The sequence below is a fragment of the Salmo salar genome, chromosome 09, assembly GCF_965601325.2.
Source record: "Salmo salar chromosome 09, fSalSal1, whole genome shotgun sequence".
In the NCBI taxonomy this organism is placed as follows: Eukaryota; Metazoa; Chordata; class Actinopteri; order Salmoniformes; family Salmonidae; genus Salmo; species Salmo salar.
The window spans coordinates 57,465,551-57,537,639 of NC_138299.1; the positions used below are offsets into that span (position 1 = coordinate 57,465,551).

At 45.5% G+C, this 72,089-nt stretch overlaps 2 protein-coding genes across 2 annotated transcripts in view; both read right to left on the reverse strand.

The window, feature by feature from the left end:
* Nucleotides 1-7,826: 7,826 nt before the first annotated feature.
* eif2ak3 (eukaryotic translation initiation factor 2-alpha kinase 3) lies at nt 7,827-57,981 on the reverse strand. Its single transcript, XM_045723806.2, has 17 exons — nt 57,297-57,981; nt 39,837-39,966; nt 30,721-30,915; nt 27,194-27,324; nt 25,222-25,510; nt 23,040-23,214; nt 22,206-22,334; nt 21,802-21,924; nt 20,430-20,659; nt 20,115-20,227; nt 18,757-18,879; nt 18,521-18,667; nt 15,774-16,584; nt 15,230-15,403; nt 9,827-9,928; nt 9,401-9,463; nt 7,827-8,035 (listed from the first exon to the last, which is right to left on the reverse strand). The coding sequence occupies exons 1-17, from the start codon at nt 57,614-57,616 to the stop codon at nt 7,850-7,852; spliced, it is 3,441 nt and encodes a 1,146-aa protein (XP_045579762.1). The 5' UTR covers nt 57,617-57,981; the 3' UTR covers nt 7,827-7,849.
* An 11,080-nt stretch (nt 57,982-69,061) lies between these two features.
* Nucleotides 69,062-72,089, reverse strand: part of rpia (ribose 5-phosphate isomerase A (ribose 5-phosphate epimerase)) — a 34,615-nt gene continuing 31,587 nt past the window's right edge. Inside the window, exons 7-9 of the mRNA XM_045723808.2 lie at nt 70,751-70,892; nt 70,108-70,207; nt 69,062-69,649 (exon numbers count right to left, since the gene is read on the reverse strand). Coding sequence (XP_045579764.1) covers nt 69,552-69,649; nt 70,108-70,207; nt 70,751-70,892 — 340 coding nt within the window. The 3' untranslated portion in view covers nt 69,062-69,551. The remainder of the gene's footprint in view (nt 69,650-70,107; nt 70,208-70,750; nt 70,893-72,089) is intronic.

Below are 72,089 nucleotides of genomic sequence, written 5' to 3' on the forward strand. Positions count from 1 at the left end.
TTCAGGAGAGGTGTATCTATAAAACTATATAATTTGGAGAAGAAAAAAAAATTGTTAAAAAATTATTACATTTTGTTATGCTAATGGCGATATGATTTTTCGCTGGAGGCCGCACACGGGACGGAGGCCGCACAGGGGTTAAACATGAGCTATCTGAGCAGCTAACCGATCGCTGCAGCTGTACATAGCCAATCTGTAAATAGCCCATCCAACTACCTCATCCCCATATTATTATTTTTTGCTCCTTTGCACCCCAGTATCTCTACTTACATTTACATTTACGGCATTTAGCAGACGCTCTTATCCAGAGCGACTTACAAATTGGTGCATTCACCTTATGATATCCAGTGGAACAACCACTTTACAATAGTACATCTAAATCTTTTAAGGGGGGGGGGGGGGGGGTTAGAAGGATTACTTTATCCTATCCTCTACTTGCACATCATCATCTGCACACCTATCACTCCGGTGTTAATGCCAATGTAATGATTTTACCTCCATGGCCTATTTATGGCCTTACCTCCCTAATCTTACTACATTTGCACACACTGTATACAGATTATTCTATTGTATTATTGACTGTACATTTGTTTATTCCATGTGTAACTCTGTGTTGTTGTCTGTGTCACACTGCTTTGCTTTATCTTGGCCAGGTCGCAGTTGTAAATGAGGACTTGTTCTCAACTGGCCTACCTGGTTCAATAAAGGTGAAATAATTGTTTTTATTTTTTATTATTTTTATTACACTTTGTAGTCCATTTTGACACTATAATAAGTGTTTCTGACTCATATTGACACCACATAGGTTGTTTTTAGGGGCAGTTGCTCTTTAAAGTACTGTATACTGACATGACTAGAGCAACAAATGTGAAGAAAAATGTAAGTGTCCGCATTAGAGAGCAACACAACTCCAAACATGACAGATAAGCTCCATGGCACCTAAGCTATATGAATATTTTAAAAAAAATGTACCTGTAGAATGGAAGAGGTTTTAAGACTTCTATAATTCATTTCGTCAGTTATTGCAGCTGATGATTTTTAGATGACATAACATTTGAGGAGACATAATTTAAGGGCCTATGTATTTTCAATATTTTTCACAAAGCTGGCCATCTTTTTCCTTGTGTTTCTGACTGCCCTCCCCCTTCCCATTTATTTGTCATATACACATGATATAGTCCATGGAGAATAAGAACACCTCCTCCCAGCTGCCCACTGCACTGAGGATAGGAAAGTCTGTCACCTCCGATAAATCCACTATAATTGAGAATTTCAATAAGCATTTTCTACGGCTAGCCATGCTTTCCACCTGGCTACCCCTACCCCGGTCAACTGCCCGGCCCCCGCCCACAGCTACTCGCCCAAGCCTTCCCCATTTCTCCTTCTCCCAAATCCATTCAGCTGATGTTCTGAAAGAGCTGCAAAATCTGGACCCCTACAAATCAGCCGGGCTAGACAATCTGGACCCTTTCTTTCTAAAATTATCTGCCGAAATTGTTGCAACCCCTATTACTAGCCTGTTCAACCACTCTTTCATGTCGTCTGAGATTCCAAAAGATTGGAAAGCTGCCGCGGTCATCCCCCTCTTCAAAGGAGGGGACACTCTTGACCCAAACTGCTACAGACCTATATCCATCCTACGCTGCCTTTCTAAAGTCTTCGAAAGCCAAGTCAACAAACAAATTACCGACCATTTCGAATCCCACCGCACCTTCTCCGCTATGCAATCTGGTTTCAGAGCTGGTCATGGGTGCACCTCAGCCACGCTCAAGGTACTAAACGATATCGTAACCGCCATCGATAAGAAACAATACTGTGCTGCCGTATTCATCGACCTGGCCAAGGCTTTCGACTCTGTCAATCACCACATCCTCATCGGCAGCTCTATAGCCTTGGTTTCTCAAATGATTGCCTCGCCTGGTTCACCAACTACTTCTCAGATAGAATTCAGTGTGTCAAATCGGAGGGCCTGTTGTCCGGACCTCTGGCAGTCTCTATGGGGGTGCCACAGGGTTCAATTCTCGGGCTGACTCTTTTCTCTGTATACATCAATGATGTCGCTCTTGCTGTTGGTGAGTCTCTGATCCACCTCTATGCAGACGACACCATTCTGTATACTTCTGGCCCTTCTTTGGACACTGTGTTTAACAACCCTCCAGACGAGCTTCAATGCCATACAACTCTCCTTCCGTAGCCTCCAACTGCTCTTAAATGCAAGTAAAACTAAATGCATGCTCTTCAACCGATCGCTGCCTGCACCTGCCCACCCGTCCAGCATCACTACTCTGGACGGTTCTGACTTAGAATATGTGGACAACTACAAATACCTAGGTGTCTGGTTAAACTGTAAACTCTCCTTCCAGACTCACATCAAACATCTCCAATCCAAAGTTAAATCTAGAATCGGCTTCCTATTTCGCAACAAGCATCCTTCACTCATGCTGCCAAACACACCCTCGTAAAACTGACCATCCTACCGATCCTCGACTTCGGCGATGTCATTTACAAAATAGCATCCAATACCCTACTCAATAAACTGGATGCAGTCTATCACAGTGCCATCCGTTTTGTCACCAAAGCCCCATATACTACCCACCACTGCGACCTGTACGCTCTCGTTGGCTGGCCCTCAGTTCATACTCGTCGCCAAACCCACTGGCTACAGGTCATCTACAAGACCCTGCTAGGTAAAGTCCCCCCTTATCTCAGCTCACCGGTCACCATAGCAGCACCCACCTGTAGCAAGCGCTCCAGCAGGTATATCTCACTGGTCACCCCCAAAGCCAATTCCTCCTTTGGCCGTCTCTCCTTCCAGTTCTCTACTGCCAATGACTGGAACGAACTACAAAAATATCTGAAACTGGAAACACTTATCTCCCTCACTAGCTTTAAGCACCAGCTGTCAGAGAAGCTCACAGATCACTTCACCTGTACATATCCCATCTATAATTTAGCCCAAACAACTACCTCTTCCCCTACTGTATTTATTTAGCTCCTTTGCACCCCATTATTTCTATTTCTACTTTGCACTTTCTACCACTACAAATCTACCATTCCAGTGTTTTACTTGCTATATTGTATTTACTTTGCCACCATGGCCTTTTTTGCCTTTACCTCCCTTATCTCACCTCATTTGCTCACATTGTATATAGACATATTTTTCTACTGTATTATTGACTGTATGTTTTGTTTTACTCCATGTGTAACTCTGTGTTGTTGTATGTGTCGAACTGCTTTATCTTGGCCCGGTCGCAATTGTAAATGAGAACTTGTTCTCAACTAGCCAACCTGGTTAAATAAGGGTGAAATAAAAAATATACATGGCGTGTACACAGTGCAATGAAATGCTTCCTTGCAGGTTAACCTGTAGACAACGCAACAATAGAACAAGTCAGTAGCTAAGTGAATAAAGAGAGTAATAACAAATAAAAGGTCAATGAAATTTCACCAATTTAATAAATGGCCCGTTTATTTATTTTTTACAAATAGTTACATAGCCTATATGGTTATAACACAAATGAGTCAAGAATGTTATTGGACCTCTATGATTAATTCTGATTTTGTCAGTTGTACCACCTCAACATTGCCCAGTTTAAACAGGGTTAATATGAATATTACAGTTCAGCTCGAGTCCACCGGGGGCCACTGTGTCACTGTCAGAAGACATGTTTCAGACCAGAAAAACTCTTGTCTCAGCTAGCTAGCCAGCCAGTAGCTATCGGAAGTAGCTAGCCAGCCAAGCCAGCTACAGAAACGAAACTAATCAAATGCACTCGCTCGAAATAAACACTTTACGACTTATATCAATATCCTTAGCTTGCACATTCACTAAATAATACTAATAAATAACTGACACCCAATAGCTTAAGGATGTTGAGTGCTAACATTAGCTTATTAGCATTAGCCAACCCTTATACTGAGGCAGAATAGCTGGTTAGCAAAGGAGCTAAATAGCTGAATGATGACGTCCACATCAAACTGTCCAATAGGGTTGGAGGGGAGGGGTCAAGGGACATGGTTGGTCCAGTGCAGTGCGTTGTGAAATCTTGACCAATCACAGCAGCTTCCGCATCCGTCCAGGGGTTTCCTGCAGTACCTTGTACTGGCTTTCCACTAGATAACACAGCCGTAAAGTCAAAATTTAAAAATGGAGAAAACATGCTTTTTGGTCTTAATTCAAGGTTAGGCATGAGGCTAGCAGTGGGGTTATGTTTAAAATCAGATTTTAAGAAGAGAAATTGTAGAAATGGGCAGAGTTTAACCATAATTATGACTGTGGTTGTGTTAACGAGTGACAACCCCACTAGCGCCTAGTGCAGTATACAGTATTGTATTTTAAATACTGCATAGCAAATTATGTTATGGAAACTCATATTAGACTGAAATAACACACATCAAAACGGTTCGGGGCCGGACCATCAAACGGTTCGGGGCCGGACCATCAAACGGTTCGGTGCTGGACCAAAAACAGCCTAATGACACCTGAACTGGACCACTTGCTTATGGCGCCACAATGTGCTGGACAACATCAGTCCATAGCTCTCTGTTGTTCATGACAGCTGGTAGGTCCTCTGTTCTGAGGCCAGGGTCTCAGCAGATGTCCACGAAGGTTACATCTGGTCTTCCAGGTCTTCGCCTATGAGAGGGTAGCAAGTACCCACAGCGTGAGACCGATGTCTGGCCGCCGGCTCAGGGTGTCTGAAACACTAACCAACACACACAGCAACAAAAACACACCAAAGCACACTAAACTTTACAAATGTAATAGAAGTGTTTATTAAATGTAAGACTTGGAAGAAGTCACCATATTTCAATGCACTTCATGGGACGAAGTGTATTCATCATATATTTATATATATGTACCACCAACCCAAAACTGATTGATTTCGGCATTAAACATAAATAAAACAAAATAAACATATTTACATCATCACCAGATCAGATGGACAGATAGATTTAACTACAGGTCAAAGGTTAGGGGTCAGAGGTGCAGAACTGGAACTGAACCAGACATCCAGGGAAAGAAGAGAGGAGAGAAGAAGAGAGGAGAGAAGAAGAGAGGAGAGAAGAAGAGAGGAGAGAAGAAGAGAGGAGAGAAGAAGAGAGGAGAGAAGAAGAGAGGAGAGAAGAAGAGAGGAGAGAAGAAGAGAGGAGAGAAGAGAAGAAGAGAGAAGAGAAGAAGAGGAGAGGAGAGGAGAGAAGAGGAGAGAAGAGAAGAAGAGAGGAGAGAAGAAGAGGAGAGAAGAGAAGAAGAGAGGAGAGAAGAGAAGAAGAGAGGAGAGAAGAAGAGGAGAGAAGAAGAGAGGAGAGAAGAAGAGAGGAGAGAAGAAGAGGAGAGAAGAAGAGGAGAGAAGAAGAGGAGAGACGAAGAGAGGAGAGAAGAGAGGAGAGAAGAAGAGAGGAGAGAAGAAGAGGAGAGAAGAAGAGAGGAGAGAAGAAGGGAGGAGAGAAGAGAGGAGAGAAGAAGAGAGGAGAGAAGAAGAGAGGAGAGAAGAAGAAAGGAGAGGAGGGTGGAAGAGACAGAAAAACTTAATATCCGTTAGATAACTATCTTATAAACTAATTCAACTATAGTTGTCATTTATAACACTACCTCTAGAACTAAAAGCAGAGATGACAGTATTATCTAAAGGTCTTGGATACTCTCGATTGCAGACAGACAGAAATACAATTTAGGTACTTGCGCAGATGTTCTCAGAGTTTGAAGGTAAAGTCAGAGAACGGTAATTCCTTCATATAGTCCATAAAACATGAATACAAATAAAACAACCCCCTTTGCTGGGACTCGGATACAGTAGGTCAAAGGAAAAAAGGTTATAAACTGTAAGAACTTGATCTAGTCTAGAACATTCTAGAACATCTAGAACATTTAAACCAGGGGTGTATTCCTTAGTGCACACCGTAACAAAACGTTTTGCAATGGAAAACCAGAGTTTTATTGGACAAGTTCAGCTAGGTCCCTCCCTGTTGTTTCAGCCTTATTGGTTCCATTTGGTTCAACCCAGTTTGGGTTATAAAAAAAATCAAAAATAAGTGATTTTATTTTGACCAAACCTCAGCAGACTCTCTGTCATCTCTACTCAACATCTCCACTCAACAGAACCAGATCTACCTCAGCAGACTCTCTGTCATCTCTACTCAACAGAACCAGATCTACCTCAGCAGACTCTCTGTCATCTCTACTCAACATCTCCACACAACAGAACCAGATCTCTGCTGTTGTAAATTTATCAGCTTCTTCAGTCAAAGACAAAATTTACAGTAATCAAAAAAGCTTGCAGGATTATATATATAAAAAAAGCCTGTCAAAAAATCATTAGAAAAAGCACAATTGATAAAACAATAATTATAGTACATTACAATTATCAGTGATAAGAGTAACAAGGACTTCATAAGACTTTTCTAAAGCACTGCTCTCCTGTCCAGAGGAGAAAACATGGTGTTTATCACATAATGAAAGCTGTCAGGTCCAACATGTTGTTGGGAGGTCCTCCTTAACTTAGAATCAGTTCATTCTTGTTCAGGGCCTAAATGAAATACAGACTGCGGAGAGATCCGCATTATAGAGCAATTGACATTTAAAGGCAAGTTCTAATCAAGCCAACATGAGATGACAACATGTAAATGAGAACTTGTTCTCAACTGGCCTACCTGGTTAAATAAAGGTGAAAAAAAATATAAAAAAAATAAAATAAATAAACATACGGAGCGTTTTCCGTGAATGTGGCCTACGCAAACATGGGAATATTGCCTTTAAAACGTGCAGAGCGGACAGAATGTGATCGGATTGAATCTGGCACTAGGTGACAGTTATCTTAGAAATACAAAATGACTCTCCATTCTATTTCTTAGATAGAAAGAACAATGTCTATGACACAGTATCCTCCGGGCTTAAGAGATCAGATCACATTGAAGCTAGCAATAAAGTGCAGCTGTCATCTCTCTACCATCATCGGACATCATAGTGCTTCATTCTGTCAGTGCCATTCACAAAGCAATGGAACCGTATTACAGTCTCAGTCAGTATATACACAGGTGTGACCACACCTTCTCTTTTTAACAACATACAATCATTTGCATTTTTTTTTTTTTTTACTTATTTACAAAACATTGGCAGGGAGAACATTTTGGAAAATTATTGTCCTGCTCTGGCTAGCAACTTAAACAGATTTGACTTTCTACATTTACAACAACAACAACAACAACAAAAAAGAAAAGCGTGAGGATTTGTTAGTCCCGGACAGCCCTGTGATCCCCATCGTAACCATGCTATAGAAACATGACCCAGCACCATTCATTCATTCATTCTAGTAGAGGAGTTCAGAGCAGGTCTCCTGGTCCAAGGCAGTTAACACCTCACAAACCTCCTAAGGCCTAAGCAATGCATTTAAATCACCTTTAACAGAACAAACAGGAAAAGGGTTTTTCTCCCAAATCAGGCATCTCAGTCTCCAGTTCTCAGTACTAGTTGTCAGTACTAGTTACCAGTACTAGTTACCAGTTGTTAAGGACAGTTCATGTTAGAACAAGGTGTCATCTAGATATGGTTGATATGGTTACAGGATTCAACAGGATTCAACAGGGTTCAACACGAGGGAGAGATTGAATGAACAAACAGTGTGAGAGAAGGGTTACTGTAGAAGGGTTACTGTAGAAGGGTTACCGATGGGAACGATGTGAGAGAGATGTCCTACAGGGTCTCTTTGGTGGTGTGTAAGAGGGAGAAGGTGGTTCTGTCTGGCATTAGACTGGGAATGGGGGAACAGGGGGTGACTGGCGGTGTGTGTGTGTGTGTGTGTGTGTGTGTGTGTGTGTGTGTGTGTGGTGTGTGTGTGTGTTGCGTGTGTGTTCAGGAAGAGGCAATAGAGGTGCGCGCAGGCCATCCGGCTGACGAGGCGCTGTATGTCCGGGATCGTTGTCGGACCGCCAGGCGACACGGGACTTCCAGTTCCTGAAACAGAGGCTCCTCCGTGATGTCAGCAGCCTCAGGACGCTCCGCCGGGTTCAGGGACAACATGCTGCGGACCATGCCCAGCTAGAGTACGCAGGAGAGACACATCAGGGTACATGACACCACACACTATGATCTGATCACTACAATCTGATCACTACGATCTGATCAATATCAAAACATACACAACTCATCAGATAAAATACTCATTCATTTCTTAAGAGTAGTACATTTTATGCCATGATTGTATTTTATTCCATCTATGATATTATTGTATCAAGCCAGTGAGCCAGCACAGACAGTAGGAGGTGCCAGAGAGCCAGCACAGACAGTAGGAGTTGCCAGAGAGCCAGCACAGACAGTAGGAGGCGCCAGAGAGCCAGCACAGACAGTAGGAGGCGCCAGAGAGCCAGCAGAGGCAGTAGGAGGCGCCAGAGCGCCAGCAGAGACAGTAGGAGGCGCCAGAGCGCCAGCAGAGACAGTAGGAGGCGTCAGAGAGTCAGCACAGACAGTAGGAGGCGCCAGAGAGACAGCAGAGACAGTAGGGGGCATCAGAGCGCCAGCAGAGACAGTAGGAGGCGCCAGAGAGACAGCAGAGACAGTAGGAGGCGTCAGAGAGTCAGCACAGACAGTAGGAGGCGCCAGAGAGACAGCACAGACAGTAGGTGGCGTCAGAGAGCCAGCAGAGACAGTAGGTGGCGTCAGAGAGCCAGCAGAGACAGTAGGAGGCGCCAGACAGACAGTAGGAGGCGCCAGAGAGAGAGCAGAGACAGTAGGAGGCGCCAGAGAGACAGCAGAGACAGTAGGAGGCGCCAGAGAGACAGTAAGAGGCGTCAGACAGACAGTAGGAGGCACCAGACAGACAGCAGAGACAGTAGGTGCCAGACAGACAGCAGAGACAGTAGGAGGCACCAGACAGACAGCAGAGACAGTAGGAGGCGTCAGACAGACAGTAGGAGGCGTCAGAGAGCCAGCAGAGACAGTAGGAGGCACCAGACAGACAGCAGAGACAGTAGGAGGCGCCAGAGAGACAGTAGGAGGCGCCAGAGAGACAGCAGAGACAGTAGGAGGCGCCAGACAGACAGCAGAGACAGTAGGAGGCGCCAGACAGACAGCAGAGACAGTAGGAGGGGTCAGACAGACAGCAGAGACAGTAGGAGGGGCCAGACAGACAGCAGAGACAGTAGGAGGCGTCAGACAGACAGCAGAGACAGTAGGAGGGGCCAGACAGACAGCAGAGACAGTAGGAGGCGTCAGACAGACAGTAGGAGGTGTCAGAGAGACAGCAGGAGGCGCCAGACAGACGAGACAGTAGGAGGCGCCAGAGAGCCAGCAGAGACAGTAGGAGGGGCCAGACAGACAGCAGAGACAGTAGGAGGCGTCAGACAGACAGTAGGAAGCATCAGACAGTAGGAGGCGTCAGACAGACAGCAGACATACACTACTTACCTCCTGGACGTTGTTCTTGGCGAAGACAGCAGGAAACTGTAGCCCTCGGACTTCAGTCAGAGTCTGGAGATAAACATGATACCATAGACAACATATAACTTCAGTCAGTCTGGATGAGATAGTACTGTAGTACTACTCACCCTGGTGAGTTTTTATATAGTACTACCCACCCGGGTGAGTTTTTATATAGTACTACCCACCCGGGTGAGTTTTTATATAGTACGATTCACCCTGGTGAGTTTTTATATAGTACTACTCACCCGGGTGTGTTTTTATATAGTACTACTCACCCTGGTGAGTTTTTATATAGTACTACTCACCCGGGTGTGTTTTTATATAGTACTACTCACCCGGGTGTGTTTTTATATAGTACTACTCACCCGGGTGAGTTTTATATAGTACTACTCAGCATTGTGTGGTACTCACTCTGACTCTCTCCATCTGTGTCCTGAAGGGACAGAGCAGTTCAAACAGGATCAGACCCAGAGAGTAGATATCCACTTTGTGAGAGTACAAGTCACCAGACAACTGGAGAGGAGAGAGAACAAGGTTATGGTTACAGTTAGATAGACATCTCTAATCTAGAAGACTACACAGTTCAGGGTAACAGAGTAGATTATCCACTCTGTGAGAGTAACGGTTAAGACACAGACATCTTGGTTACATCTCTATTAGACAGCTCTATGAGTCTAAACAGGAGGAGTTACCAGACAGACAATTTACCAGTCTAAACCAGGATGAACCAGGACAGAGTGAGCCAGACCATGATGAACCACACCAGGGTGAACCAGGACAGGGTGAACCAGGACAGGGTGAGCTAGGATGAACCAGACCAGGGTGAACCAGGACAGAGTGAGCTAGGATGAACCAGACCAGGGTGAACCAGGACAGAGTGAGCTAGGATGAACCAGACCAGGGTGAACCAGGACAGAGTGAGCTAGGATGAACCAGACCAGGGTGAACCAGGACAGAGTGAGCTAGGATGAACCACACCAGGGTGAACCAGGACAGGGTGAGCTAGGATGAACCACACCAGGGTGAACCAGGACAGGGTGAGCTAGGATGAACCACACCAGGGTGAACCAGGACAGGGTGAGCTAGGATGAACCAGACCAGGGTGAACCAGGACAGGGTGAGCTAGGATGAACCACACCAGGGTGAACCAGGACAGGGTGAGCTAGGATGAACCAGACCAGGGTGAACCAGGACAGAGTGAGCCAAGTTTAACCAGACCAGGGTGAACCAGGACAGGGTGAGCCAGACCATGATGAACCAGACCAGGGTGAACCAGGACAGGGTGAGCTAGGATGAACCAGACCAGGGCGAACCAGGACAGGGTGAGCTAGGATGAACCACACCAGGGTGAACCAGGACAGGATGAAACAAGAAGAACCAGGGAATCCTGGGAATGTGATTAAAGACGTACACGATACAGTGCATTTGGAAAGTATTCAGAACCCTTGACTTTTTCCACATTCTTATCTCTTACTTTTTTGGGGTATTTTCTTAAAACGGCATTGTTGGTTAAGGGCTTGTAAGTTAGCATTTCACTGTAAGGTCTATACCTTTGGATTCGGCACATGTGACAAATACATTTTGATTTCATTTGATTTGAAACATGTCCCAAACCCACTCCTGCGTTGTCTTTGCTGTGTGCTTAGGGTCATTGTCCTGCTGGAAGGTGAACCTTCGCTCCAGTCTGAGGTCCTGAGCGCTCTGGAGCAGGTTTTCATCAAGGATCTCTCTGTACTTTGCTCCATTCATCTTTCCCTCGATCCTGACTAGTCTTCCAGTCCCTGCCGCTGAAAAACATTCCCACTGCATGATGCTGCCACCACCAAGCTTCACCGTAGGGATGGTGCGTGGTTTCCTCCAGACGCGACGCTTGGTATTCAGGCCAAGAAGTTCAATCTTGGTTTCATCAGACCAGAGAATCTTGTTTCTCATGGTCTGAGAGTCTTTAGGTGCCTTTTGACAAACTCCAAGTGGGCTGTCATGTGCCTTCCACTGAGGAGTGGCTTCCGTCTGGCCACTCTACCATAATGACCTGATTGGTGGAGTTCTGCAGAGATGGGAGAACCTTCCAGAAGGACAACCATCTCCACAGAGGAACTCTAGAGCTCTGTCAGAGTGACCATTGGGTTCTTGGTCACCTCACTGACCAAAGCCCTTCTCCCCCGATTGCTCAGTTTGGCCGAGCGGCCAGCTCTAGGGAGAGTTTTGGTGGTTCCAAACTTCTTCCATTTAAGAATGATGGAGGCCACTGTGTTCTTGGGGACCGTCAATGCTGCAGACATTTTTTGGTACACTTCCCCAGATCTGTGCCTCGACACAATCCTACCTCGGAGCTCTACGGAGAATTCCTTTGACTTCATGGCTTGGTTTTTGTTCTGACAGTGGGACCATATATAAACTCAGCAAAAAAAAGAAACGTCCCGTTTTCAGGACCCTGTATTTCACAGATAAATTATAAAAATCCAAATAACTTCACAGATCTTCATTGTAAAGGGTTTAAACACTCTTTCCCATGCTTGTTCAATGAACCATAAACAATTAATGAACATGCACCTGTTGAACGGTCGTTAAGACACTAACAGCTTACAGACGGTAGGCAATTAAGGTCACAGTTATGAAAACTTAGGACACTAAAGATGCCTTTCTACTGACTCTGAAAAACACCAATAGAAAGATGCCCAGGGTCCCTGCTCATCTGCGTGAACGTGCCTTAGGCATGCTGCAAGGAGGCATGAGGACTGCAGATGTGGCCAGGGCAATAAATTGCAATGTCCGTACTGTGAGACGCCTAAGACAGCACTACAGGGAGACAGGACGGACAGCTGATCGTCCTCGCAGTGGAAGATCACGTGTAACAACACCTGCACAGGATTGGTACATCCAAACATCACACCTGTCGGACAGGTACAGGATGGCAACAACAACTGCCCGAGTTACACCAGGAACGCACAATCCCTCCATTAGTGCTCAGACTGTCCACAATAGGCTGAGAGAGGCTGGACTGAGGGCTTGTAGGCCTGTTGTAAGGCAGGTCCTCACCAGACATCACCGGCAACAACAACTCTATGGGCACAAACCCACCGTCGCCAGACCAGACAGGACTGGCAAAAAGTGCTCTTCACTGACGAGTCGCGGTTTTGTCTCACCAGGGGTGATGGTCGGATTCATGTTTATCGTCGAAGGAATGTGCGTTACACCGAGGCCTGTACTCTGGAGTGGGATCGATTTGGAGGTGGAGGGTCCGTCATGGTCTGGGGAGGTGTCACAGCATCATCGGACTGAGCTTGTTGTCATTGCAGGCAATCTCAACGCTGTGCGTTACAAGGAAGACATCCTCCTCCCTCATGTGGTACCCTTCCTGCAGGCTCATCCTGACATGACCCTCCAGCATGTCAATGCCACCAGCCATACTGCTCGTTCTGTGCGTGATTTCCTGCAAGACAGGAATGTCAGTGTTCTGCCATGGCCAGCGAAGAGCCCGGATCTCAATCCCATTGAGTACGTCTGGGACCTGTTGGATCGGAGGGCGAGGGCTAGGGCCATTCCCCCCATAAATGTCCGTGAACTTGCAGGTGCCTTGGTGGAAGAGTGGGGTAACATCTCACAGCAAGAACTGGCAAATCTGGTGCAGTCCATGAGGTGGAGATGCACTGCAGTCCTTAATGCAGCTGGTGGCCACACCAGATACTGACTGTTACTTTTGATTTTGACCCCCCCTTTTGTTCAGGGACACATTATTTAATTTCTGTTAGTCACATGTCTGTGGAACTTGTTCAGTTTATGTCTCAGTAGTTGAATCTTGTTGTGTTCATACAAATATTTACACATGTTAAGTTTGCTGAAAATAAACGCAGTTGACAGTGAGGATGTTTCTTCTTTCACTGAGTTTAGATAGGTGTGTGCCTTTCCAAATCATGTCCAATCAATTGAATTTACCACAGGTGGACTCCAGACAATTTGTTGAAACATCAAGGATGATCAATGGAAACAGGATGAGCTCAATTTCGAGTGTCATAGCAAAGGGTCTGAATACTTATGTAAATAAGGTATTTATGTAAAATAAATATATATACATTTTCAAAAAGTTCTAAAAACCTGTTTTCGCTTTGTCATTTGGGGTATTGTGTGTGGATTGATGATGATTTTTATTTTATTTCATCAATTTTAGAATAAGGCTACATCGTAACAAAATGTGGAAAAAGTCAAGGGGTCTGAATACTTTCCAAAGGCACTGGATATGCAAAAATATGTGGACACCCCTTAAAAATAGTGGATTCGGCTATTTCAGTCACATCTGTTCGTGACAGGTGTATAAAATCGAGCACACAGCCATGCAACCTCCATAGACAAATATTGGCAGTAGAATGTCCTTACTGAAGAGCTCAGTGACTTTCAACGTGGCACCGTCATAGGATGCCACCTTTCCAACAAGTCAGTTTGTCAAATTTCTGCCCTGCTAGAGCTGCCCCGGTCAACTGTAAGGGCTGTTATTGTGAAATGGAAACATCTAGGAGGAACAACGGCTCAGCCGCGAAGTGGTAGGCCACACAAGCTCACAGAACAGGACCACTCCAGAGAACGCGTTTCCACTGCTCCAGAGTCCAATGGCGGTGAGCTTTACACCACTCCAGCCGACTCTTGGCATTGCGCATGGTGATCTTAGGCTTGTGTGCGGCTGCTCGGCCACGGAAACCCATTTCATGAAGCTCCAGACGAACAGTAATTGTGCTGACATTGCTTCCAGAGTGCTGAAGCACGTAGCACGTCTGTCCTCGGCTGCAACACTCACTACCGAGTTCCTAACTGCCTCTGGAAGCAACGTCAACACAAGAACTGTTCGTCGGGAGTTTCATGAAATGGGTTTCCATGGCCGAGCAGCCGCACACAAGCCTAAGATCACCATGCGCAATGCCAAGCGTTGGCTGGAGTGGTGTAAAGCTCGCCGCCATTGGACTCTGGAGCAGTGGAAACGCGTTCTCTGGAGTGATGAATCACGCTCCACATCTGGTAGTCCGACAAATCTGGGTTTGGCGGATGCCAGGAGAACGTTACCTGCCCCAATGCATAGTGCCAATTGTAAAGTTTGGTGGAGGAGGAATAATGGTCTGGGGATGTTTTTCATGGTTCAGTCTTGGCCCCTTAGTTCCAATGAAGGGAAATCATAACGCTACAGCATACAATGACATTCTAGAATATTCTGTGCTCCTAACTTTGTGGCAACAATTTGGAGAAGGACCTTTCCTTCTTTCAGCATGACAATGCCCCTGTGCACAAAGCGAGGTCCATACAGAAATGGTTTGTCGAGATCGGTGTGGAAGAACAAGACTGGCCTTCACAGAGCTCTGACTTCAACCCCATCGAACGCCCAACCTCACTAATGCTCTTGTGGCTGAATGGAAACAAGTCCCCTCAGCAATGTACCTACATGTAGTGGAAAGCCTTCTCAGAAGAGTGGAGGCTGTTATTGCAGCAAAGAGGGGACCAACTCCATATTAATGACTTCCCAGAAGAGTGGAGGCTGTTATAGCAGCAAAGGGAGACCAACTCCATATTAATGACTTCCCAGAAGAGTGGAGGCTGTTATAGCAGCAAACGGGGGGGACCAACTCCATATGAATGCCTTCCCAGAAGAGTGGGGGCTATTATAGCAGCAAAGGGGGACCAACTCCATATTAATGACTTCCCAGAGGAGTGGAGGCTGTTATAGCATCAAAGGGGGACCAACTCCATATTAATGCCCATGATTTTGGAATGAGATGTTTGACGAGCAGGTGTCCACATACTGTTGGTCATGTAGTGTCTGTTCAGTCTTACCTGCTCTGGGCTCATGTATAGTTTGGTGCCGACTTGTCCAGTGTGACGCGCGTAGCTGGGCATGGGAGTTAGGGGTCCTGAATCATCCTCATCCTCTTCCTGGTCCATGGCTGTCACCAGACCAAAGTCTCCAACCTTCACCACATCATCCACTGTGAAGAAGATATTGGAGGGCTGGAGGAGAGAGGAGGGGGAGAAAGGAGAGAGGAGGAGAAGAGAGGAGAGGAGGGGGAGAGAGGAGGTGAGAGGTGAGAGGAGATAGGAGAGAAAGAAGGATGAAAGGGAGAGGAGAGAGGGAAGGAGGAGAAAGAGGAGCGAGGGAAGGAGGAGAGAGAAGAGTAGGAAGGAGGAGAGAGAAGAGAGGGAGAGAAGAGAGGAGAGAGAAGAGAGAAGGAGGAGAGAGGAGAGAGAAGGAGGAGAGAGAAGGAGGAGAGAGAAGGAGGAGGGGAGAGGGAATTTTTAGATACTGGTGAAGGTAGGGCTGGGGATTGTGTGTCCGTCTGTGTGTGTGCATCTTCATTCCTACGTGTGTGTACGTCCTCACCTTGAGGTCTCTGTGCATCAGGCCCTTGCTGTGGAGGAAGTGAACGGCCTCAGAGATCTGCAGAAATATGCCCAGACACTGAGAACGTTCCCTGTGTTCAGGCAGACATCTCTGAGACATCCAATCCTTTAAGGTGTCTTTACGACACAGCTGCATCTGAATGTACAGGTACACCTTAGGAGAAGGCTGGGGCCTCAGGGTTGGGGGGGTCCGGGAGGGGCTTGGGGCCAGGCAGAGGGAGGTGGGGCGTGGAGGAGAGGAGGAGGAGGGAGGGATGGAGGGGGAGGAGGGTGGGACGGGTACGGGGAAAGGGTCGGTTCTTCTGGTGTGGGAGGAGGAGGAGCTAGCCTTCTCAGTGAGTGGGGTATTGGCCAATACGGAGGCTTCTGAGGGGGTCATGACCTCAGGGTCAGGGTCGGCGTCACGGTCGCAGCCCGAGTCCTCGAACACGATGTCAAAGGAGGATGAGGTGCAGTCGCTTGGGCCGCGGGGGGGGCATAGCTCAAAGGAGTGGGGCGTGTCAGAAGTCGAGGCCTCCGGGTCTGGTTGGCTATCCAGCTCTGACATCATACTGTCCTGACCAATTGGCAGGGGGAAGGGGAGATCAGTCCCGACTCTGAAGTCCATAGCCCCGCAGCCAAATCCCATGGCCCCGCCTGCAGATCTGGAGAGCATGGATTGGTCGTGGTCAGTCATGAAGGCCCCGTCCAAGCCAGACGCAGAACTCACAGGGCTGGAGACGGAAGAGATGGGCACTTTGACAGACAGCACCTCCATGTGGTCGGGGGAGCTCAGTGGCCAGTCGGTAGTGCTGAGAGAGAGGAGAGGAAATATGATCGACATCATCCTACTTCATACATTTTAGGAATTGGAAACGGCTTCAACCATCATTAAACAAGATGGAGACAAGAATCAATGAGTTCTAGAAACATACAGTTGAAGTCGGATGTTTACATACAACTCAGCCAAATAACATTTAAACTCAGTTTTTCACAATTCCTGACATTTAATCCTAGTAAAAATTCCCTGTCTTAGGTCAGTTAGGATCACCACTTTATTTTAAGAATGTGAAATGTCAGAATAATAGTAGAGAGAATGATTTCTTTCAGCTTTTATTTATTTCATCACATTGCCAGTGGGTCAGAAGTTTACATACACTCAATTAGTATTTGGTAGCATTGCCTTTAAATTGTTTAATTTGGGTCAAACATTTCGGGTATCCTTCCACAAACTTCCCACAATAAATTGGGTGAATTTTGGCCCATTCCTCCTGACAGAACTGGTGTAACTGAGTCAGGTTTGTAGGACTCCTTGCTCGCACACGCTTTTTCAGTTCTGCCCACACATTTTCTATAGGACTGAGGTCAGGGCTTTGTGATTGCCACTCCAATACCTTGACTTTGTTGTCCTTAAGCCATTTTGCCACAACTTTGGAAGTATGCTTGGGGTCATTGTACATTTGGAAGACCCATTTGTGACCAAGCTTTAACTTCCTATCCTCATGATGCCATATATTTTGTGAAGTGCACCAGTCCCTCCTGCAGCAAAGCACCCCCACAACATGATGCTGCACCCCCCGTGCTTCACATTCGGGATGGGGTTCTTCGGCTTGCAAGCCTCCCACTTTTTCCTCCAAACATAACGATGGTCATTATGGCCAAACAGTTCCATTTCATCAGACCAGAGGACATTTCTCCAAAAAGTACGATCTTTGTCCCCATGTGCAGTTGCAAACCGTAGTCTGGCTTTTTTATGGCGGTTTTGGAGCAGTGGCTTCTTCCTTGCTGAGCGGCCTTTCAGGTTATGTCGATATTGGACTCGTTTTACTGTGGATATAGATACTTTTGTACCTGTTCCCTCCAGCATCTTCTCAAGGTCCTTTGCTGTTGTTCTGGGATTGATTCGCACTTTTCGCACCAAAGTACATTCATCTCTAGGAGACAGAACACGTATCCTTCCTGAGCGGTATGACGGCTGCGTGGTCCCATGGTGTTTATACTTGCGTACTATTGTTTGTACAGATGAACGTGGTACCTTCAGGTGTTTGGAAACTGCTCCCAAGGATGAACCAGACTTGTGGAGGTCTACAATTGTTTTTCTGAAGTCTTGGCTGATTTCTTTTGATTTCCCCATGTCAAGCAAAGAGGCACTGAGTTTGAAGGTAGGCCTTGAAATACATCCACAGGTACACCTCCAATTGACTCAAATGATGTCAATTAGCCTATCAGAAGCTTCTAAAGCCATGAAATCATTTTCTGGAATTGTCCAAGCTGTTTAAAAGGCACAGTCAACTTAGTGTATGTAAACTTCTGACCCACTGGAATTGTGATACAGTGAATTATAAGTGAAATAATCTGTCTGTAAACAATTGTTGGAAAAATTACTTGTGTCATGCACAAAGTAGATGTCCTAACCGACTTGCCAGAACTATAGTTTGTTAACAAGAAATTTGTGGAGTGGTTGAAAAACGAGTTTTAATGACTCCAACCTAAGTGTATGTAAACTTCCCACTACAACTGTATGTTTGACTCTCACTCAATTAACAGCTGTCCATTTCTGACAAAAAAAAAATCCCCCAGCCAGGCCTTAGGGGGGGGCTCTCCTGCCTGGTGTTACACTGTAATAGTTCCTACCTGGTGTAACATCATTATGGTTCCTACCTCTCCTCCAGCCAGCGCTGGTCCTGTCCCTCCTGCCAGCCCTCTGGAGGGCTCTCCTGCCTGGTGTTACACTGTAATAGTTCCTACCTCTCCTCCAGCCAGCGCTGGTCCTGTCCCTCCTGCCAGCCCTCTGGAGGGCTCTCCTGCCAGGCGTTGAAGTACCGGATGATCCCTGGATGTTCCAGCTTGGCCAGAGCCTTCACCTCTCTCATCACCTTCTCCCTGGCTAGCTCTCTGTTGGGTAAGAGCTGGTCAATACACAGGCTAGTGGGTTTAGTAAAAACACAGGTACCTCGGGTTCGTGACAACGCTGAAGCCGTTACCTGTTGGGAAGTCGTATCCTCTTGATGGCATAGTTACAGTCGTCCACCTGGTTCCGAGCCTCGAACACGACACCAAACCCTCCTCGACCCAAACACTGAACGGGCTCAAAGTCTGTCAGGTACCTGGGAGACGGACAGAAGACAGGATGACTCTAATGTCGAATGGACACAGAGATTTGACCCTTGTTCTTACGGACAAACAGAAGACAGGATGACTATATTCATACTATACAGTATGAATACTGGGGGTGGGCTATCAGCTACTATACAGTATGAATACTGGGGGTGGGCTATCAGCTACTATACAGTATGAATACTGGGGGTGGGCTATCAGCTACTATACAGTATGAATACTGGGGGGGTCTATCAGCTACTATACAGTATGAATACTGGGGGGGTCTATCAGCTACTATACAGTATGAATACTGGGGGGGGTCTATCAGCTACTATACAGTATGAATACTGGGGGGGGTCTATCAGCTACTATACAGTATGAATACTGGGGGGGTCTATCAGCTACTATACAGTATGAATACTGGGGGGGGTCTATCAGCTACTATACAGTATGAATACTGGGGGGGGGGTCTATCAGCTACTATACAGTATGAATACTGGGGGTGGGCTATCAACTACTATACAGTATGAATACTGTGGGTGGGCTATCAGCTACTATACAGTATGAATACTGGGGGGGGGGGGGGGGGCATCAGCTACTATACAGTATGAATACTGGGGGGGCCATCAGCTACTATACAGTATGAATACTGGGGGGGTCTATCAGCTACTATACAGTATGAATACTGGGGGGGGGGGGGGGGCATCAGCTACTATACAGTATGAATACTGGGGGGGCCATCAGCTACTATACAGTATGAATACTGGGGGGGCCATCAGCTACTATACAGTATGAATACTGGGGGGGCCATCAGCTACTATACAGTATGAATACTGGGGGGGCCATCAGCTACTATACAGTATGAATACTGGGGGGGGTCTATCAGCTACTATACAGTATGAATACTGGGGGGGTCTATCAGCTACTATACAGTATGAATACTGGGGGGGCCATCAGCTACTATACAGTATGAATACTGGGGGGGGTCTATCAGCTACTATACAGTATGAATACTGGGGGGGGGGTCTATCAGCTACTATACAGTATGAATACTGGGGGTGGGCTATCAACTACTATACAGTATGAATACTGTGGGTGGGCTATCAGCTACTATACAGTATGAATACTGGGGGGGGGGTCTATCAGCTACTATACAGTATGAATACTGGGTCGGGTTCCATTTTGGACGTAGCCTTAGTGAATCAGTCGTCAGGTCTGTTTTAATGTTAACACCGTACGATACCTGGATACGTATTCACTGGGGCGGATCTCCATGACAACAGTCTCTTTGGGTTCGGCCACCTCAAGGTCATACTTGCTGTCGGTCTGACACTGAGTCTCCGACTCCTTGCGTTGCTACGGAGATCAGGATAGAGACGGGATTATTAATAAACATTGATCCAGAAACAACAATAAACAACAACAGAAACACACTTCTGAAGCCCATTCCCCACACCTCTATGTACACAGGGTCGTATTCACTAGATACCAAACAGACGAAGAAAACCAAACTGAGACGTGTAATTTCCTGTATGTGGCTGACATGATGTGGTCGTACCCGTACGTATTCGACCGGGGCAGTGGGGTGGAAGAACTTCCTGACTATATAGGTGGTAGCAGCGATACAGAACACCATGGTCCCTAGGATCTCTTTCCACCAAGGCAGTAACAGGACCGGATCCTTCCTCCTCCTCTCTACCGCCGCACCGCCATCCTTCAGCAGAGACACCTCCGCCACGCCGCGTCGCCCACGGTAACGCTTACTGTACGGGAAGTAGTACCCGTTGTCTGGGGAACAGAGAGAGGAACCAGTCAATGAATAAATCAACAACTCAATAACTTGTACTATTATAAATCAACAAAACAACAATGCATTTCCATGTCATTTTTAACAACATGGTAAAACAAGAACAGGTGGTTAGGATTTTATACTGGTTAAATAATGACAAAAAAGCTAGTCTAACAGACAGTATAATAGGAGGTTATAACATGTTATAACAGTAGGTTCTTACCATACAGGTACTGCAGGACAGACAGTATAATAGGAGGTTATAACATGTTATAACGATAGGTTCTTACCATACGGGTACTGCAGGACAGACAGTATAATAGGAGGTTATAACATGTTATAACGATAGGTTCTTACCATACGGGTACTGCAGGACAGACAGTATAATAGGAGGTTATAACAGTAGGTTCTTACCATACAGGTACTGCAGGACAGACAGTATAATAGGAGGTTATAACATGTTATAACGATAGGTTCTTACCATACGGGTACTGCAGGACAGACAGTATAATAGGAGGTTATAACAGTAGGTTCTTACCATACGGGTACTGCAGGACAGACAGTATAATAGGAGGTTATAACATGTTATAACAGTAGGTTCTAACCATACGGGTACTGCAGGACAGACAGTATAATAGGAGGTTATAACATGTTATAACAGTAGGTTCTAACCATACGGGTACTGCAGGACAGACAGTATAATAGGAGATTATAACATGTTATAACAGTAGGTTCTAACCATACGGGTTCTGCAGGACAGACATTATAATAGGAGGTTATAACATGTTATAACAGTAGGTTCTTACCATACGGGTACTGCAGGACAGACAGTATAATAGGAGGTTATAACATGTTATAACAGTAGGTTCTAACCATACGGGTACTGCAGGACAGACAGTATAATAGGAGGTTATAACATGTTATAACAGTAGGTTCTAACCATACGGGTACTGCAGGACAGACAGTATAATAGGAGGTTATAACATGTTATAACAGTAGGTTCTAACCATACGGGTACTGCAGGACAGACAGTATAATAGGAGGTTATAACATGTTATAACAGTAGGTTCTAACCATACGGGTACTGCAGGACAGACAGTATAATAGGAGGTTATAACATGTTATAACAGTAGGTTCTTACCATACGGGTACTGCAGGACTGACAGAGCGCCGTTGCTGTATTCTTCATGAGAGAACTTGTCGTTGTTCAGACACTTATCAAACTCATCAGAACCAACCAGCACAGGAGTCCGAGATGGAGAATCTGCATGAAAGAGATACTGCATTAAAACCCATTACAGACAGCAGGCTGGACATCACTCCAGACAGCAGGCTGGACATCACTCCAGACAGCAGGCTGGACATCACTCCAGACAGCAGGCTGGACATCACTCCAGACAGCAGGCTGGACATCACTCCAGACAGCAGGCTGGACATCACTCCAGATAGATAACAGTCTATTTATCTATTTAAGGGAACATGGATGGAGTGTGGATCTCTCAGTCATTAAAGTTACGGTAATGATGGACTCATAGAAGTACGTACGTATGAGGGGTTTCCATCTGATGGTTGGGATGTTGTCCGGGTCTGGTCCGGGCCCGTTTAGGGCTTTAGATGGGAACTTTTCTGAGATCTTGACGGACGACTGCAGGTACAGCTGGCCCTGATACATACCTGGGAAGGGAAAAGGTTAGCACTGACAACCAATCACAGGACTTGGGGGAGAGGCTTAGCACTGACAACCAATCACAGGACCTGGGGGAGAGGCTTAGCACTGACAACCAATCACAGGACCTGGGGGGAGAGGCTTAGCACTGACAACCAATCACAGGACCTGGGGGGAGAGGCTTAGCACTGACAACCAATCACAGGACCTGGGGGGAGAGGCTTAGCACTGACAACCAATCACAGGACCTGGGGGGAGAGGCTTAGCACTGACAACCAATCACAGGACCTGGGGGAGAGGCTTAGCACTGACAACCAATCACAGGACCTGGGGGGAGAGGCTTAGCACTGACAACCAATCACAGGTAACAGTGAGACACAGCAATACACACCATCTTCCTTATTTAAAAACATCTCCAGCTTTGTGAGAAAGTCAATCCCCCTGAGAACCATCTGGTGAGTCTGCTAGCAGCTGATAACATGATGTCTACCTTGAGAGTGTATTCTGATCTACTGCAGGAACAGATCAATTAAAATCGCTCCCCCATCCCATAGTGACTGGCGGTACAGTGTCTGTGACAGACATCAGACTGTTACCTATCGTGTTTGGTTACCCAGGTATACGCTGGACTCCGTAGCTCCACGTGCCTCCCCGTAGTGACTGTGTAAGCCTATGGTGTCTGGTTTAGGGGTCATAGGTTAGGGTTTACATACCCAGGTATACGCTGGACTCCATAGCTCCACGTGCCGCCTCCATAATGTCCTCGTCCTCCTCCTCCTGCTGCTCCTCCGCATCAGGACGACTGCTGTAAGGCGTGTCATCAAACAGGCTGATGGCCGTTACCTTCCCTCCGCCAACCAACCAGGCAGAGGCTATGGGCGTGCAGAACTACATGGAGGAAAACGAGCGTTAACGCTAGGCTGAACACTGAAAAGAGAGCTTGGAGATAGCCTGGTCACAGATCGGTTTGTGCTGTTTTGACAACGACCATAGGAGTTCTCAAGACAGAACAAATACATCTGGGATCAGGCTAGGTTGGAAAACTAACACTAGAACCGCTATAGTCAGGCTAGGTTGGAAAACTAACACTACAACCGCTATAGTCAGGCTAGGTTGGAATAATAACACTAGAACCGCTATAGTCAGGCTAGGTTGGAAAACTAACACTACAACCGCTATAGTCAGGCTAGGTTGGAATAATAACACTAGAACCGCTATAGTCAGGCTAGGTTGGAAAACTAACACTAGAACCAGAGCTCTATTACCGTAATTTCCGGACTATTGAGCGCACCTGAATATAAGCCGCACCCACTGAATTTAAAAAACAATTATTATTTTGAACATAAATAAGCCGCACATGTCTATAAGCCGCAGGTGCCTAACCGGTACATTGAAACAAATGAACTTTACACAGGCTTTAACGAAACACGGCTTGTAACAAAAATAAATAGGCTTTAACAAAACACGGCTTGTAACAAAAAATAAATAGGCTTTAACGAAACACGGCTTGTAACAAAAAAATAATCATTAGCAGTAAACAGTAGCCTACCAAGAAAGTCATTGGTCACTATCTTCCTCCTCCTGTGCACTGAAACCACTGAAGTCATCTCCTTTCCAAAAAAATTTAAAGCGGGAAAAAAATCCATATATTAGCCGCATCATTGTTTAAGCCGCGAGCTTCAAAGCGTGGGGGAAAAAAAGTTGCGGCTTACAGTCCGGAAATTACGGTAATAATCAAATGTATTGTAGAAAAATCAAAAACATGCTGTGTGTTGCAGTAGACCTTCAGAATAATAATAAACATATCTTGGACTCTATCTAGCGAAGGCAAACGATGTCAGCCCACTGAATGACAAATGGACGATAACTGTGCAAGTTACTTCACAATGTAATGTACTGTAAAATCAGAGCTAACTGAATGACGAGGGTGAAGAAGACAATTTCATTCAGAACAACAATAGTGGGTAACGATGAATTGGTGTTATGCCCATTTCTCAGCGTTGGCGTTCATGGTAATATAATTTGACAGCGCGCCTTGTGCGTTGACACCATTCTCTTTCACGTTTTACTGTGTAACGAAGAAGCTACCTCAGGACTGTTGTATCTTCTGTAACTCTATTACTAGTCACATGTATTGTAAGGGAAAGGAAAACACGCTGTGTGTTGCAGTGGGCCTTCAGAATAATGCAAAACATATCCTGGACTCTATCCAAGTTGATGAGCGGGAAACAAACGATGCCGCTCAGCCTGCACACTGAAACTACACCTGAACTATACGGGAAACGATTATCACACATTTTAAAGAGAGAGTTAGCCTATGGACAAGACGAAATGGACAACAATCTGATGAGTGACAATATTATCAGTTGTGAAATTGTACATGAAGAGAACTGCATCTTGTAATTGATAGATGCAGAGAAAGGAGCATCACTTTATCAAATCCTCCTTCAGTCACATGCAAGTAAAACATTGTGATTTCTATATACAATCTGAAAGACCATATTCTGCCGTTTCTATGACACGTCACTTTGTCACTTTTTCCACACACACACAAAAAAAAAACGTGCTGTCCATGCATTCAGCACACATGACCAGCCGCGCAGCAGCATTGCTCTGGCTACTGAGCAAAAAATAAATAAATAAAAAGAGTAACAATAAACTTCCAATTAAAATACTCTATTCTGTGGTCAGTGGATGAATGGAAGACAGAAACCAGATAGAAACTCATACCGGAGCATGTGACTTCAATGACCTGGATGATGAGGAGAGTGAAGAGGGGTGATTTCATTTAGAACAACAGCGTAATGACGATGAAGAACAGTGGGCGGTATAGGCTGTTCCCAGACCAGCTTTCCTCCAGGACTGTTAATAGGTTCTTATAGATGTATAAATTACCTGCTGTTCCCAGACCAGCTTTCCTCCAGGCTGGGTGCTGAAGGCCATCACCTTCCAGTCAGGAACAGAGACCTTGATGACTAGGTCTGGTATCCCAGACCCGGGTGTGTCAGTGTGCGTGTGTCTGTGGTTGTCTGTGGTCTCCTCCATGATAACCTTCTGCCCACTGCTCCTCTGCTCTTCCTTCCACATGGCCTCGCCGCTCGCCATCTCTCCCTCCAGGAAGTTGCTGGTCAGCTGTTTTTCGGGAACAAACCTCAGCTCAAAGCTCCCCACGCTAAAGTTCCACCTAGAGAGAGAGAACCAGAATGTTACAGTTCCACCTAGAGAGAGAGAGAGAGAGAACCAGAATGTTACAGTTCCACCTAGAGAGAGAACCAGAATGTTACAGTTCTACCTAGAGAGAGAACCAGAATGTTACAGTTCCACCTAGAGAGAGAACCAGAATGTTACAGTTCCACCTAGAGAAAGAGAGAGAACCAGAATATTAGAGTTCCACCTAGAGAGAGAGAGAACCAGAATGTTACAGTTCCACCTAGAGAGAGAACCAGAATGTTACAGTTCCACCTAGAGAGAGAGAGAGAGAGAGAACCAGAATGTTACAGTTCCACCTAGAGAGAGAGAGAGAGAGAGAGAGAACCAGAATGTTACAGTTCCACCTAGAGAGAGAACCAGAATGTTACAGTTCCACCTAGAGAGAGAGAGAACCAGAATGTTACAGTTCCACCTAGAGAGAGAACCAGAATGTTACAGTTCCACCTAGAGAGAGTTAGAACCAGAATACTAGAATTCCACCTAGAGAGAGAGAACCAGAATATTAGAGTTCCACCTAGAGAGAGAGAACCAGAATGTTACAGTTCCACCTAGAGAGAGAGAGAGAACCAGAATGTTACAGTACCACCTAGAGAGAGAGAGAACCAGAATGTTACAGTTCCACCTAGAGAGAGAGAGAGAGAACCAGAATGTTACAGTTCCACCTAGAGAGAGAGAGAGAGAGAACCAGAATGTTACAGTTCCACCTAGAGAGAGAACCAGAATGTTACAGTTCTACCTAGAGAGAGAACCAGAATGTTACAGTTCCACCTAGAGAGAGAACCAGAATGTTACAGTTCCACCTAGAGAAAGAGAGAGAACCAGAATATTAGAGTTCCACCTAGAGAGAGAGAGAACCAGAATGTTACAGTTCCACCTAGAGAGAGAACCAGAATGTTACAGTTCCACCTAGAGAGAGAGAGAGAGAGAGAACCAGAATGTTACAGTTCCACCTAGAGAGAGAGAGAGAGAGAGAGAACCAGAATGTTACAGTTCCACCTAGAGAGAGAACCAGAATGTTACAGTTCCACCTAGAGAGAGAGAGAACCAGAATGTTACAGTTCCACCTAGAGAGAGAACCAGAATGTTACAGTTCCACCTAGAGAGAGTTAGAACCAGAATACTAGAATTCCACCTAGAGAGAGAGAACCAGAATATTAGAGTTCCACCTAGAGAGAGAGAACCAGAATGTTACAGTTCCACCTAGAGAGAGAGAGAGAACCAGAATGTTACAGTTCCACCTAGAGAGAGAGAGAACCAGAATGTTACAGTTCCACCTAGAGAGAGAGAGAGAGAGAACCAGAATGTTACAGTTCCACCTAGAGAGAGAACCAGAATGTTACAGTTCTACCTAGAGAGAGAGAACCAGAATGTTACAGTTCCACCTAGAGAGAGAACCAGAATGTTACAGTTCCACCTAGAGAGAGAGAAAACCAGAATGTTATTACAGTTCCACCTAGAGAGAGAGAGAGCGAGAACCAGAATGTTACAGTTCCACCTAGAGAGAGAACATTAGAACACTGTTAGCTAGAACACCGCCAACTACATAACTAACTACTACTACTGATATAAGGTCAACATAGGACAGGACATACTGGGGTTGTGTTATAAAGATGGTAGGATAGTCAGGTGGATGGGATTTGTGATAGTTAAGACTCACTTCTCCAAGCCGGAGCGTGGTCGGACGGCCCTGACAGTCTTCTGGGTTCTCTGCAGCAGCAACACATCCTCAGGCTCCGTTTCCTCCTCCCCCCAGCGGCTACAGCCAACCGCTGAGCAGATATACCTCAGCTAAGACAGAGGAGAGGGGACAGGAGGGAAGGAAGGGAGGGAGAGAAAGAGAGAGAAGGACAAGAGGAGAGGGGACAGGAGAGAAGGGAGGGAGAGAGAGAAGGACAAGAGGAGAGGAGACAGGAGAGAAGGGAGGGAGAGAGAGAAAGAGAAGGACAAGAGGAGAGGGTGCAGGAGAGAGAGCGAGACAAGAGGAGAGGGGACAGGAGAGAGAGTGAGACAAGAGGAGAGGGGACAGGAGAGAGAGCGAGACAAGAGGAGAGGGGACAGGAGAGAGAAGGACAAAGATATCCTGTTTAAAGTGAAATGCTCAAATCAGCCTACAACATTGTTTTACATGCCAATGTTAGGTATCCTTGTTGAACGCGATGTTGTGAAAATGCTTTTAGAACATAATATTTGACGTTTTTCAAGCTGAGAGAGATGTGGCCGTGGGGCCTAGCACAAGCTGAGAGAGGTGTGGGAGGGAGAGAGGTGTGGGAGGGAGAGAGATGTGGGAGGGAGAGAGATGTGGGAGGGAGAGAGATGTGGGAGGGAGAGAGATGTGGCCGCGGCCATATTGAAATAACGTCATGGGAATGGTAGAGCGTCCACGCCTACGTATGGCTTTTGGATCAGGCATTGAGCTCATTCAGCTGTAGGCTACTGGTCCACAACATTAGTAAGCTAGCTAAATGACTGATGGAGATAGCATCGAATAAGACTGTATAGTAGTCTAGTGGTTAGAGTGGAGGGACGGCAGGTAGCCTAGTGGTTAGAGTGTAGGGGGAGGCAGGTAGCATAGTGGTTAGAGTGGAGGGACGGCAGGTAGCCTAGCGGTTAGAGTGGAGGGACGGCAGGTAGCCTAGCGGTTAGAGTGGAGGGGCGGCAGGTAGCCTAGTGGTTAGAGTGGAGGGGCGGCAGGTAGCCTAGTGGTTAAAGCGTTGGGCCAGTCACCGAAAGGTTGCTGGATCGAATCCCCAAGCTGACAAGGTAAAAATCTGTCGGTCTGCCCCTGAACAAGGCAGTTAACCCACTGTTCCCCGGTAGGCCGTCATTGAAAATAATAATTTGTTCTTAACTGACTTGCCTAGAAGGTCAAATAATTTTTAAAATAATAATTGTCATTTTTGCAGGCAGATCGTGCACACTATGCATGGAACGGTATTCAATATGGTTTGCAGCGAGGGACTTCAGATGTGCCAAACCTAGTAGAGGCTAGCTAGCTAGCTGGGCTAGAAACGGCTGGCTAGAAAAAGGAGTATTCAAATCTAGCTAGCTAGCTGGGCTAGAAATGGCTGGCTAGAAAAAGGAGTATTCAAATCTATCTATCTATCTATCTATCTATCTATCTATCTATCTATCTATCTAGCTAGCTAGCTGGGCTAGAAACGGCTGGCTAGAAAAAGGAGTATTAAAACCTAGCTAGCTAGCTAGAAAAAGGAGTATTAAAATCTATCTAGCTAGCTCGTGTCTGTTCTGAAAGAGTTAGCTACAGACATGTAGGGCTGTTAACAGTCATATTATATCAATCCCAACTAGTTGTGAGATGTACCAAATGACGCTACATAGCGAAACCCGTAATCCATAGTGAAATCCTGCATGGTAGCAAGCTGTTCCGCTAAAGTCACTAGCTAGCACAATATATCCATCAATGATAGTCGAGCTTGCCGTGGTTTTGGACTAGCTGGCTGTGATAGCCCACCTTGCACAGCTTCATTTTTGAGTCAATTTATCATTCATGCCATGTTACCTGGCTAGCCTCTTAACCTGGATACACAGCCTTTAAAAAGACACTTGCATTGTACACTGAACAAAAATAGAAACGCAACATGCAACAATTTCAACAACTTTACTGAGTTACACTTCATATAAAGGAAATCAGTTAATTGAAATAAATAAATTAGGCCCAAATATATGGATTTCACATGACTGGGCAAGGGGCGCAGCCATGGGTGGGCCTTGGAGGACTTAGGCCCACACACTGGGGAGCCAGGCCCAGCCAATCAGAATGAGTTTTTCCCCACAAAAGGGCTTTATTACAGATAGAAATACTCCTCAACACAAGCCCACAACACGATTCCGCAGGTGAAGAAGCAGAATGTGGAGGTCCTGGGCTGGAATGGTTGGACGTTCTGCCAAAGTCTCTAAGACAACGTTGGAGGCGGCTTATGTTAGAGAAATGAACATTAAATGATCTGGCAACAGCTCTGGTGGACATTCCTGCAGTCAGCATGCCAATTGCACGCTCCCTCAAAACTTGAGACATCTGTAGCCTTGTGTTGTGTGACAAAACGGCACATTATAAAGTGGCCTTTTATTGTCCCCAGCACAAGGTGCATCTGTGTAATGATCATGCTGTTTAAATCAGCTTCTTGATATGCCACACCTGTCAGGTGGATAGATTATTTTGGCAAAATAGAAATGCTCACAAACAGGGATGAAATACAAATCTGTGCCCAGATTTCTGGAGAAATAAGATTTTTTGTGCGTATGGAACATTTCTGGGATCTTTTATTTCAGCTCATGAAACGTGTGACCAACACTATGATTTTGTTCAGTGTAGTTTGGGCTGCCTGTCAGACGAACCATTCAAGTGATGTCATTGAAGACACGTTATCAAGATGGCGGCACACAGTAGTCAGATGAAGCAATTTTCAAACGTTTTAACAAGAGTTTTTCAGAAGATTTAAGGGTAGGACACCTAGAGTTTAATATTTTAATAGCGTAATAAACAAACATATTTTAATGGATTTTTTTTAAGGTAGAAATATCCGTCTTAATCCACTGCATCCGTAAATGGTCGGCCTTCAGCATCTACGGTGGAAGGTGGCCGAGCTACAAGCGGTGTTTGTCAGACCAGGAAACATACAGAAAATCAGTCTCACGAAAACGTCTGTAGCGTCCGAACGGTTTGACCACTATGGAAAGATGTGGTCATGGTACCGCCAACCTGCCAACTTCCAGGTCCTAACCTCTCACCTTGCCGCTGTAGACTCCCAGACCGTAAGTGGTCAGGGTCTTTCCCCCCACCAGGACCTAACCTCTAACCTCTCACCTTGCCGCTGTAGACTCCTAGACCGTAAGTGGTCAGGGTCTTCCCCCCCACCAGGACCTAACCTCTCACCTCTCACCTTGCCGCTATAGGCTGCTAGACCGTAGCTCGTGAGACTCTTGCCCCCCACCAGGACCTGACCTCTCACCTTGCCGCTGTAGGCTCCCAGACCGTAGCTCGTGAGACTCTTGCCCCCCACCAGGACCTAACCTCTCACCTGTCACCTTGCCGCTATAGGCTGCTAGACCGTAGCTCGTGAGACTCTTGCCCCCCACCAGGACCTGACCTCTCACCTTGCCGCTGTAGGCTCCCAGACCGTAGCTCGTGAGACTCTTGCCCCCCACCAGGACCTGACCTCTCACCTTGCCGCTGTAGGCTCCCAGACCGTAGCTCGTGAGACTCTTGCCCCCCACCAGGACCGTGTCGTCCCCAATGCGAAAGGACGACTCCAGGAGAGACTCGACACTGAAGGGAACAGCTTCCATGCTCTCCCTGTCTCTATTCCACTGGAACAGCGCTCCGTCCAACGACGGGATGAACATCTTATTACCAAACACCTGGAGACAGGAAATATATCATTTATTCATTCATTCATCACCTGGAGACGGAAATATATATTTTATTCATTCATTCAACACCTGGAGACAGAAAATATATCATTTATTCATTCAACACCTGGAGAAACAGGGACACCAGTTAATAACAAACACAAGCACCTGGGGGGGAGACAGAGAGATCATCAGCACCTGGGGGAGAGACAGAGAGATCATCAGCACTTGGGGGAGAGACAGAGAGATCATCAGCACTTGGGGGGGAGACAGAGAGATCATCAGCACCCGGGGGAGAGACAGAGAGATCATCAGCACCCGGGGGAGAGACAGAGAGATCATCAGCACTTGGGGGGGAGACAGAGAGATCATCAGCACCCGGGGGAGAGACAGAGAGATCATCAGCACCCGGGGGAGAGACAGAGAGATCATCAGCACCCGGGGGAGAGACAGAGAGATCATCAGCACCCGGGGGAGAGACAGAGAGATCATCAGCACTTGGGGGGGAGACAGAGAGATCATCAGCACTTGGGGGGGGGAGACAGAGAGATCATCAGCACCTGGGGGAGAGACAGAGAGATCATCAGCACCTGGGGGAGAGACAGAGAGATCATCAGCACCTGGGGGAGAGAGAGAGATCATCAGCACTTGGGGGGGGGGGGGGGAGACAGAGAGATCATCAGCACCTGGGGGAGAGACAGAGAGATCATCAGCACTGGGGGAGAGACAGAGAGATCATCAGCACTGGGGGGGAGACAGAGAGATCATCAGCACTGGGGGAGAGACAGAGAGATCATCAGCCTGGGGGAGAGACAGAGAGATCATCAGCACCTGGGGGAGAGACAGAGAGATCATCAGCACTTGGGGGGGGAGACAGAGAGATCATCAGCACTGGGGGAGAGACAGAGAGATCATCAGCACTTGGGGGGGAGAGACAGAGAGATCATCAGCACCTGGGGGGGAGAGACAGAGAGATCATCAGCACTTGTGGGGGAGAGACAGAGAGATCATCAGCACTTGGGGGGAGAGACAGAGAGATCATCAGCACCTGGGGGGGAGAGACAGAGAGATCATCAGCACTGGGGGGGGAGACAGAGAGATCATCAGCACCTGGGGGGGAGAGACAGAGAGATCATCAGCACTTGGGGGGGAGAGACAGAGAGATCATCAGCACCTGGGGGGGAGAGACAGAGAGATCATCAGCACTTGGGGGGGAGAGACAGAGAGATCATCAGCACCTGGGGGGAGAGACAGAGAGATCATCAGCACCTGGGGGGGAGAGACAGAGAGATCATCAGCACCTGGGGGGAGAGACAGAGAGATCATCAGCACCTGGGGGGAGAGACAGAGAGATCATCAGCACCTGGGGGGAGAGACAGAGAGATCATCAGCACCTGGGGGAGAGACAGAGAGATCATCAGCACCTGGGGGGGAGAGACAGAGAGATCATCAGCACCTGGGGGGGAGAGACAGAGAGATCATCAGCACTTGGGGGGAGAGACAGAGAGATCATCAGCACCTGGGGGGAGAGACAGAGAGATCATCAGCACCTGGGGGGGAGAGACAGAGAGATCATCAGCACCTGGGGGGGGAGACAGAGAGATCATCAGCACCTGGGGGGAGAGACAGAGAGATCATCAGCACCTGGGGGGAGAGACAGAGAGATCATCAGCACCTGGGGGGGAGAGACAGAGAGATCATCAGCACCTGGGGGGGAGAGACAGAGAGATCATCAGCACCTGGGGGGAGAGACAGAGAGATCATCAGCACCTGGGGGGAGAGACAGAGAGATCATCAGCACCTGGGGGGAGAGACAGAGAGATCATCAGCACCTGGGGGGAGAGACAGAGAGATCATCAGCACCTGGGGGGAGAGACAGAGAGATCATCAGCACCTGGGGGGGAGACAGAGAGAATATTTAAATGTATTACATATTTACAGATCAAAAACATCCATATATCAGAGTGAGTGTTACTATCTATCTTCCTGGGGACCTGAAATCCCCAAAATTCCCCCACAAGGACAGTAAAACAAGGAACATTGTCCCTCGTGAGGAAATGTCCCACATCCCCATGAGGGCAAAGGCTATTTTAAGCTTAGGGGTTAGTTTTAGGGTCACAGTTAGGTTTAGGGTAAGGGATTTTGTGGTTAGGTTTAGGGTTAGGCTTAGGTTAAGATTAGGAGTTAAGGTTAGGGTTAAAAGGTTAGAGAGAATCAACATTCTAGTTGATCCCCCGTCTCTCTCTCCTCAACATTCTAGTTGATCCCCCGTCTCTCTCTCTCCTCAACATTCTAGTTGATCCCCCGTCTCCCTCTCTCCCTCTCTCCTCAACATTCTAGTTGATCTCCCCGTCTCTCTCCCTCCTCAACATTCTAGTTGATCTCCCCGTCTCTCTCCCTCCTCAACATTCTAGTTGATCTCCCCGTCTCTCTCCCTCCGCAACATTCTAGTTGATCCCCCGTCTCTCTCTCCTCAACATTCTGTGTGCTCCTATAGGTGACTGCTCCTCCCTGCACGGCCCTAACAACCAATGGTGCGGGGGCAACCCCCCTAATCACCAAGCAGACTGGTGCCTGAGGGACACCGTACTGTTGAGGGACACCGTGCCGACCGCCTACAACACCGTACTGTTGAGGGACGCCGTACCGACCGCCTATCACACCGTACTGTTGAGGGACGCCGTGCCGACCGCCTATCACACCGTACTGTTGAGGGACGCCGTGCCGACCGCCTATCACACCGTACTGTTGAGGGACGCCGTGCCGACCGCCTATCACACCGTACTGTTGAGGGACGCCGTGCCGACCGCCTATCACACCGTACTGTTGAGGGACGCCGTGCCAACCGCCTATCACACCGTATTGTTGACGGACACCGTGCCGACCGCCTATCACACCGTACTGTTTAGGGACGGCGTGCCGACCGCCTATCACACCGTAGTGTTGAGGGACGCCGTGCCGATCGCCTATCACACCGTAGTGTTGAAGGATGCCGTGCCGACCGCCTATCACACCGTACTGTTGAGGGACGCCGTGCCGACCGCCTATCACACCGTACTGTTGAGGGACGCCGTACCGACCGCCTATCACACCGTACTGTTGAGGGACGCCGTACCGACCGCCTATCACACCGTACTGTTGAGGGACACCGTGCCGACCACCTATCACACCGTACTGTTGAGGGACGCCGTACTGTTGAGGGACACCGTGCCAACCACCTATCACACCGTACTGTTGAGGGACACCGTACTGTTGAGGGACACCGTGCCGACCACCTATCACACCGTACTGTTGAGGGACACCGTGCCGACCGCCTATCACAACCGTACTGTTGAGGGACACCGTGCCGACCGCCTATCACACCGTACTGTTGAGGTACGCCGTGCCGACCGCCTATCACACCGTACTGTTGAGGGACGCCGTGCCGACCGCCTATCACACCGCGATGGATCCCTTGCAGTCGGCATCCCAGGGAGCTGGGGATTTGAACGGCTGAGAGGGTATGAGATGCTCTCGTGTCAACACACTAACGCTGCCAAATTCTCTACATCCCTCACCCATTTTTTTTTTTGGTACCTTTATTTTAGCAGACAGGTCCGTTAAGAACAAATTCTTATTTACAATGACTGCTTGACAAATCAGACAGACCGACATGCACAACCACACTCCTACCTCTGCAGCTAGTTTAAAGCTTGTGGACATTTAGGCTTCAGAATATAGAACATATGATATACAATGGTGTTCCTAGGGCGTCACACTGGGCCCCTCGTCACACTGGGCCCCTCGTCACACTGGGCCCCTCGTCACACAGTCCACTACTTAGAGACAGTCAAATTTTCTTTTTTTTTTTTTTTTTAATTTTTTTTTAAACAGACAGCCTTACCCAGAGGGTGTGTTTTTAAACAGACAGCCTTACCCAGAGGGTGTGTTTTTAAACAGACAGCCTTACCCAGAGGGTGTGTTTTTAAACAGACAGCCCACTGGTCTAGCTGCAGGCTACTCTTCACTCTATTGCTTTTCAACTGTTTATGTGTAGGCGTAAGCCTGTGTGTGTGTGTGTCTCTGTGTGTGTGTGTGTGTGTGTGTGTGTGTGTGTGCCTATGCATGTCTGTGTGTGTGTGCTGTGCGTGTGTGTCTGTACTGTGCGTGTGTGTTTGTGTCTCTGTGCTGTGCGTGTCTGTTCTTCTATCCCTGTGGGAACCTAACATCCCAGAAGTCCTCACAACAGATAGTATAACATGGGGGTGTGAATATCTGAACATGGAGGTGAACGGCACACGTACACATCTCTATTATCTCAAGGCTTATAAATCCACACATCTCTATTATCTCAAGGCTTCTAAATCCGTCTTTAAACCCGTCTCCTCCCCTTCATCTACACTGATTAAAGTGGATTTTACAAGTGAACATCAACAAGGGATCATATCTTTCACCTGGATACACCTGGTCAGTCTGTCCTAATGTTTTGTTACCTCTGGTTTGCTGGGGCTGGATGAGATCAGACATCCTGACCCGATGTCTTGGTGTAGGTCCCACTGTTTACATGTTATAGGTTATATTATATATATGTTATGTACAGAGCCTTCAGAAAGTATTCATACCCCTTGACTTATTATTTTGTTGTGTTACAGCCTGAATTCAAAATGGATTAAATGTGACATTTTTTTTCCCTCACCCATCTACACACAATAGCCAATATTGACTGAGTGTTTTTTTTTAAATGTATTGAAAAGGAAATACAGAAATATCTAATTTACATACATATTCACACTCCTGAGTCAATACTTTGTAGACGCACCTTTGGCAGCGATTACAGTCTCTTTTGGGTAAATCTTCAAAAGCTTTCCACACCTGGATTGTGCAACATTTGCCCAAAATTATTTTCAAAATTCTTCAAGCTCAGTCAAATTGGTTGTTGATCATTGCCAGACAACCATTTCCAGTTCGTTGCTATAGATTTCTAAGTAGATTTATATCAAAACTGTAAATCGGCCACTCAGGAACATTCACTGTCTTCTTGTTTAGCAACTCCAGTGTAGATTTGGCCTTGTGTTTTAGGTTATTGTCCTGCTGAAAGGTGAATTCATCTCCCAGTGTCTGGTGGAAAGCAGATTGAAACAGGTTTTCCTCTAGGATTTTGCCTGTGCTTAGCTCTATTCTGTTTCTTTTTATCCTAAAAAAACTCCCCAGTCCTTAACAATGACAAGCATACCCATAACATGATGCAGCCACCACTATGCTTGAAAATATGGAGAGTCGTACTCGGTAATGTGTTGTATTGGATTTGCCCCAAACATAATGCTTTGTATTCAGGACAAAAAGTTAATTTCTTTGAAACATTTTGTGCAGTAATACTTTAGTGTCTTGTTGCAAACAGGATGCATGTTTGGGAATATTTTTATTCTGTACAGGCTTCCTTTTTTTCACTCTGTCAATTAGGTTAAATGTTATGTCACAGGTCATAGGTTATACAACATAACATATAGCCTATGTCATAGGTTATATGTTATAAGTTATGTCATGTCACAGGGTATAGGTTATACGTTATGTCACAGGGTATAGGTCATGTCACAGGTCATAGGTCATGTCAAAGGTTGCATGTCATAGGTCAGGCCACAGGTCATGCCACAGGTCATGTCACAGGTCATAGGTTATATCACAGGTTATAAGTCATAGGTTATGTCACAGGTTATAAGTCATAGGTTATGTCACAGGTTATATATTGTCACAGGTTATAGGTCATGTCACAGGTTATATATTGTCACAGGTTATAGGTTAAATGTTATAGGTCATATGTTATGTCACAGGCTATATGTGATATAGGTTAAATGTTATATTTTATGTCATAGGTTATATGTTATAAGTTACAGGTTATATGTTATGTCATAGGTTATAGGCCATGGTCATGTCACAGGTCATAGGTCATGTCACAGGTTATATGTCATGTCGCAGGTGTCATGACATTGGCCTGTGGGTAAGGTTTATGACCCCCCCATAAATACCTTTCTCCCTTCCCCTCTCTTTTTGACCCTACTGAAGGACTTGAATAGCCTGTGTTAAATATAGAGAGTCTGGGAACATCAAACAAATGGGGAAAGGAACCATATTTTGGTAATAAAACCAGTTGGAAATATGCTTGGGAACGTAATGAGTATGGATGTCAGTTCGGTTGTCATCTGAGACATTATGACTGATGACAGGACGACATAAACTGTACCTGAGAAAGTATACACCCTCTAGTTATCAGAGTAACATGGAATTGTTATGCAATTGAAATGTTTGATATTGAAAATGTTTGTTAGGAGATTAAATGTAATTTTAGCTTCCAAATGAGAGAATTGGGTTTTCATAAGGAAAGTGCCCTGCTTGATCAGTGGCCCACCCCTGTGAAGAGACAGGGGTTATAAACGATGAAACACATCCTTCCCCCTCTCCACTATATAAGCCTTTGACGAAAAGATAACCACATGTTCCAGTACGTGAGGTCTGCAGCCTCTACGTTAGAAGGACACATGTCAAGTACAGAACTAAGCCAACCTCGGCGTGAGCTTTGGTGGCGAATGGTATGAACTTTGAGCTTATTCACTACAGAAGTGATACTTCCTAGCCGTTGAGTTAGCAGCGGCCGCTGTAGACGTGGGCTAGGAAAGGACGGACGACGGATCCAGTCTAACAACCAGACGAAGATACCACCACGTATCCAATGGACCACCAGAGACATTCTTCCGAGGACAGGAAGATCTGTTGGCCAACCCGGCCAGCATCTACGACCAATCTACCGAAGCGCAGCTCAGAGTAAATATTTATTGCATTTTTCTTTTCCAAATGGGCGGTAATTTAGAATGCATAAGATAATGTATTTACGATAGCATAGCTGCTGTTTCTTTGTTCCTAAATCTTCCTGCTCTTTCATTCAAGCCCAACCCCCTTTCCTTTGTGTAACCAGCCATCATGTATGACATCATTTGTATTCGGTGTATTTGTAATTCTGTGTGATTAGTTTAGGTATTTTGTAAATAAATAATTAAACCCAATTTTGTATTGCTGATTCAACTTGTAGGACAGCGGAGTCAATCACCGCCTTCCGGAGACACCTGAAACTCCACCTCTTTAAGGAATACCTAGGATAGGATAAAGTAATCCTTCTAACCCCCCCCCCCCCCTTAAAAGATTTCGATGGTTGTTCCACTGGATATCATAAGGTGAATGCACCAATTTGTAAGTCGCTCTGGATAAGGGCGTCTGCTAAATGACTTAAATGTAAATGTAAATAGACGGCTACAAATAATACAGATGAGAACTCTCTTGGTAGATAGTGTGGTCTACAGCGTATCATAAGGTACTCTACCTGAGGTGAGCAATACCTCAAGACTTCTTTAATATTAGACATCGCGCACCAGGTGTTATTGACAAAAAGACACACACCCCCACCCCTCGTCTTACCAGAGATAGCGTCTCTGTTCTGCCGGTGCATGGAAAATCCTACTTGCCCTATATTGTCCGTATCTTTGTTCAGCCACGTCTAGGTGAAACATAAGATGTTACATTTTTTTTTAAATGTCCACGTTGGTAGGATAATCTTAAAATCGTAGGTCGTCCATTTTATTGTCCAATGATTGCACGTTAGTGAGAAGAATGGAAGGTAGTGGGAGTTTACTCGCTCGCCTCCGGATTTTCAGAGTGATGCCCGATCTGTGGCCTCTTTTCCTGCGTCTTTTCTTCACGCAAAAGGCGTGGATCTGGGCCTGTTCCAGTGAAAGCAGGATATCCTTCTCGTCGGACTCGTTATATGAAAAGGTTTCTTCCAGTCCGCGGTGAGTAATCACTTTTCTGATGTCCATAAGTTATTTTCGGTCATAAGAGACGGTAGCAGCAACATTATGTATAAAATAAGTTACACAAAACGCAAAAAATAACAAAATAGCACAATTGGTTGGTAGAATGTAAAACTTCAGCCATGTTCTTTGGCGCCATCTTTTCATAGGCTATAGGTCATATGTTATGTCACAGGTTATATGTTATATGTCATAGGTTATATGTTACGTCATAGGGTATAGGTCATATGTTATGTCACAGGTTATATGTCACAGGTTATATGTCATAGGTTACATGTTATGTCATAGGGTATAGGTCATATGTTATGTTCCAGGTTATGTCACAGGTTAAAGGTGATATGTTATGTTATAGGTTATATGTTACGTCACAGGTGATATGTTATGTCCCAGGTTATAGGTTGTGTTATGTAACAGGTTATGTCATAAATTCTATGTTATGTCATAGGTTATATCATTTACATTTTAGTCATTTGTAATTAGGTTATATGTTATGTCACAGGTTATATGTTATGTCACATGTTATACGTTATGTCATAGGTTATACTGTATATGTTATGTCACAGATTATAGGTTATATGTTGTCACAGGTTATGTCACAGGTTATAGGTCATAGGTTAAGTCACAGGTGATATGTTATGTCAAAAAGTTACATGTTATGTCATAGGTTATATGTAATGTCATATGTTATGTTATAGGTTAGAGGTAATGTCATAGGTTATATGTTATGTCATAGGTTCAAATCAAATTTTATTGGTCACATGCAATAACATCTGCTAACCATGTGTAAGCGAATTGCTTATTATAGGTTGTGTCATAGGTTATGTGTTATAGGTTGTGTCATAGGTTATATGTCATAGGCTATATGTCAAAAGCTATATGGTATGTCATAGGTTATATGTTATGTCATAGGTTACAGGTTATATGTTATGTCATAGGTTATATGTTATGTCATAGGTCACAGGTTATATGTTATGTCATAGGCTATATGTTATGTCATAGGTTAGGTCATAGGCTATAGGTTAGGTCATAGGCTATAGGTTAGGTCATAGGCTATAGGTTAGGTCATAGGTCATAGGTTCATAGGTTATAGGTTACCTCTGGTTTGCTGAGGCTGGATGAGACCAGACATCCTGACCCTACGTCCAGGTCCCACTGTTTGCGTCCCTGGTTGTAGGGGTCTAGAGCTGAGATACGACCGTCCAGAGTACTGATGATCACCAGAGGGCTGGGGAAAAAGGGAAGACCCTGGGGTTAATACCTACACAGCATCAGTGGATTTATCCACCTATTAGTCAGATCAGGGGATTTATCCACCTATTAGTCAGATCAGGGGATTTATCCACCCATTAGTCAGATCAGGGGATTTATCCACCCATTAGTCAGATCAGGGGATTTATCCACCTATTAGTCAGATCAGGGGATTTATCCACCTATTAGTCAGATCTGGCGATTTATCCACCTATTAGTCAGATCTGGCGATTTATCCACCTATTAGTCAGATCAGGGGATGGCTGTTTAATAACACACCCTCTGTTTAAAAACACACCCTCTGACTAGGATGATCAACAACTAGCATGGGTTGCTAATATGACCAGGATTATCATCAACTAGCATGGGATGCTAATATGACTAGGATTATCATCAACTAGCATGGGTTGCTAATATGACTAGGATGATCAACAACTAGCATGGGTTGCTAATATGACCAGGATTATCATCAACTAGCATGGGATGCTAATATGACTAGGATTATCATCAACTAGCATGGGTTGCTAATATGACTAGGATTATCATCAACTAGCATGGGTTGCTAATATGACTAGGATTATCAACAACTAGCATGGGTTGCTAATATGACTAGGATTATCATCAACTAGCATGGGTTGCTAATATGACTAGGATTATCAACAACTATCATGGGTTGCTAATATGACCAGGATTATCATCAACTAGCATGGGATGCTAATATGAGCAGGATTATCATCAACTAGCATGGGTTGCTAACATGACTAGGAATATCAACAACTAGCATGGGTTGCTAACATGACTAGGATTATCAACACCTAGCATGGGTTGCTAATATGACTAGGATTATCATCACCTAGCATGGGTTGCTAATATGACTAGGATTATCATCACCTAGCATGGGTTGCTAATATGACTAGGATTATCAACAACTAGCATGGGTTGCTAATATGACTAGGATTATCAACAACTAGCATTGGTTGCTAATATGACTAGGATTATCAACAACTAGCATGGGTTGCTAATATGACTAGGATTATCAACACCTAGCATGGGTTGCTAATATGACTAGGATTATCAACACCTAGCATGGGTTGCTAATATGACTAGGATTATCAACACCTAGCATGGGTTGCTAATATGACTAGGATTATCATCACCTGGCATGGGGGCTAATATGACTACGATTATCAACAACTAGCATGGGGGCTAATATGACTACGATTATCATCACCTAGCATGGGTTGCTAATATGACTACGATTATCATCACCTAGCATGGGGGCTAATATGACTAGGATTATCAACAACTAGCATGGGGGCTAATATGACTAGGATTATCAACAACTAGCATGGGGGCTAATATGACTAGGATTATCAACAACTAGCATGGGTTGCTAATATGACTAGGATTATCAACAACTAGCATGGGTTGCTAATATGACTAGGATTATCAACAACTAGCATTGGTTGCTAATATGACTAGGATTATCAACAACTAGCATGGGTTGCTAATATGACTAGGATTATCAACACCTAGCATGGGTTGCTAATATGACTAGGATTATCAACACCTAGCATGGGTTGCTAATATGACTAGGATTATCAACACCTAGCATGGGTTGCTAATATGACTAGGATTATCATCACCTGGCATGGGGGCTAATATGACTACGATTATCAACAACTAGCATGGGGGCTAATATGACTACGATTATCATCACCTAGCATGGGTTGCTAATATGACTACGATTATCATCACCTAGCATGGGGGCTAATATGACTAGGATTATCAACAACTAGCATGGGGGCTAATATGACTAGGATTATCAACAACTAGCATGGGTTGCTAATATGACTAGGATTATCAACAACTAGCATGGGTTGCTAATATGACTAGGATTATCAACAACTAGCATGGGTTGCTAATATGACTAGGATTATCAACAACTAGCATGGGTTTCTAATATGACTAGGATTATCAACACCTAGCATGGGTTGCTAATATGACTAGGATTATCAACACCTAGCATGGGTTGCTAATATGACTAGGATTATCAACACCTAGCATGGGTTGCTAATATGACTATGATTATCATCAACTAGCATGGGGGGCTAATATGACTACGATTATCATCACCTAGCATGGGGGGCTAATATGACTAGGATTATCAACAACTAGCATGGGGGCTAATATGACTAGGATTATCAACAACTAGCATGGGTTGCTAATATGACTAGGATTATCAACAACTAGCATGGGTTGCTAATATGACTAGGATTATCAACACCTAGCATGGGTTGCTAATATGACTAGGATTATCATCAACTAGCATGGGTTGCTAATATGACTAGGATTATCATCAACTAGCATGGGTAGCTAATATGACTAGGATTATCATCAACTAGCATGGGTTTCTAATATGACTAGGATTATCATCAACTAGCATGGGTTGCTAATATGACTAGGATTATCATCAACTAGCATGGGTTGCTAATATGACTAGGATTATCATCAACTAGCATGGGGGGCTAATATGACTAGGATTATCATCAACTAACATGGGTTGCTAATATGACTAGGATTGTGCCATTGGCTGCCGGACAATGAAAGTAAGTTGATTTGAAATCCAATAGAAAATGAGAAAAATATATTTCAATGGCATATGGAAGTCTTTATAAAATAACTGCCACCACGTTTCTATGGTCAGATTTTGGCTTTGCTTCTTTGAAGCAAGTTAAGACATGCCTCATAATATGAAGTAAAATGTTAAGGTTTCAACCAATTAAGCATACGTTTTCAAAATGCATACTGCCTCCAGCTCATTGCAAAGTGGTGCTTGACGTGTTGATAGCCTGCCTACCGTTGCTTCAATAACCAGTAGAGAAATAAAAATATTAGCTATTTTTAAATCGCTGCCATCAAAACTGTTTTAAATACGAGATTGCATTTAGAATTGTTGCGCAATGATTGGAGGAGCCGTAGCAGCAGGAGGAAGAGACGTAGCAGCAGCAGCAGCAGGAGGCGTAGCAGCAGGAGGCTTAGCAGCAGGAGGCGTAGCAGCAGGAGGCGTAGCAGCAGGAGGAGCCGTAGCAGCAGGAGGGCCGTAGCAGCAGGAGGAGCCGTAGCAGCAGGAGGAGCGCTCAGCAGTCTGACAGTTTGACCACCAGGCTGTATATCCTGTGACGTGTGATCAATAAGAATCATAATGACTAAGGAAACTACACGCGCCAATTTAATTCCACTAAATTATGCAAATGACCAACAGACCAATAAGCATGACCGGTCAAATGTATTTCCATCCACTGGTATGTTATTAATTAATAGCCTAAAAAGATTTATTTCATAATGGGATTTTTTTTCTTCTCCCGGCCAGTACCCGTTTTATATATATATTTTATACAAAAGCCTGCTCTACAGACAGCTAGGAGAGGAAACATTTAACTGAAGTAGGAAACAGCCATATCCACTCAGCACACTGTTTACATTGTCAACAGCATACAGTGTTTCCCTATAACTTGTACATCGGACCAGTGTGGTGCTGATAAGACAACTTTATTATCCACAAAGCTGACACAGGACTGCTTTACATAATTAGGCTAACACATGTTTTCTTTTTAAATCAACTCTCACAATCTGTTTTCATTTATACCACCACGCTGTCTACAGCAACAGCCAATCGTAACGCTCCAGCACCAAACAAGCTTGCTTTCACGTGCACACGATTGGCTGCACATCTCTGCCAAAAAATATTAGGATGATTGGTTGTTGCTAAGCAGTAGGCATTCTGAGACACAGGAAGCTGGACGGGGGTGACTGTGAAGGCCACGCCCCCCTTAGACACTGAATATAGAACAGAGGAGAAGAACGTGTCCCAAATGGAACCCTAATCCCTATACAGTGACCTACTGTTGATATTTACATGGAAGTCATTTAGCAGACGCTCCTGTACAGGAGAAATCAGGGTAAAGAGTCTTGCTCAAAAGGCACATCAATAGGTTTTATATCCTAGTCGGCTCTGGGATTTGAACCAGCGACCTTGCATTACTTTTTTTATTTCGGATTTATTTTATTTAACTAGGCAAGTCAGTTAAGAACAAATTCTTATTTACAATGACGGCCTACCCCAGTCAAACCCTAACCCAATTGTGCGCCGCCACTACGGGACTTCCATTCACGGCCGGTTGTGATACAGCCTGGAATCAAACCAGGGTCTGTAGTGACGCATCTAGCACTAATATGCATTGCCTTAGACCGCTGCGCCACTACTGGCCCAACGCTCTTAACAGCTAGCCTACCTACTGCCACTTTGATTAGGGCCCGCGGGGGGGCCACAACGTCAGGGTAACTAATAATAATGGGTCCTAGAGCAACAACGTCAGGGTAACTAATAATAATGGGTCCTAGAGCAACAACGTCAGGTCCTAGAGCCACAACGTCAGGACAACTAATAATAATGGGTCCTAGAGCAACAACGTCAGGGTAACTAATAATAATGGGTCCAAGAGCCACAACGTCAGGGTAACTAATAATAATGGGTCCTAGAGCCACAACGTCAGGATAACTAATAATAATTGGTCCTAGAGCAACAACGTCAGGGTAACTAATAATAATGGGTCCTAGAGCCACAACGTCAGGGTAACTAATAATAATTGGTCCTAGAGCAACAACGTCAGGGTAACTAATAATAAATGGGTCCTAGAGCCACAACGTCAGGGTAACTAATAATAATGGGTCCTAGAGCCACAACGTCAGGATAACTAATAATAATGGGTCATAGAGCCACAACGTCAGGGTAACTAATAATAATGGGTCCTAGAGCCACAACGTCAGGATAACTAATAATAATGGGTCCTAGAGTCACAACATCAGGATAACTAATAATAATGGGTCCTAGAGTCACAACATCAGGATAACTAATAATAATGGGTCCTAGAGCCACAACGTCAGGGTAACTAATAATAATGGGTCCAAGAGTCACAACGTCAGGGTAACTAATAATAATGGGTCCTAGAGCCACAACGTCAGGTCCTAGAGCCAGAACGTCAGGATAACTAATAATAATGGTCCTAGAGCCACAACGTCAGGGTAACTAATAATAATGGGTCCTAGAGCCACAACGTCAGGATAACTAATAATAATGGGTCCTAGAGCCACAACGTCAGGTCCTAGAGCCACAACGTCAGGATAACTAATAATAATGGGTCCTAGAGTCACAACGTCAGGATAACTAATAATAATGGGTCCTAGAGCCACAACGTCAGGGTAACTAATAATAATGGGTCCTAGAGCCACAACGTCAGGATAACTAATAATAATGGGTCCTAGAGCCACAACATCAGGTCCTAGAGCCACAACGTCAGGTCCTAGAGCCACAACGTCAGGGTAACTAATAATAATGGGTCCCAGAGCCACAACGTCAGGGTAACTAATAATAATGGGTCCTAGAGCCACAACGTCAGGGTAAGTAATAATAATGGGTCCTAGAGCCACAACGTCAGGGTAAGTAATAATAATGGGTCCTAGAGCCACAACGTCAGGGTAACTAATAATAATGGGTCCTAGAGCCACAACGTCAGGGTAACTAATAATAATGGGTCCTAGAGCCACAACGTCAGGGTAACTAATAATAATAATGGGTCCTAGAGCCACAACGTCAGGGTAACTAATAATAATAATGGGTCCTAGAGCCACAACGTCAGGATAACTAATAATAATGGGTCCTAGAGCCACAACGTCAGGTCCTAGAGCCACAACGTCAGGGTAACTAATAATAATGGGTCCTAGAGCCACAATGTCAGGTCCTAGAGCAACAACGTCAGGACAACTAATAATAATGGGTCCTAGAGCCACAACGTCAGGATAACTAATAATAATGGGTCCTAGAGCCACAACGTCAGGGTAACTAATAATAATGGGTCCTAGAGCCACAACGTCAGGATAACTAATAATAATGGGTCCTAGAGCCACAACGTCAGGGTAACTATGGTCACTCCATACAGTATTGAATGAGAAATGTGCCACGCTGTACTATTTTCCAAGTTTCACAATAGTGCTGTCTGAGCCAACACAGAGCGCCAATTAGCCACGCTCCTCTCCACAGAAACACAGAACAGAGGTCCTCAGAGAGACGTCAAGTCAAGTGTCCACACAGACAGACCAGAGCTGGTAAACAGAGACACACACAGAGAGAGCAGTTCACAAGAGTTAGGGCTCGCTGTTTAACAGAGACACACACAGAGAGAGCAGTTCACGAGAGTTAGGGCTCGCTGTTTAACAGAGACACACAGAGAGCAGTTCACGAGAGATAGGGCTCGCTGTTTAACAGAGACACACACAGAGAGAGCAGTTCATGAGAGTTAGGGCTCGCTGTTTAACAGAGACACACACAGAGAGAGCAGTTCACGAGAGTTAGGGCTGAACAGTCTTCAGCTCCATTGAAGAATAGTACCCAGGATGTTTACACCGGCACAGTCTCCAAGGAGCCCCTATCATTCATCTAGACCAATCACAGCAGCCTGCCTCCAGCCACAACCAATCACACCACAACTCCGCTCCTCACTTAGCCAATCAAGGAGCACCTCTTCAGGTTCTGAGCCAATGAGAGAGAGTGTCTGGTTGTAACCATGCAACAGCAAGCAGCCCTGGTTACATGCTGGTGTGTTGCTGTTCTGCTCCATTCCCTCCTCTGCCCTCCCCGACCAGGCAGCAGAAGAGGAGAGCCGCGCCCTGCACAATGAAAATATAGCAACATGGGGAGCACCTGGAGAAAGTTATGGCTGCAGAGAGACAGAGAGACAGAGAGAGAATGCAGAAAATAATAGCTCCACTAAAACTACACTGAACAACAATATAAAACAACATATAAAGTGTTATTTCCATGTTTCATGAGCTGAAATAAAAGATCCCAGAAATGTTCCATACGAACAAAAAGCTTATTTCTCTATAATGTTTTGCACAAATGTGTTTATATTATATCCCTGTTAGTGAGCATTTCACCTTCGAAAGATAATCCATCCACCTGACAGGTGTGGCTTATCAAGAAGCTGATCTATTTTACACCTTTATTTAACAAGGAAAGTCAGTTAAGAACAAATTCTTATTTACAATGACGGCCTACCGGGGAACAGTGGGTTAACTGCCTTGTTCAGGGGCAGAACGATAGATTTTTACCTTGTCAGCTCGGGGATTCAATCTAGCAACCTTTCGGTTACTGGTCCAACGCTCTAACCACTAGACTACCTGCCGATTAAACAACATGATCATTACACAGGTGCACCTTGTGCTGGGGGACAATAAAAGGCCACTCTAAAATGTGCAGTTTTGTCACGCAACACAAGGCCACAGATGTCTCAGAGGGAGTGTGCAATTGGCATGCTGACTGCAGGAATGTCCACCAGATCTGTTGCCAGAGAATTTAATGTTCATTTCTCTAACATAAGCCGCCTCCAAAGTTGTTTTAGAGAATTTGGTAGTACGTCCAACCGGCCTCACAACCACAGACCACGTGTTACCACGCCAGCCCAGAACCTCCACATACGGCTTCTTCTCTTGCGGGATCGAGAGAGGACAGGAGAGAACTCTCCTCTCCTCCCTCCCTCACTCACTCTCCTCTCCTGTCCTCTCTCCATCACCCGCCTCCCCTGTCCTCTCTCCATCACCCGCCTCCCCTGTCCTCTCTCCATCACCCGCCTCCCCTGTCCTCTCTCCATCACCCGCCTCCCCTGTCCTCTCTCCATCACCCGCCTCCCCTGTCCTCTCTCCATCACCCGCCTCCCCTGTCCTCTCTCCATCACCCTCCTCCCCTGTCCTCTCTCCATCACCCTCCTCCCCTGTCCTCTCTCCATCACCCGCCTCCCCTGTCCTCTCTCCATCACCCGCCTCTCCTGTCCTCTCTCCATCACTCGCCTCTCCTGTCCTCTCTCCATCACTCGCCTCTCCTGTCCTCTCTCCATCTCACTACTCTCCTCACGTGGTGAAATCAAAACTCTGTAGCACCATGCTCCAGCCCACTGATTTGTCAGTACCCGGTCTTGATCTGTGGTGCTGATTGGTTGTTGCTAAGCAGTGAGGAGCTATGTACAGAACAACATGGCATCATGGTCCTAACGACTGTCTACCTCCCTCCCTCCGCCCCTCCCTCCGTTTCCCTCCCTCCTGCTGTCTACCTACCTCTCTCCATCCATCGCCTACCCCACCTTTTCCCTCCTACCACACCCAATACTGCAGTAATGCAGAATGGGTCCTCAGCGACTAACATATTAATGAAATAATGTACTCTGAAAGCAGAGTTTAATAACACCATCATTGATCATGAATTATTCATCAGTCCAACCTGTTATAAGGATGGCACTGGTGTGATGGTTCTACTAGTTCTACCGGAACAGTCTGGTTCTACCGGAACAGTCCGTTTTAGGGTGTGAGGGTTCTACCGGAACAGCCCGTTTTAGGGTGTGAGGGTTCTACCGGAACAGCCCGTTTTAGGGTGTGACGGTTCTACCGGAACAGTCTGTTTTAGGGTGTGACGGTTCTACTGGAGTAGTCTGTTTTAGGGTGTGATCGTTCTACCGGAACAGTCTGTTTTAGGGTGTGATCGTTCTACTGGAGTAGTCTGTTTTAGGGTGTGCTTTAGAACCATGTCAAGGACTGCTACTTCATGTGTTACAGTATAAACTTGACAACTAAACTATTGAAAACAACTTTTCAATGACTATAGATGACAATTTAGTTACAACTTAAAACAATAATTTCTCCTCAGCTGAGTATGTGACTGTTTCTTAAGAGAAGCCTCCTCGTGGAGGAGTTGGGAGAGAGAAGACAGCGAGCCTCCTCGTGGAGGAGTTGGGAGAGAGAAGACAGCGAGCCTCCTCGTGGACGTGTTGGGAGAGAGAAGACAGCGAGCCTCCTCGTGGAGGAGTTGGGAGAGAGAAGACAGCGAGCCTCCTCGTGGACGTGTTGGGAGAGAGAAGACAGCGAGCCTCCTCGTGGACGAGTTGGGAGAGAGAAGACAGCGAGCCTCCTCGTGGACGAGTTGGGAGAGAGAAGACACCGAGCCACGCATTTACTCAATGACAGGACCTTCATTTTGGTCAGAAGTTGTATTTATACACCAACAACCGTCCCGGTTACAGAACAATTTCCCCAGTTACAGAACAATTTCCCCAGTTACAGAACAATTTCCCCAGTTACAGAACAATTTCCCCAGTTACAGAACAATTTCCCCAGTTACAGAACAATCTAGTGAGACAAAGAAAACAAGGACATGAAATCTCCCCTCCTCAACTCCTTACCCCCTCTTCCCTCCTCCCCCTTTCCTCCCCCCTCCTCTCAAACCTCCACCCCTCTCCCCTCCTCCCCCTTTCCTCCCCCTCTGCTCCCAAACCTCCTCTCCCCTCTCCTCCTCCCCCTCTGCTCCCAAACCTCCTCTCCCCTCCCTCTCCTCCCAAACCTCCTTCCCATCTTCTCTTAAACCAACTCTCCCTCTCCTCCTCCCCCTCTGCTCCCAAACCTCCTCTCCCCTCTCCTCCTCCCCCTTTCCTCCCCCTCTGCTCCCAAACCTCCTCTCCCCTCCTCCCCCTTTCCTCCCCCTCTGCTCCCAAACCTCCTTCCCACTCTCCTCCTCCCCATCTTCTCTTAAACCAACTCTCCTCTCTCCTCCTCCCCATTTCCTCCCCCTCTGCTCCCAAACCTCCTTCCCACTCTTCTCCTCCCCATCTTCTCTTAAACCAACTCTCCTCCTCCCCCTCTCCTCTCAAACCTCCACATCTTCTCTTAAACCAACTCTCCTCTCTCCTCCTGCCCCTTTCCTCCCCCTCTCCTCCCAAACCTCCACCCCTCTCTCCTCCTCCCCCTCCCCCTCTCCTCTCAAACCTCCACCCCTCTCTCCTCCTCCCCGTTTCCTCCCCCTCTCTCCTCAACCCCCTTCACTTGCCTACTGTTCTTCCTCAACTCAAGCACTATCCCCGTCCTCCGACGTAATTGGCCAACAAGTTTCCCCAACTCAGACCGGCTGATTGGCTGTTGCTAAGCAGTAAGCTGTGGGAGCCGGCCAGATAGTGGCAGCGGCTCAGAGTTCCACTGAAACACCTCCTGAGAGCTCTATAGAGCAGGGTCATCCTACCCACCACAACTCTAATACAACACCTCCTGAGAGCCCTATAGAGCAAGGTCATCCTACCCACCACAGCTCTAATACAACACCTCCTGAGAGCCCTATAGAGCAGGGTCATCCTACCCACCACAGCTCTAATACAACACCTCCTGAGAGCCCTATAGAGCAGGGTCATCCTACCCACCACAGCTCTAATACAACACCTCCTGAGAGCCCAATAGGAGCAGGGTCATCCTACCCACCACAGCTCTAATACAGCACCTCCTGAGAGCCCTATAGGAGCAGGGTCATCCTACCCACCACAGCTCTAATACAACACCTCCTGAGAGCCCTATAGAGCAGGGTCATCCCACCCACCACAGCTCTAATACAGATCAATGTTCAGATGTAAACAGAAAACTTTCAAAGTGGTTTGAACTGAACCCCCTTAACTACACAGCCCAGTCTAATAAAGCCCCTTAACTACACAGCCCAGTCTAATAAACCCCCTTAACTACACAGCCCAGTCTAATAAACCCCCTTAACTACACAGCCCAGTCTAATAAACCCCCTTAACTACACAGCCCAGTCTAATAAAGCCCCATTAACTATGGCAACACAGGCCAGCGAGGTGACTTTCTTCTCTCAGTCTTGTGAGAACTGTAAGCTGCCCAGAAACTGCAGATCATAGTGAGATCGCCATAGAGGGCCGACGCTATTTATAGATCTGATAGAGCGAAGCATCGTAGGTCCCACTATATAGGGAATAGGGTCCTACTTGGGACAGCCAGTGGAAAGAGACGACTTCAAGAGCATATATATATATATATATATATATATATATATATATATATATATATATATATATATATATATATATATATATAAAAAGAGAATTAAAAACAACAATCCTCCCAGCCAGACATATTCTTGTCCTGTTGGGGCTGCTGGGACTTTTCTACGATACGATAACTGTCTCTCTCCTGTCCACGCGGTGTGTTTGACCTCGAGTTGCCAGGTAGACCTACTGGCCTCTAGAACGGCACAGGTTTCATAACTTCTATCAAGTCGGCGGCAGCGTAGCCTAGTGGTTAGAGCGTTGGACTAGTAACAAAAAAAAGTTTTAAATCCCTGAGCTGACAAGGTACAAATCTGTCGTTCTGCCCCCTGAACAAGGCAGTTAACCCACTGTTCCTAGTCCGTCATTGTAAATAAGAATTTGTTCTTAACTGACTTACCTAGTTAAATTAAAAAGGTAAAATAAAATAAAAATAAAAAGTCAAAGTGCTTATATAGCCAGTCCAGTATGACTATAATAACCTATGATCATACAGCTAGCCCACAACTTAGAATGTGGACTTGATGTCTAATGATTTAGCTTTATGCAACATCCTTGTGCGTACATTTTGGCTTGTCTTGATTCACTGGTTTTATGCAGCAACAAAACTTTTTTTGGAGAGAGCGATGGTCCTCTTAATTACAATGTGGATTTGTGAGGCCTCCCGAGTGGCGCAGCGGTCTAAGGCACTGCATCTCAGTGCTAGAGGCGTCACTACAGAACTGGGTTCGATCCCAACTGTCACAACCGGCCGTGATCGGGACGGTGCACAATTGGCCCAGAGTCGTCCGGGTTAGGGGAGGGTTTGGGGGGGGGGCGTCTACAGTAGGTTCAGTCCCCTCAGCGTCTACAGTAGGTTCAGCGTCTACAGTAGGTTCAGTCCGTTCAGCGTCTACAGTAGGTTCAGCCCGTTCAGCGTCTACAGTAGGTTCAGTCCCCTCAGCGTCTACAGTAGGTTCAGCGTCTACAGTAGGTTCAGTCCGTTCAGCGTCTACAGTAGGCTCAGCGTCTACAGTAGGCTCAGCGTCTACAGTAGGTTCAGTCCCCTCAGCGTCTACAGTAGGGTCAGCGTCTACAGTAGGTTCAGCGTCTACAGTAGGCTCAGCGTCTACAGTAGGCTTCAGTCCCCTCAGCGTCTACAGTAGGTTCAGCGTCTACAGTAGGTTCAGTCCCCTCAGCGTCTACAGTAGGTTCAGTCCCCTCAGCGTCTACAGTAGGTTCAGTCCCCTCAGCGTCTACAGTAGGCTCAGCGTCTACAGTAGGTTCAGTCCCCTCAGCGTCTACAGTAGGCTCAGCGTCTACAGTAGGTTCAGTAGGCTCAGCGTCTACAGTAGGTTCAGTCCCCTCGGCGTCTACAGTAGGCTCAGCGTCTACAGTAGGTTCAGCGTCTACAGTAGGGTGTGTAGCTTGTTGTTTACTCAACAGAGGGACTATATATATATATATATATATTTATTAAGAGGGAGATGGGTAAAGTGTTTCAAGGGAACTCAGATTTTAGATCCAGTCGTTTATGGAACATCAAGACTTGTTCATTTTGAAAGTGATTATGTGCATCACAGAAAGCTGCCCCAGGGGAAACAGCTTACCCCACAAAGTGGTTCCTACTATTTGGAAACCATTAAAACGGTTTAGCCCTGTGGGATAAACAAGGACTGAAGCAATGATGTCACATAGACAGTATGTAGGCCTTGGTAGGCTACGGATAGACCTTAAGGTGAGCAGACGAGCAGACAAACAGACCTGACGGTGAGCACTCTCTGACTGAGTCCCATATCTGTCCCACTAAACAAACACTAGTGGCGGCTGAAACAGAAAGGCTGGCTGGCGGAGAGCCCAGAGACATTGCCGTTGATCACACTGGTTGCATCCCAAATGGCACCCTTCTCTATTTAGGGTGCTACTTTTCACTAGTATTTATATAAGTCCCCAACTTTAACTATGTACATAAACCCAGACAGACCAGTGTCCTTTACAGCAAGCCTTTCCCTGACCTACAGAGAGAGAGAGAGAGAGAGAGAGACCAGTGTCCTTTACAACAAGCCTTTCCCTGACCTACAGAGAGAGAGACCAGTGTCCTTTACAACAAGCCTTTCCCTGACCTACAGAGAGAGACCAGTGTCCTTTACAGCAAGCCTTTCCCTGACCAACAGAGAGAGAGAGAGAGACCAGTGTCCTTTACAACAAGCCTTTCCCTGACCTACAGAGAGAAAGACCAGTGTCCTTTACAGCAAGCCTTTCCCTGACCTACAGAGAGAGAGAGAGAGAGAGAGACCAGTGTCCTTTACAACAAGCCTTTCCCTGACCTACAGAGAGAGAGACCAGTGTCCTTTACAACAAGCCTTTCCCTGACCTACAGAGAGAGAGCAGTGTCCTTTACAGCAAGCCTTTCCCTGACCTACAGAGAGAGAGACCAGTGTCCTTTACAGCAAGACTTTCCCTGACCTACAGAGAGAGAGAGACCAGTGTCCTTTACAACAAGCCTTTCCCTGACCTACAGAGAGAGACCAGTGTCCTTTACAACAAGCCTTTCCCTGACCTACAGAGAGACCAGTGTCCTTTACAACAAGCCTTTCCCTGACCTACAGAGAGAGAGAGAGACCAGTGTCCTTTACAACAAGCCTTTCCCTTCCCTGATACCCAATCACAACTATGTTGGCTTAAAACATGCTCAGAAAATCCAGTCAGTGGCGCAGACTAGGGCATCACGCAGTGCGTGTGTGCGTGTCTACCTGCACCATGATATGAGCCGAGTCGTCGTTGACTCAAGTTCCACACAAAGTGCTTTTAAATTCTCTTCGGGTTGATCACATTCTCCTCTCATCAGTCTGTGTGTTTTCAGTCAAACTCTAACTACCGTCCAACATCTATAGGGTTAGGACACGCGGGGTTAGGACACGCGGGGTTAGGACACGCGGAGTTAGGACATGCGGGGTTAGGACACGCGGGGTTAGGACATGAGGACACGCGGGGTTAGGACATGAGGACACGCGGGGTTAGGACACACGGGGTTAGGACACGCGGGGTTAGGACATGAGGACACGCGGGGTTAGGACATGAGGACACGCGGGGTTAGGACATGAGGACACGCGGGGTTAGGACATGAGGACACGTGGGGTTAGGACACGCGGGGTTATTTAGGACACGCGGGGTATCATCTATAGGACGTATAGCTTATCAACTGTGTTCTGTAGGACGTATAGCTTATCAACTGTGTTCTGTAGGACGTATAGCTTATCAACTGTGTTCTGTAGGACGTATAGCTTATCAACTGTGTTCTGTAGGACGTATAGCTTATCAACTGTGTTCTGTAGGACGTATAGCTTATCAACTGTGTTCTGTAGGACGTATAGCTTATCAACTGTGTTCTGTAGGACGTATAGCTTATCAACTGTGTTCTGTAGGACGTATAGCTTATCAACTGTGTTCTGTAGGACGTATAGCTTATCAACTGTGTTCTGTAGGACGTATAGCTTATCAACTGTGTTCTGTAGGACGTATAGCTTATCAACTGTGTTCTGTAGGACGTATAGCTTATCAACTGTGTTCTGTAGGACGTATAGCTTATCAACTGTGTTCTATAGGACGTATAGCTTATCAACTGTGTTCTATAGGACGTATAGCTTATCAACTGTGTTCTGTAGGATGCACACAGATTTTTAGATGTTATCACAGGTGCAGTGAAATGCTTGTGTTTCTATCTCCAACAGCGATAATAATAATAATACCTAGAAAACAATAGGCACATAATCCCAAAATAAAAATTAACATAATGCCAGAGTCCAGACTAGACACTGAGTGTACAAAACCTTAGGAACACCTTACTAATATCGAGTTTAAACCCCCCTTTTCCCCTCAGAACAGACACAATTCATCAGGACATGGACTCTACAAGGTGTTGAAAGCGTTCCACAGGGATGCTGGTCCATGTTGATTCCAATGCTTCCTACAGTTGTGTCAAGTCGGCTGGATGTCCTTTGGGTAGTGGACCATTCTTGATACACACAGGAAACTGTTGAGCGTGAAAAACCCAGCAGTGTTGCAGTTCTTCACACACTCAAACCACTGCGGTTAGCACCTACTACCATACCCTGTTCAAAAGGCACTTAAATATTCTGTCTTGCCCGTTCACCCTCTGAATGGTACATATACACAATCCATGTCTCAAGGCTTCAAAATCCGTCTTTAAACCCGTCTCCTCCCCTTCATCTACACTGATTGAAGTGGATTTAACAAGTGACCTCAATAAGGGATCATAGACTGACCAGGTGTAAGCTATGTCATGGAAAGAGCAGGTGTTCCTAATGTTTTGTACACTCAGTGTATGAAAGAAAGAAATTCCACAATTTAACTTTTAACAAGGCACACCTGTTAATTAATTGAAATGCATTCCAGGTGACTACCTCATGATGCTGGTTGAGAGAATGCCAAGAGTGTGCAAAAGCTGTAATCAAGGCAAAGGATGGCTACTTTGAAGAATCTCAAATATATTTTGATTTGTTTTAACACTTCTTTAAGTTACTACATGATTCCATATGTGTTATTTCATAGTTTTGATGTCTTTACTATTATACAACAATGTAGAAAACAGGACAAATAAAGAAAAACCCTGGAATGAGTAGGTGTCGGTACTGACCGGTACTGTACTTCCCAAACAAGTCTAAATAAAAATGTACAAGGAATTTACAATTATCTATGTATTGTTTTTGACCAAATCCACGTGCCACGTCCACTAGGTCAATAACAAGATAGAAATCCACGTGCCACGTCCACTAGGTCAATAACAAGATATAAATCCACTTGTCACGTCCACTAGGTCAATAAATAAATAAATAAATATCCTAGTGGATATGCGCAGGTGGATTTGGTCAAAAACAATACATAGATAATTGTAAAATCCTTGGACATTTTTATTTAGACTTTTTAGGGAAGTAAATGCTGGGCATAAGGGCAGTGAATTATCATAGTTGCCCAGCGAAACTCCATATTTGGTGAATAACAAAGGTATTTTGACAAACATTTGACAGCTCTGCAAGTGTTATTTAATTTAACTAGGCAAGTCAGTTAAGAACAAATTCTTATTTCACAATGACGACCTACCGCGGACAAACCCTCCCCTAATATGTACGAGGCTGGGCCAATTGTGCGCCGCCCTAATGGGACAATGTAATGTAGCTAACTGTGTATAGATGAGATCCTCTCCTCTGCCCAGATACTGGTTCGAGCTATACATTAACCAAAGAACAGTCCATTCTGTATAGTGACTGTCGCTTCCCACTGGGAAGATGTCAATTCAATGTCTAGTTCAGATTTATATTTGGGTTGTATTGTCAACTAACGTGCATTCAACAAAACATTTCATTAGGTCATCGGATTTAGGTTAAAAGTTGGGTGAAAACTCCCGAGTGGCGCAGTGGTCTAAGGCACTGCATTGCAGTGCTTGAGGTGTCACTACAGACCCGGGTTCGATCCCAGGCTGTGTCACATGACTGGGAGACACAAGAGGCGGCGCACAATTGTCCCAGCGTCATTTCAGGTTAAGGGAGGGTTTGGCAGGCCAGGATTTCCTTGTCCCATCACGCTCTAGCAAGCTGACTTTGGTCACCAGCTGGAAGGTGTTTCCTCTCATTGGTGCGGCTGGCTTCCGGGTTAAGTGTGCAGTGGGTCGTGTTTTTGGAGGACGCATGGCTCTCGACCTTCGCCTCTCCCAAGTCCGTAGGGGAGTTGCAGCAATGTGACAAGACTGTAACTACCAATTGGAAACCACAACATTGGGGAGAACAAGTGGTAAACAATGTTTTGGGGTGAAAACAATACGAAATGCCCTTTTTGTAAATCCAATTGATTCAAAGTCCTAGATTTGGAGGGGGTTGAAATTACGTGGAAACAACATGATTTAACCCGTTTTTTGCCCAGTGGGTTGTCAGGTTTGTCCGGGAGCCAGAGATGCGCTTTATGATGGAAGAGGAGCGGAGAACCCGGAACCCCGCGTGTGACACTTCGGGTTTGATGACAGCTCTTGCTGCACTCAGCAAAAATCACCAGATGCAAAGCAACAACAAAAAAAATCACTTAACTTTCAAATACATTTGCCACATAAACGTTATGAGTGATCATAATTAGGAGAGCAATGTAACGAACGTTTACTGAGAACGAGTTCGTAGGTATTAAACCCAACAGAGAAAAAAAACTTGGTGTTTAGTTACATTGTTTGCGCACCAATTGTCTCCCCGTTCTCTGAAACTGGGAGCAGCGACCATTGTAACTGTGAGCTGATGAACCACCGTGTTGGGAAATCATTATGGTTAACAGTTTGCCAGTTACACTGATCTCACCACAACCCCCACTAATAAGTTGTTTAAGTACTAAACATGATTCTCACCGTTTCGGTCTGATGTTTTCATCACTTTCTCCGTACGACTCCTCACCGTTCCCGGTCGCCCCGTTCTCATCGTCATGATCCTCCACGGTCACGTCCCCGATAACACCCGGAAGAGGACCACGGATACTTTCCAAGCCCCGTTCCACCAACACCCCTTGGTTTCCATCCTCCCCGGCTGTGTGTGACCCCAGAGCGGCTGCGGTTTGAGGCTCTCTCCCGGTGGTAAAACTCAGAGTTGGAGACGTCCCAGTCAGAGCCCTTAAAAACAACATGAGCACTAGGGATATGCTCACGTTCCCAAAGTGAAAATCCCTTTCCATTTGTAACAATGGCACATCAGTACATAAACTATTTACATGCCAAGCTCAAAGTAAAAAATAGCAGAGTTGGTTTTGTACAAGTGAATATAGATAAGGGCTGTTGTTTGTTCCAAGTCATTTCCTTCGCCAGGTAAACAAACCACCGTTAAGGCACCATACTGTTATTCCCTTATACCGGACACAAGACTGGCCTTAGTAACGCTAACTCCCTCCCCGTCTCCGCACAGCTATAGGATAAAACCCGCTAGCATCTTAAACACAGAATAATAACAAGCACCGCGGCGCCATCAATCTGTCCAACCGGTGTACGAAGCAGAAACCGATTGAACGAAACATTTGTCGATCAAAACAAACGGGGAAAAAAAAGTAAAAAAATCCGCGATCCGGCCCCTCCCCTTCCTCCCCCCCAAACACTAAATCTGATTGGACAAGCGCCTATCCATCAAAATAGAGGTAGATTTTACGCATGCGCGGTCACGCGCACCGCAAAGGGTGCACAAAACAAAAAAAAAAAAAAACACCGGGTGACGTCAGAACGTTTCTAAGTGACGTGTCCTCTGGTTTTACAAACAACGTAATTGGTTTAAAATACTAAACCGCTGGACCAATATAAATGCTCCGTGAAATCAGGAGAAAGATATTGGTTGGTTTACACGACCGCGAAAGATAGTGACGTCCCCCTAAGTGGATATGTCCGGCTGTCAATCACCGCGGTTGCTACGGTGGCGTTTAAATAGGCGGATTAGAAGGCGGTGAAACCGAGCAGTGAAAAACACCCCCGAGGGGACGAGATGGAAAGATCAACGTGGCCAAGACGGTAAAACGCTCGGTTTTCCTCTTCCGGTTATATCACGAGTTACTGCAGCCACCGCAGTCTTCTGAACTCTTACAAGATGAGAGGAAGAGGCGATAATAAAACCCACTAAATTAGGATTTGTTGTTGTTGTGTGGAGGTCATTAGACAGGTTTCCATTGATCCATATTTATTCAACATAAAACAATGTCGCTAAATAAATATTGCGACGTGTCATGGAAATGGCAGATATCAGACATTTGCTAAAAATCGACATAAATGTGTATCCATTTGACAGGAGTGGATTTTAATTTTGTCAAAGCTTTTGAGACAAATGACAAACGGTGTTTTTGGAATAAATGATGATTGCCGAAACTCCACATTTAATTTTAAATGCCTAACGCAAAATCATTTTTTTCAACTATAAAAATATTATTTATTTGATGGACAAGGATTGTCTTGACTTTAAAGAATGCCTGAATTGCTTCACCTTGCTTTTCTAGTTGTCTGGCAAGTTTCACCATCCAATTATATCAGATCTGGAGTGTAAATTCCAGCACGACAGGGACCGTGGCGATGCGTTGGCACATGAAAATGATTAGAGTATGGTAAATATTAGTAACTATTGTATTCTATCCATGCTGTCGTTCACCGGTCACCTGAGACATTAAACCGGTAGGCTGGCGCGCATTTATTATTACGCAATTTGCCTAAATCGGTAACGGAAACACTTCAACCACTAACGTTACATTCTTCACACTGTAGGTTTACCGTTTTAGGTGTATGTCATTACGTCCAGCTATTTTTTATTGATTCAAGATTGTTAAATGGAAACGCACCCTAGCGGGCAATTGTCAGCGTCTATTTTCTATGCAAACTTTATAAATGTTTGTCACATGCGTCGAATACAACAGGTGTAGTAGACCTTACCGTGAAATGCTTAATAACAAGCCCTTAACCAACAATGCATTAAAATAAATAGTTAAGAAAATATTTACTAAATAAACTAAATAAAAAAATGCAATTACAATAACGAGGCTATATACAGGGGTACAGGTTAGTCGAGGTAATTTGTACATGTAGGTAGGGTTAAAGTGACACTGCATAGATAATAAACAGAGAGTAGCAGCAGTGTAACAACAAAGGGAGGCAGGGTCATTTGATTAATTGTTCAGCAGTCTCATGGCTTGGGGGTAGAAGCTGTTAACTTCTGGATTGGCGCAGTGGTCTAAAACACTGCAGTAACTGGTTCAAATCCAGGCTGCATCACATCCAGCTGTGATTGGGTGGCGCACAATTGGCCCAGTGTTGTCTGGGTTTGGCCTGGGTAGGCCATCATTGTAAATAAGAATTTGTTCTTAATTGACTTGCCTAGTTTAATAAAAGTAAAACTTATTTTTTTATTATTAAGGAGCCTTTTGGACCTACAGTTGGTGCTCTGGTACTGCTTGCGGTGCGGTAGCAGAGAGAACAGTCTATGACTTGGGTGACTGGAGTCTTTGACAATTTTTTGGGGCCTTCCTCTGACACCACCTGGTATATAGGTCCTGGATGGCAGGAAGCTCCCTGTCAGGCGTCCCTCCCCCCTATCTGAGATATCTACTGCAGCCCTCATCCTCCACATACAACACCCGTTCTGCCAGTCACATTCTGTTAAAGGTCCCCAAAGCACACACATCTCTGGGTCGTTCCTCTTTTCAGTTCGCTGCAGCTAGCGACTGGAACGAGCTGCAACAAACACTCAAACTGGACAGTTTTATCTCAATCTCTTCATTCAAAGACTCAATCATGGACACTCTTACTGACAGTTGTGTCTGCTTCACGTGATGTATTGTTGTCTCTATCTTCTTGCCCTTTGTGCTCTTGTCTGTGCCCAATAATGTTTGTACCATGTTTTGTGCTGCTTCCATGCTGTGTTGCTACCATGCTGTATTGTCATGTGTTTCTACCATGTTGTGTTGCTACCATGTTGTGCTGCTGCCATGCTGTGTTGCTACCATGCTGCATTTCTAACATGCTGTATTGTCATGTGTTTCTACCATGCTGTGTTGCTGTCTTAGGTCTCTCTTGTTGTGATGTGTGTTTAAATGTTGAATTTTAAATCCCAGCCCCCGTCCCCGCAGGAGACCTTTTGCTAGGCCGTCATTGTAAATAAGAATTTGTTCTTAACTGACTTGCCAAGGTAAATAAAAGTTCAATTTGAAAATGAAAAATTAAAAAGCTTGACCCTGGTGATGCAGCCAGTCAAGATGCTCTCTCTGGTGCAGCTGTATAACTTTTTGAAGATATGATGGCCCATGACAAATCTTTTCAGCCTCCTGAGGGGGAAGAGGTTTTGTCGTGCCCTCTTCATGTCTTGGTGTGCTTGGACCATGTTAGTTTGTTGGTGATGTGGACACCAAGGAACCTGAAACTCTCGACCCGCTCCACTACATCCCCATCGATGTGAATGGGGGGCCTGTTCGGCCCTCCTTTTCCTTGTAGTCCATGATCAGCTCCTTTGTCTTGCTCACGTTGGGGGAGAGGTTGTTTTCCTGGCACCACACTGTCAGGTCAATGACCTCCTCCCTATAGGTTGCTGGGGATCAGGTCTACCACCTTTTTGTCGTCAGCAAACTTAATGATGGTGTTGGAGTACAGGAGGGGACTGAGCACGCACCCCTGAGGGCCCCCCTTGTTGAGGGTCAGCGTTGCAGATGTGTTGTTGCCTACACTTACCACCTGGGGGCGGCCCATCAGGAAGTCCAGGATACAGTTTATTATTTTAATTTTTTTACCAGGTAAGTTGACTGAGAACACATTCTCATTTAAAGCAACAATCTGGGCAATAGTTACAGGGGAGAGGAGATGAATGAGCCAATTGGAAGCTGGGGATGATTAGGTGGCCATGATGGTTTGAAGGCCAGATTGGGAATTTAGCCAGGACACCAGGGTTAACACCCTACTCTTACAATAAGTGCCATGGGATCTTTAGTGACCACAGAGAGTCAGGACACCCGTTTAACGTCCCATCCGAAAGACTGCACCCTACACAGGGAAACATTCCCAATCACTGCCCTGAAAGAATTGGGTTATATTTTTTTTAGACCAGAGGAAAGAGTGCCTCCTACTGGCCCTCCAACACCACTTCCATCAGCATCTAGTCTCCCATCCAGAGACCAGACCAGGACCAACCCTGCTTAGCTTCCAAAACAAGCCAGCAGTGGGGTGCAGGGTGGTATGCTGCTGGCAGTTGTAGAGGAAGGTGTTCTGTCCCAGGGTCCTTAGCTTAGTGATGAGCTTTGTGGGCACTATGGTGTTGAACGCTGAGCTGTAGTCAATGAATAGCATTCTCACATAGGTGTTCCTTTTGTCCAGGTGGGAGACGGCAGTGTGGAGTACAACAGACATTGAGTCATCTGTGGATCTATTGGGGCGGTATATGAATTGGAGTGAGTCTAGGGTTTCTGTGGTAATGGTGTTGATGAGAGCCATGACCAGCTTTTCAAAGCACTTCATGGCTGCAGATGTGAGTGGCAGTCATTTAGACAGGTTACCTTGGTTTGGCACAGGGTCAGGTTAAAATGCCTGCATTTGTGTGTTTCCATTACATGTCTATCTTGTCAACATAATCTTTGAGGTGATCCAATGTATCCAGGAAAGACAACCGCATACAGATGTTTAATATAGTGGCAATCTAACAAACAAATGTCTCAAAATGCAAATGCCCTGGGTCATAAACGTCATGCACAAATGTTCTATAAATGTTAAATGACTAAATAAATCCTATGCATTGTTGTTACAAACTGTGAAAGTTCCACATTTCTAACAGACTTGTCGCCCCCTTGTGGGGAAAATACACAACTCTGTTTTCAGACAAACAACAGATTTATTAACTCCCAATGTCTCATTTAATACTGGAGGAAAATATTCACAATATTTCAGTCAATTACATGAAGATACCTGGTAGAGATGAACTATCTCAAATAAAATGTTATTTATTTGTCACATGCGCCGAATACAACAGGTGAAACGCTTACTTACTACAAGCCCTTAATAAACAACAATGCAGTTAAAAAGTAAGAACAATTTTGCTAAAAATAAAAAAGGAAATAGTACAATAAGGAGATGATATAATGAGTAGCGGTACGAGGTAGTCAATATGCAGGGGTACGAGGTAGTCGATATACAGAGGTACGGGGTAGTCGATATGCAGGGGTACGAGGGAGTCGATATGCAGGGGTACGAGGGAGTCGATATGCAGGGGTACGAGGGAGTCGATATGCAGGGGTACGAGGTAGTCGATATGCAGGGGTACGAGGGAGTCGATATGCAGCGGTACGAGGGAGTCGATATGCAGGGGTACGAGGGAGTCGATATGCAGGGGTACGAGGGAGTCGATATGCAGGGGTACGGGGTAGTCGATATGCAGCGGTACGAGGTAGTCAATATGCAAGGGTACGAGGTAGTCAATATGCAAGGGTACGAGGTAGTCGATATACAGAGGTACGGGGTAGTCGATATGCAGGGGTACGAGGTAGTCGATATACAGAGGTACGGGGTAGTCGATATGCAGGGGTACGAGGTAGTCGATATACAGAGGTACGGGGTAGTCGATATGCAGGGGTACGAGGTAGTCGATATGCAGGGGTACGAGGTAGTCGATATGCAGGGGTACGAGGGAGTCGATATGCAGCGGTACGAGGGAGTCGATATGCAGCGGTACGAGGGAGTCGATATGCAGCGGTACGAGGGAGTCGATATGCAGCGGTACGAGGGAGTCGATATGCAGCGGTACGAGGGAGTCGATATGCAGCGGTACGAGGGAGTCGATATGCAGCGGTACGAGGGAGTCGATATGCAGGGGTACGAGGGAGTCGATATGCAGCGGTACGAGGTAGTCGATATGCAGCGGTACGAGGTAGTCGATATGCAGCGGTACGAGGTAGTCGATATGCAGCGGTACGAGGTAGTCGATATGCAGCGGTACGAGGTAGTCGATATGCAGCGGTACGAGGTAGTCGATATGCAGCGGTACGAGGTAGTCGATATGCAAGGGTACGAGGTAGTCGATATGCAGCGGTACGAGGTAGTCGATATGCAGCGGTACGAGGTAGTCAATATGCAAGGGTACGAGGTAGTCGATATGCAGCGGTACGAGGTAGTCGATATGCAGGGGTACGAGGTAGTCGAGGTAATATGTACATGTAGGTAGGAGTAGAGAGACTAAGCAATCAATCTGTCTTATGTGAAAGACTGTGAAAATGTGTATCGTGAGTGTGTGGCATCAAAATGCATGTGTGTGTTTTGTGAGCGTATGTAGTGCGTGTGGTTATGTAGTGTGTGTACAGTGCCTTCAGAAAGTATTCATAGCCCTTGACTTATTCCACATTTTGTTGTATTACATCCTGAGAGAAAAAAGAAGAACCCACACGCTGCTCTTGCTGGTACCGCTGCTCTTGCTGGTACTGCTGGCTGCTCTTGCTGGTACCGCTGGCTGCTCTTGCTGGTACCGCTGGCTGCTCTTGCTGGTACCGCTGGCTGCTCTTGCTGGTACCGCTGCTCTTGCTAGTTTCGCTGCTCTTTTTAAGCTTTACGTATCGGCCTCAAGGCCTTCGTCAGAGCTTTAAGTCTTCACAACCTGCACCCTATGTAGACACTGCTCCACCCATATCCGCTCAATGCATCCAATAGGGTTGGATTCGAGGGAAAATAACCAAGTGTTACGAAATATAACAATGTGCATTTCATAAGTATTCTAATTAAGTGTGTACATAAAACTTATTAAAAAAAAGCCTGTAAAAACACAATGAGGACATCAACCTATCAAGTACGTTTTGGTAAATCACTGGGTACAGTGAAGGAAAAACCACCAGAGTTGGCTGAAGTGGCAGCATTAGTTCACATTTACAATATAACATGCTTGGGCATCTCATCAAGACCTTTAGGCAATAATGTCTGGAGGGTGAAAATCCCAAAACATTCTTTTGCTCAGAGTGTGATTTACAGTGCATTCGAGAAAGTATTCAGACCCCTTAAATAAAAAATAAAAACCGAGTCAATCAACCCACAATACCCCATAATGACAAAGTCAAAACTGTTTTTTTTAGAAATTTTAAAAACAAAAATACCTTATTTACATAAGTATTCAGACCCTTTGCTATGAGACTCGAAATTGAGCTCAGGTGCATCCTGTTTCCATTGATCATCCTTGAGATGTTTCTACAACTTGATTGGAGTCCACCTGTGGTAAATTCAATTGATTGGACATGATTTGGAAAGGCACACACCTGTCTATATAAAGGTCCCACAGTTGACAGTGCATGTCAGAACAAAAACCAAGCCATGAAGTCAAAGGAATTCTCCGTAGAGCTCCGAGAACGGATTGTGTCGAGGCACAGATCTGGGGAAGGGTACCAAAACATTTCACCAGCTTTGAATTTCCCCAAGAAGACAGTGGCCTCGATCATTCTTAAATGGAAGAAGTTTGGAAGCTGGCCGCCTGGCCAAACTGAAAAATCGAGGGAGAAGGGCCTTGGTCAGGGAAGTGACTAGGAACCCGATGGTCACTCTGACAGAGCTCCAGAATTTCTCTGTGGAGATGGGTGAACCTTCTAGAAGGACAACCTTCCGTCGCAATGTCCCTCTAAGGCCCTTCTGTTAGCCTGCTAGCCCCGGCCCGCTAGCTGTCTGAATCGCCGTGTCTCCAGCTCGCCGAGCTTCCTACTGGTCCCTATGATCACTCGGCTACGCATGCCTCTCCCTAACGTCAATATGTCTTGCTGTTTTGGTGAGTGATTATTATCTTATTTCACTGTAGAGCCTCCAGCCCTGCTCAATATGCCCTTTTGTTTCACCTCCCACACATCTCATCGTCACTCAATGCCTAGGTTTACCTCCAATGTATTCACATCCTACCATACCCTTGTCTGTACATTATGCCTTGAATCCATTTCTTCCGCGCCCAGAAACCTGCTCCTTTCACTCGCTGTTCCGAACGCACTAGACGACCAGTTCTTATAGCCTTTAGCCGTACATTTAACCAACTCCTCCTCTGTTCCTCTGGTGATGTTGAGGTTAATCCAGGCCGAGCAGTGCCTAGCTCCACTCCCATTCCCCAGGCGCTCTCTTTTGATGACTTCTGTAACCGTAAAAGCCTTGGTTTCATGCATGTTAAGAAGGCATCAACTCAAGGTCAGAATCTGTAGACACAGCTCCATCACACCTTCATTTATTTATTTGATCTCCACCCCCAATGAATAGCAGGTTTTATTTTACCTTTATTTAACTAGGCAAGTCAGTTAAGAACAAATTCTTATTTTCAATGACGAACAGTGGGTTAACTGCCTTGTTCAGGGGCAGAACAACAGATTTGTACCTTGTCAGCTCAGGGATTTGAGTCCAATGCTCTAACCACTAGGCTACCTGCTGGTTACTAGTCCAACGCTCTAACCACTAGGCTACCTGCTGGTTACTGTCCCAACACTCTTAACATTTACATTTTTACATTTAAGTCATTTAGCAGACGCTCTTATCCAGAGCGACTTACAAATTGGTGCATTCACCTTATGATATCCAGTGGAACAACCACTTTACAATAGTACATCTATATATATTTTTTTTGTGGGGGGGGGGGGGGGGGGCGGGGGGTTAGAAGGATTACTTAATCCTATCCCAGGTATTCCTTAAAGAGGTGGGGTTTCAGGTGTCTCCGGAAGGTGGTGATTGACTCCGCTGTCCTGGCGTCGTGAGGGAGCTTGTTCCACCATAGGTGTGCCAGAGCAGCGAACAGTTTTGACTGGGCTGAGCGGGAACTGTGCTTCCTCAGAGGTAGGGGGGGCAGCAGGCCAGAGGTGGGTGAACGCAGTGCCCTTGTTTGGGTGTAGGGCCTGATCAGAGCCTGTGTGTGCCTTTCCAAATCATGTCCAACCACTAGGCTACCTGCTGGTTACTGTCCCAACACTCTAACCACTAGGCTACCTGCTACCCATCGCCCCGGGAATATCAATCCATTATCATGCTTCAGTTCAAGGTTAGAATACGCAGAGAGAAAAGTGCATAAAAAGGGAATTACGTTCCATTTACACACTTAACTCTGGTCGGATTTCACCCCTATAATCCCTGGTCTAATTTAGTGCACTATATAGGGAATAGGGACACAGTCCAATTGTTGACCTAAATATGACTGCACGTCACATAATTAAAAAAGTTCATACATTTCTTACGTAGTTGTTACACATTGATTACACTATCACTCGTGTTTCATATGTCACGATTCATCGATAGGTGTGCTATGATGCTGGTATAGTTGTCTCGCTTTCCTGCCCTTCCCCAAACTCTGGACAGTGCTGGTCATAAAAAAGATTGCATCAACTAACTATGTTCTTCCCAAAAACATAGCTAAAGACAATCTGTTTCAGTAGCTCTAGTTAGCTAGCTAGCTAGGTGTCATCTAAAATAACCCCTAATTTATAAGACAGGTCTTATGTGATTAATGGAGGTCAGAACCATCTATGTGAAGCTAGACACAATAAGGATTAGCCACAAAAGTGGAACGTTATGCCTACAAAATAAAAGTAGGCCATTGACAGTGATGCAAATGAATACAAATAGTGGAATTATGCCATAATTAAATATGTCATGCTAAACGAGTTTGGAACGTTATATAAACAAAATACAATAATTTGTTAATTTGACAAATCTACTGAAATCACACTGGCTGTATTAGACTTTAGAATTGCATTGGGGGCCATCCTTATTTCACTGTACAGCCTTACCTATGGGTTGTGGATCAATGACATGGGGTATCAGTCTACTCAGTGACACCCAGAGAACATTAGCATCATAGCTCTTATTGTGGGACTCCGAAACCACTGAACTGCACCACATTTATTGTACCGGTCAACCTACTGTGTATTGTAGATGATTGTGGACTACAGGAAAAGGAGGATGCCCCCATTCTCATCGACGGGGCTGTAGTGGAGCAGGTTGAGAGCTTCAAGTTCCTTGGTGTCCACATCACCACCCAACTAGAATGGTCCAAACACACCAAGACAGTTGTGAAGAGGGCACAACAAGGCCTATTCCACTCAGGAGGTTGAAAAAGTGTGGCATGGGTCCTGAGATCCTCAAAAGGTTCTACAGCTACACCATCGAGAGCATCCTGACCGGTTGCATCACTGCCTGCTATGGCAACTGCTCAGCCTCTGACCGCAAGCACTACAGAGGGTAGTGCGTACAGCCCAGTACATCACTGAGGACAAACTTCCTGCCATCCAGAACCTCTTTACCAGGCGATGTCAGAGGAAGGCTCTAAAAATGGTCATAGATTGTTCTCTCTGCTACCGCACGGTAAGCGGTACAGGAGCACCAAGTCTAGGTCCAAAAGACTTCTAAACAACTTCTACCCCCAAGCCATAAGACTCCTGAACATCTAATCAAATGGCTACCCAGACTATTTGGATTGGCCCCCCTACGCTGCTGCTACTCTCTGTTATTATCTGTGCATAGTCACTTTAATAACTGTACCTACATGTACATATTACCTCAACTGGTACCCCCTGTATTGCCTCACTATTGTTATTTTACTGCTGCTCTTGAATTATTTGTTACTTTCATTTCTTATTATTTTGGAAAACATTTATTACGGTATTTTTATACTGAATTGTTGGTTAAGGGCTTGAAAGTAAGCATTTCACTGCGAGGTCTACTACACCTGTTGCATTCAGCATTTCACTGCGAGGTCTACTACACCTGTTGCATTCAGCATTTCACTGCGAGGTCTACTACACCTGTTGCATTCAGCATTTCACTGCGAGGTCTACTACACCTGTTGCATTCAGCATTTCACTGCGAGGTCTACTACACCTGTTGCATTCAGCATTTCACTGCGAGGTCTACTACACCTGTTGCATTCAGCATTTCACTGCGAGGTCTACTACACCTGTTGCATTCAGCATTTCACTGCGAGGTCTACTACACCTGTTGCATTCAGCATTTCACTGCGAGGTCTACTACACCTGTTGCATTCAGCATTTCACTGCGAGGTCTACTACACCTGTTGTATTCGGCTCATGTGACATATAACATTTGGTTTGTATTGAACACTATTCCAAAGGAAAAACAATGGTCCACTTTCACTTTTTGAGGATCTGAGGACCCATGCCAAACCTTTTCAACGTGGATGTTGGAGTTTGATAACTGAGGATGGCGTTGGGGAAAAAAGTGCTTAGGTACTGAATAGACTGATCCCCATTCCAACATAATACTTACTCTCAAGGTTTCCTAAGCATATTGAAAATGAGTGCAGTTTCAGGCTGGTTGCATTGGCGCTAGCTAGCTAACGTTACCATGCTGGCGCTAGCTAGCTAACGTTACCAAGCTAAAGCTAGCTTGCCCAGAAGTTGATAACATCAACAATATTTGCCTTTTTTTTTTTATCCCGAGTTTACGTCAAAATGCTCACACGGACGTTTCCCCATTCGGTGGAATAAATAATGCCTTATTACAACGTGGTACTGTAAACGCATCGTTAGAGGCTGGTGTGTTTAATACATGGCTACTGATGGTAGTGGAGGAGCTCGGCTAATAGGTGAACATTCAGCACAAACACTATGATAGTGTTATTTCACATGTAAAACCCCAAACGGCGTCCATACAGAGGCACCACAATATTTTGCTTTGCCACCTGGAATTTATTTAGAGTAGGCAAGAATGTATTACCTCATTTTTCATCGTGCTCCTAAATGTATTTATGTCCACCTAAATTTTTCAACTTATAAACATATAAAAAGGTAGAGCCTGTACCTGTCATGGTCGATGTTGAGGTTGTGAGGTCAACCTGCAGTTATACACCATTCAGTCTGTCAGATCAGGCAGAGTCCATAGGTGATAGAATATTGGCTGTTTCCCCAATGGCACCCTATCCGCTACATAGGACCCTAAACCCATAGGGCTCTGGTCAAAAGTAGTGCACTTTGTAAAAGGATAGGGTGCCATTTGGGACTTAATATATAGAGGCACTGTGGTTTAGATGGTGGTCCCAGAATACAATATAAGGCACTGTGGATGAGATGGTGGTCCCAGAATACAATATAAGGCACTGCCGTTTAGATGGTGGTCCCAGACAGGAAGGTTGGTGGAAGGTGTCAGGTCCCAGTCAGGTCAGTTGACTGGAGGGTCTCTCACACGAACACTACCATCCTCCATCCCAAAGTACACCCTCTCAGCCATCCCCACAAACAGACCTGTCTCTACCACACCTAGAGAGAGGAAGAGGGAGGAAGAGAGAAATATGGTTCTCTCTGTTCCAGTTTCACTGAAGAAACAGGAAGATCACTAGCCACGCTGTCTGTTATGAAAAAGCCAACTGACACTTGCTCTTGTGTTACTGACTTGTTGCACCCTCGACAACTACTACGATTATTATTATTTGACCATGCTGGTCACCAATGAACATTTGAACATCTTGGCCATGTTCTGTTATAATCTCCACCCGGCACAGCCAGAAGAGACCCCTCATAGCCTGGTTCCTCTCTAGGTTTCTTCCTAGGTTTTGGCCTTTCTAGGGAGTTTTTCCTAGCCACCGTGCTTCTACACCTGCATTGCTTGCTGTTTGGGGTTTTAGGCTGGGTTTCTGTACAGCACTTTGAGATATCAGCTGATATAAGAAGGGCTTTATAAATACATTTGATGATGACAGAAACAGAGCTGTGTGTACCTGGTATCATCTTAATAGCGGTATTGACCTCCTTCCAGTTGTGAGCGTGTTCAAACTTCCAGTCCAGAATGAAGTTACTGTTGTCTGTTACCACTGGACCCTGAGATGGGGGGGGGGGGCAAATCACATTAGTTACATTGACATGTCGGTCATTTATCAGACGCTCTTATCCAGAGAAACTTAAGGTTGTGAGTGGATAAGTTTTTGTATTTCTACGTGCTGGTCCCCCGTGGGAATCGAACCCACAACCCTGGGGTTGTAAGCACCATGCTCTACCACAACACTACATCTCAGAGGGAGATGAATCAGAACAGCCGCTAGTGGACAGGAAGACCAATCAAAACCCTCTGCCTCTCACTTACATAGAGTGTAACCATCTCAACCTCCGTTAGTCCAACGGTTCACGTAGGTAATTTGTTGTGTATTATAGTGAATATAAAATGTCAACTTCAGAAATGTAACCAATTCATGCAGTAACTACAACAGACCATAATGAATTGCATTCAGTTTCGATCGCTATTGAAAATGTTTCTGTCGTGGCCAGAAGGAACAATGACGTTGTTTTTTGAACAAAGCATGCCACTCCATCTTTAGAGAAGTGATTAAATGAAATGGAGCAGAAAGCAGGAAGATGGTGACTCACAGCTTTACTGACGGCCATACGGAGTACCGCCTCCCCACCGAAGCGCTTGGCTATAGTCCTGGAGACGGGGACGTAGGCCATAGGGATCACCTCAATAGGAACACCCTTCTTCCACTGCTGGCCCAGGGTCGCGGAGTCCTTCCTATAGGGGGGGGGGGGGGGGGGGGGGGGTCAGGGGCTGGTGAACTTTAACCTTTAGGCAAGTGTATGTTTATTTGTATTTAAAACCTGTATGATACTTAGCCAAAGTTAACAAATCAATAAATCAACAATGTTAAAAGAAATCCGTAATTCCAGGAGACTATGGAACACTATTTTGCCCATTTGCGTGTCAAAAAAAGATGCGTCAAAATGTTATTTGACATGTGTCAAATGAGCTTGTTGACCAATCAGGACCTGAATATGACTGTGCGTCACAATTTAACACGTTCATACATTTCTAACGTAGTTATTACACATTGATTACACAATCACTCGTATTTCATAATCGCAACCATTCCGCAATACGTGTGCTATGATGCTGGTAAAGTTGTCTCGTGCACCTACAGTGCTGGTCATAAAAACTAAAAAAAATCTAGCTAGTTAATGGATGCAAACAATGTTCTTCCCCAAAAACACAGCAAAACTACATCTGTTTCAGTAGCTATAGTTAGCTAGCTAGGTGTAAGCCTAATTTATAAGACAGGTCTTATTTGATTAATGGAGGTCAGAACCATCTATGTGAAGCTAGACACGATAAGGATTATCCGCAATAGTGGACTTGGCGGTTAGCCTTCAAAATAGAGGTATGTCATTGAAAGTGATGCAAATTAATACAAATAGTAGTATTTTGCCATAATTGAATAGATCATGCTAAACAAGGTTGGAATGTTATATAAAAATAAAAAATACAATCATTTGTTAATTTGACAAAAATCTCCTGAAATCACACTGGATGCATTAGACTTTAGAATTGCATTGGGGGACATACTTATTTCCCTGTACAGCCTTACCTATGGATTATTTCCCTGTACAGCCTTACCTATGGATTATTTCCCTGTATAGCCTTACCTATGGATTATTTCCCTGTACAGCCTTACCTATGGATTATTTCCCTGTACAGCCTTACCTATGGATTATTTCCCTGTACAGCCTTACCTATGGATGGTGGATCAATGACATGGGGTATCAGTCTACTCTGTGACTCCCAGAGATCATTAGCATCGTAGCTCTTATTGTGGGACTCTGAAACCACTGAATTGAGCCACATGTATTGTACCAGTCAACCTACTATGTATATTGTAGATGATGGTAGACTACAAAGGAAAAACAATACTGTGTGGATGTTTTGGAGTCTGAT

Coding starts and splice junctions, on each gene's coding strand:
- eif2ak3 (XM_045723806.2), bottom strand. CDS start 57,616: ATGGAAAGGGATTTTCACTTTGGGAACGTGAGCATATCCCTAGTGCTC. Junction 23,215..25,221: donor AGCTGGTCTGGGAACAGCAG/GTAATTTATACA, acceptor TCCTCCATGTAG/TTCTGCACGCCCATAGCCTC. Junction 18,668..18,756: donor AGGATACGACTTCCCAACAG/GTAACGGCTTCA, acceptor CTTACCCAACAG/AGAGCTAGCCAGGGAGAAGG.